The sequence below is a fragment of the Phragmites australis genome, chromosome 22 (genome assembly GCF_958298935.1).
Source record: "Phragmites australis chromosome 22, lpPhrAust1.1, whole genome shotgun sequence".
Taxonomy (NCBI): Eukaryota; Viridiplantae; Streptophyta; class Magnoliopsida; order Poales; family Poaceae; genus Phragmites; species Phragmites australis.
In genome coordinates this window covers 10,082,246-10,153,750 of record NC_084942.1, presented here as the reverse complement: position 1 = coordinate 10,153,750, position 71,505 = coordinate 10,082,246, and the positions used below count along the sequence as shown (strand labels likewise).

At 47.4% G+C, this 71,505-nt stretch overlaps 2 protein-coding genes and 2 long non-coding RNA genes across 9 annotated transcripts; 1 reads left to right on the top strand and 3 right to left on the bottom strand.

Moving 5' to 3' along the window:
• The first annotated feature begins 11,130 nt into the window (after positions 1-11,130).
• Positions 11,131-13,941, top strand: LOC133904441 (uncharacterized). Its single transcript, XR_009907487.1, has 3 exons — positions 11,131-11,263; positions 11,373-11,460; positions 13,754-13,941. It is a non-coding gene; the product is annotated as an uncharacterized LOC133904441 (long non-coding RNA).
• A 1,488-nt stretch (positions 13,942-15,429) lies between these two features.
• On the bottom strand, positions 15,430-17,095 carry LOC133905243 (uncharacterized). 4 transcript variants are annotated; one of them, XR_009907592.1, is made up of 4 exons: positions 16,920-17,085; positions 16,616-16,795; positions 15,809-16,495; positions 15,430-15,727 (listed from the first exon to the last, which is right to left on the bottom strand). XR_009907592.1 is itself a non-coding variant. In XM_062346977.1 (4 exons), exons 1-4 carry the CDS (start codon positions 16,840-16,842, stop codon positions 15,668-15,670), a joined length of 384 nt encoding a protein of 127 aa, XP_062202961.1. In that variant the 5' UTR covers positions 16,843-17,095; the 3' UTR covers positions 15,430-15,667. The 4 variants fall into 4 exon arrangements, 2 of the variants coding, with proteins under 2 accessions (XP_062202961.1, XP_062202960.1); XM_062346977.1 differs by having other exon boundaries at positions 15,809-15,850; positions 16,435-16,495; positions 16,622-17,095; XM_062346976.1 differs by having other exon boundaries at positions 15,809-15,850; positions 16,435-16,495; positions 16,616-17,092.
• A 26,411-nt stretch (positions 17,096-43,506) lies between these two features.
• LOC133904921 (uncharacterized) lies at positions 43,507-55,963 on the bottom strand. Of its 3 annotated transcripts, XR_009907528.1 has the most exons (4): positions 55,728-55,963; positions 54,577-54,658; positions 45,315-45,445; positions 43,507-43,794 (listed from the first exon to the last, which is right to left on the bottom strand). It is a non-coding gene; the product is annotated as an uncharacterized LOC133904921 (long non-coding RNA). The 3 variants fall into 3 exon arrangements; XR_009907529.1 differs by lacking the exon at positions 45,315-45,445 and having other exon boundaries at positions 43,508-43,794; positions 55,728-55,961; XR_009907527.1 differs by lacking the exons at positions 43,507-43,794; positions 45,315-45,445 and adding an exon at positions 53,801-54,050 and having other exon boundaries at positions 55,728-55,961.
• Positions 55,964-57,861: 1,898 nt separating this feature from the next.
• On the bottom strand, positions 57,862-58,862 carry LOC133904772 (ribulose bisphosphate carboxylase small subunit, chloroplastic 2-like). Its single transcript, XM_062346301.1, has 2 exons — positions 58,642-58,862; positions 57,862-58,542 (listed from the first exon to the last, which is right to left on the bottom strand). The coding sequence occupies exons 1-2, from the start codon at positions 58,786-58,788 to the stop codon at positions 58,162-58,164; spliced, it is 528 nt and encodes a 175-aa protein (XP_062202285.1). The 5' UTR covers positions 58,789-58,862; the 3' UTR covers positions 57,862-58,161.
• Positions 58,863-71,505: the final 12,643 nt, after the last annotated feature.

Genomic DNA, 71,505 nt, shown 5'->3' with positions numbered 1-71,505 from the left:
ACAACATTGAGAGGCCTAGAGATATCTCTCCTATTATATAGGAGGGGCAAATTACATCTTAATTGCTCACACCCCATGATATGTTTTATGGTAAACCCGAAAGCTACCTTTATGACTAACTAGGCACAGAGTAGCATTTGATAATCCCTAAGTGTGTCATTACACATTATGGGAATCAATGACGATCTCAGATCTAAGGATTCTGCAGGTATACCATTTGAGATTACAACTGATAGCACATCATATAACAATCCCACCAGTATCTCAAGGTGGGTCTATCCAACACCATGTTCTCTAACATCACTACTACAGAAAGGGTCATCATTGCCGATTCAAAAACTAAATTATTGCCAGATATAGAATTGGCACTGATAATGAATATTAGTGTCGGTTTATAATGTTATGAACCGACAATGATAGTTTTGTATCATTGCTGGTTCTTGAGCTGATTCTGCTGATTGACATACTTATCACTGCCAATTCTAGCTATGAATCGGTAATGATGCTCAATCCAGGAAAAAAATTAAAATTTAAACAAATAGGGAATAATTTAACCGAGCTTTATATTACTAATATCCATAATTACTGGTTTATATTACACTAATATGTAATTAAGTCACTAATAATTCCTAACTCCGTCATCACTGTACACAAAAAACAAAAGACACGGCAGTGCGTGTAAAAGAACCCTAAACCCGCACATGCATCTACCACTTGGGGTTGACAACAAAGAGTAGTCATCATTGTTGGCATTGTCCTCGTCCTCATCATCACGGTCGTCTTTGTCGTAGCCGTCGTCATTGCCGTCGTTCGCTGCTTCCTCCTCCTCTTCCTCCTCCTCCTCATCTGAGCTCTGGGGCCTCTTTGCCTTTGGCTTGTAGAGGAAGTAGTTCCTCACGTCATCCTCAAAGGGGGACCCTGTGATCCATCGAAGCCCAAGGACTGTGCCTCATTCGAGCTCTCCAACGGGGATGGAGCTCGGTAATTGGACGATGATGCGGGTGTAGGTGGCGTGGCCGGAGAAGGTGGCAGCGGAGGTGGTGGTGGAGTGGTCGGAGCAGGAGAGGACGGAAGAGATCGAGTGTGAGAGTGAGAGCGAGTGAGATGAGCGATCAAGTAAAATTTAAAGGTGATTGGGAGAAGCCGAGTAGGCGGGCGCTGGAATTCAATTTTTGGGCTATCACTTCCAGTTTGTAAATACAATTGGCAGTGATAACCATTATCACTACTGGTTATTAAAAACACATCTTTTTATGAACTGGTATCACTATCGGTTCCAGCTAAGAACTAGCAATGATAAGTTGATTATCACTGTCGGTTCATGTTACTAACCGGCATTGATGTATCACGATCTGTTCTTGCTAGCTCGACTTTGTATGTGCGCCTTGAGCTTACAAACTGGTAGTGATAATATATCACTACCGGTTATTACTATACTAACAGTGGAAGGGGGGGGGGGGGGAGGGGGAGGGATGACCCTTTCTGTAGTAGTGCATGTGTCCATATTATTGATTTGACACCTCTATCTCTATGATTTATGAAATATGATCATCAATGAATACATGTGCTAGTCCGTGAATTATTATTGTCCCACATAATGGTATAAGACTAGGGATCATTTAGAATAACATCACAATAAAACAAAGATCTTCACAAACAAGTCACATATTTGCTAATCAATGTAAATGATAATTATCCAAGGAACTAAATAACATATTATTCAAAAGTATATAAACATAGATGTGATACAATCATCTCTATGACTGTCTCTAGGGCATATCACCAACAATAAAATCTTTGGTATGGTGTATCTATATTCCTATATAATTCATTAGTTGTGGAAGATCCAGACGATCTCCACTGTCCACCTGTGTTGATCAAATGGTCATCGTGCAAAGTGGGACCCCGTTTTCCTTCCAAACGATGAGGGTGCCGGCTAGATGTCTCCTTTCACACCCACCACGAGGATGCCGGTTGACGTGATCATGCTACCTCCGGAAATGACCACTCATGAGGAATGATAGATAAATTCATTTATGAAGCTTTTATTTATGTTGGATGAGAATATTCTACTATCTAATATTGGAGAATCTTATATTTTCATATTATTATCCTTGATATGCTCTTGCGGACTGGGGGCCCTCTCGCCAAACTTGGTTCCAAGACATGGAAGTTTTTCCAACCTTATACAAGCCACCACGTCATCTCCAAGCCAAGCCAATTTAGATTACAATCCATGTCCTACTCAAATTTAGAATTTGAATCAAATTCGGAGTCTGCTGATAGACCTAAATAAAATTGTTAAGAATTCTTTCATTTGAAATCCAACGGAGATGTGTGAGCATTTTGGAAAGGGGACTTCATCTACATTCCAATGAATTTGGTCCCACCTTAAAACTCATTCAGGAAGTGGAAATAAAGATTGCAAGAAGCCAACTTGGCTTCATAATTCGATTCAGATTGAAACATACAACCGTGCAGCAATTGGATTATTCTCTTTCATACGGAATCCGATGGAGGTTTTTAAATACAGCCTGGAAGAATATGAGATGATCTTTCCAACAGATCCAGCCCCACTATGAAATACATTTTGTGCAAGCCGCAATCAGCCGAGAGATGCTCGGTGTCATCTTGTATATATAGTTAGCCATAGACACTTGAATAATTTGGGTTTTTCTTATATCATTCTACCACATTGTAGTTTTGTTGCTTATTCATTTTGAGGAACCCATTCATGAACTTCATCTAAATTTGCAATAGAATTTCATATTGTTCTTCTATTCTCTTGCTTGTGTTCTCGATTCACCCACAGGAAAGCTTTCTTAGCGAGATCAACCGTGCTCGGCTCGGTTGATAACCACAGAGTAGTGATATAGTGGTTGAGAGGGTTCTCAATTGTTTCTGGTTAGAGCCTTTGAATCATCAATGTCAAAACTCCACTAATCAATGTATCTCACACCTTTCAGAAGATCGGGCCATATTTCCATCACCAGCTTCGGCGAGAAGGGCCTACTGCGGCCTCAGCACGGGGGACCGCCCGTTCATCAGAGCACCTGATCGAAGCACATGACATTGCCGTCGTCGAGGTGCTTCTCCTTGATGTATTTCCACTAGTCCTTGGTGAGCACGCAGCTCTAGCTGGTCTAGTACGAGTACCAGAACCGTCATGGCTTGCTGCTTGCAGATCACCAGCCAATCCAAATAAAAAATAAACTACAATAATAATTATTATTATAAGTATATGAAAGATAAATAACCCCATTTTTCTAGTTCCTATGATGCACTAGGAGCTTATAGACAGAAACGAATCAGTTTAAACAGTCCCTTGTGGCTCCGATGGAAACTAGATCAACACGTCATTGGGTCAAGAGAAGTTTCGATTGAAGTTCAATATGAAGCTTTTGGGACTTATCATGAGATTTATGCCTACTATCTAATAGTGAGAAATAGAAAAAAAGAAATCTGTTCGATATACATTCGAACCACTCTTGGTTTAGAGGAAGCAATACAAGGATTTAGCCAGGCCTATTCATACATTCAGCTTGCCCACGTCACTGGGCATGAGGGGCTTCTCGAACAGGTGCTCCCTCTCTGAAGAAAAAACCCTCCATTCCATTCCACACCTATACAGTTTGGATTGGAACCCTCGACTCAACTTGACTCCGGCACAACGGTCTGACCGAACAAAGCTCGTCTCCCACCCACACCTATGGCAGCTGACCCACCAGTCCTTCCACAATGGGAAGGCCACTTAAAGTTAGCGTTGGAGGGGAGGGAGGAGGGGGATAGGAAGGGGGCTCCGGTCCAAGTTTCAGCACGGGTGAGCCGTCAGCAGGTGTGGCTGCCGATGTGCGTGCGGCTGTAGGAACCTTGGCAACAGCGATTCCTTGCCGCTACTTGGATTGTCGCTGGGCGTGGCACTCTGTCACGCCAGCAAGAAGTACCCCTTGCAAACAAGCACGCTGGGGGGTCGACCGTGAGCAGCCTTCCATCTAGCGCTAATCACGAATTAATGCTGCACCTGTACTCCATATATGCTAATAGCCTCTAATGAAATCATTAAGTGTGACAATTCTAATCACCTTCATGGTATCAATTTAGTGTTCTGATCCTCTCCACTGACACTCATGATGGGCACAGACACCAACGCCCTGGCGCTTGCGGACTCCACTACTATAGCTAAGGAAGACGCCGCCGCTCGTGCCTTTCTCTAGGCCCACACCATCCCCATCCCCAGTCTCAAAACTCTCCATGGCGTGGGTTGTTCGAGGTCGCTCTCCAAAAATATTCCCTCGATGACCACATCCGCGAGCCAGCTTTCGACATGGCTCCCGACGCAACCTAGCTTCATCCCAATGCCCTCGTTTGGTCGTGGCTCTACGACGCCCTTTCCTCCGACCTCGTCACGATGGTCATGGACTCCTCTACATCCGCGTACACCCTCTGGACACGTATCAAGGGTCTTTTCCGTGACAGCACCGAGACGCATGCCATCTACCTTGAGCAGGAGTTCCACGGCTTCATGCAAGGCGCATCATCCATCGCTGAGTATTTCCGGTGGCAAAAGGCCCTCATTGATGACCTCACCGCTATCGGCACCTTCATCGCCAACCAGAGCCTCATCCTCAACACCCTACGTGGGCTGAACTCTTGCTTCTCCCACATGCGGACGCTTCTCTCCATGTAGTGTCCCATTCCTTCATTCCTCGAGGTTCGCTCTGTGCTCATGCGTGAGGAACTAACGATGAAGAACTCTAATACCCCTTTGGCCTATGCATTCATCACCAATCACTCCTCTAGCGGTGGCAACACTGGTGGTAATGCTGGTTGCAATAAGAACTCCTCATTTGCTGGCTCCGGCAGCAACTACACCTGCAATGACAACTCCAACCACTACTGCAACAACAACAACGGCATCAATGGCAATGTGAACAACAACTCGCTGGGTGACAACTCCTCCAACAAGGGCTCCTCCTGGCCGTCTCTCCAAAACCCATGGGCGGGGTTCATTCAGATGTGGCCCGACCCATGGTCTCGGCACCTCGCCCCATTGTCCAGGGCATTCTCGGACCACCCCCGTGTAGGCGTTCCAGACTTTCACGCCCTCGCCTCCCAGTGCGTCGGCTCCTTCCCTGAGCAGCTACTGAACAATTTCAGCACCATGTTATTGACACCTCCAATTGCCAATAACTTGTACTTGGATTCCGGTACATCCGCGCACATGACTTTCGATCTTGGTCCTTTCACTTCCATCTCTCCTTACTCTTTCGCTGCCCCTCATCAGGTCATTGTTGGCAGTGGCTCTTCTATTCCCATTGCCCACTCTGGCTTCACTTATTTTTACACCCCAACACGATTGTTTTCTTTAAACAACGTTCTGGTCACTCTTTTTATCATCAAAATCTCATTTCCATGCGCCAAATTACTCATGATAATCATTGTTCCATTGAATTTGATCCTTTCGATCTTTCTGTGAAGGATCTTCGTACTAAGAATGAGATCATCAGGTTCAATAGCCAAGGTGACTTGTACCCATTTCTTCCACCGTCTATAGTGCACGCTCTCTCTACCATGATGCCATATTCGACATTGTGGCATCACCGCTTAGGACATCCCAATAGCCAAGCTTTGTCGCACATAGCAAGTGACTTTTCTATTCCATGTAATAAAAAGTCGATCGATGAATCTTTATGGCATGCTTGTCAACTTGGCAAACACGTTCGTCTTCCCTTTGATGTCTCCATCTCTCGCAATACTCGTCCCTTCAAGATTCTCCACTATGACCTTTGGACATCCCCTCTACCTAGTGTTTCCGTTACAAGTATTGCCTCGTCATTCTCGACGACTACAATCACTACTTGTGGACATTTCCTCTTTATCTCAAGTTTGACGTTCTCACCACCCTGAAATACTTCTCCGCCTTCATGTCCACTCACTTTCACACCACTGTCCAATCCTTACAATGTGATAATGGTCACGAATTTGACAACACCGCTGCACATCTCTTTCTTCTCTCTCTTGGCACCTCGCTTTGCATGTCTTGCCCATACACCTCTTCGCAAAACAGCAAAGCCGAACAAGTTATTCGCTCTACCAATAATATCATCCACTCTCTTCTTTTTGAAGTGAGTATGCCATCTATTTATTGGGTAGAAGCTCTCCACACAGCCACCCATCTACTCAACCTTCATCCCACAAAATCACTTCGCTCCAAAATTCCTCACGAAGGCTCTTTTCGGCTCTTCCCCTTCATTCGACCATCTTTGAGTTTTCGGATGCCATTGTTACCCTAATCTTTCTGTCACTACCCTTCACAAACTTGCTCCTCGATCCACCCCTTATGTGTTCCTTAGTTACCCCTTCAATCATCGAGGTTACCGGTGTCTCAACCTCTCCACCAATCACATAATCATCTTTTGTCACGTTGTGTTCGATAAGAATTCCTTTCCCTTTGCAGAAAATTGCCACCTTCTCCCTCCGATTTTTCCTTTTTGGATGACCTCATTCATTTTTATCCCTCAAAATCGCTCCTCAGTGGCCCTTCCCGTTGCACCATGCACTACGCCCGTGCCACCTGCCACACCCATCGCTCTATCGCACACCCTTGCACATGCGCTTACACCCACTGAGCTGCTCCCACCCCCGCCTGCGCCTGCAGTGCACACCACGCCAACACCCACTGAGTCACTCCCATCCCCACCCACTCATGCAGTGCATGTCGTGGTCATGCCCGCTAAGCCGCTCACGCCTGTGTCTGTAGTACTGCCCGCACCTGCCACTTACGTGCCTCCTCCTCCTACTCCTGTTGCCAATGAACATTGCATGATGACCCGTGGCAAAGCAGGCATCCGCAAGCTGGTGGATTGGCCCAACCTTCACGTCGAATCGCTCTCTCCAATTCCTAAGAGCTATTGCGGGGCTCTTTAGGATGGCAATTGGCATTCCGCGATGATTGATGAATTTTTGACTTTGCAGCCAAATAACACATGGGAACTTGTCCCTCGTCCACACGATGCCAATGTCATGTCCAATAAATGGGTGTACCGGCACAAATTCAAGCCTGATGACTCCCTCAACCACTACAAGGCATGTTGGGTCGTTCGCGGGTTCTCCCAGCAACCCGATGTCGACTACGTTGAAATCTTTAGTCTGTTGTCAAACCGGCTATAGTTCAGACCGTGCTCTCCCTTGCTGATACATGTGACTAGCCCGTGCACCAGCTTGATGTCAACAATGCCTTCCTCCATGGCATTCTCTCCGAGACTGTATACTGTGAGCAACCATCTGGCTTCATTGACTTGTCTGCTTCTGACCACGTCTGTCGCCTCGTCAAGTCCCTCTATGGCTTGAAGTAGGCACCCTGTGCTTGGTTCAATATGCCTGCAGCATACCTTCTATGCATCGGCTTCATGACATCTCATGCCGACCTATCGCTCTTCATGTTCACCCGTGGCACTAACCACGTCTACCTTCTACTATACATCGATGATATCTTTCTCACTGCCTCGACTAAACACCTTCTTCGGTGGACCATACAACTCTCGAGAGCTAGTTCTCACTCAAGGACCTCAGCGCTCTACACTTCTTCCTCAGTGTCTCCGTATTACACACTACCACCAGTATGCATCTCCCGCAGTGTCAGTACATCATGGATGTACTTGCTCATGCCAGCATGAGTGATTGCAACCCGTGCAGGACCCCAGTTGACACGAAGTCCAAGCTTGGTGCTACTGGCACCAACATAGCCGATCCCACTGTGCACAGTAGCTTGGTCGGTGCTCTTCAATACCTCTCCTTCATCAGGTTAGACGTTTGTCTGCACATGCATGACCCTCGTGAACTGCACCTCAATGTGGTGAAGCGAATCCTTCGATGTCTCTAGGGTACCATCAATCACAATCTACCGCTTCATTGCACTGCAATGACTTCTCTCACTGCCTACACCGACACCGATTAGGTTGGGTGCCCTGATACGCGCAAGTCCACTTCTGTATATGGCGTCTTCCACGGCGACAATCTCATGTCCTGATCTTCCAAGTGGCAACATACATTCTCTCGTTTGAGTGCTGAAGTGGAGTACCGCGCGGTTGCCAATATCGTCGGCAAAGCGTGATGGCTACGTCAACTCCTCACCGAGCTTCATCGCCCTCTTCAGCACGCCACCGTTGTATACTGCGACAACATTAGCACCGTCTACCTCTCCAACAACCCTATTTAGCATTAACGCATCAAGCATGTCGAAATTGATCTCCACTTCGTGCGTGAATTGGTTGCCTTCGGTGATGTTCGTGTTTTCCATGTAGCAGTATCATCTCAGTATGCGGACATCTTCGCGTGTTTAGCTCTAGCCTGAACATTCACTGTACTCCCGCTCCAACCGCGGGGCTGTTAGACTATATGTGCGCCGGGTAAACAGTGCCATGCATGGCATGTAACTGCACCCGTGCAGCATTCGTGATTAGCGCCAGAGGGAAGGCCAGGTGCAGCATTAATTCGTGATTAGCGCCAGATGGAAGGTTAGGTGAATTTGCTTGATTTGTTTGCGATCTGACAGGCGGCATTTTTTTATGTAATAACTTGGTTTCCTATCTGAGTCATCCTGTACTCCATATATGCTAATAGCCTCTAATGAAATCAGTAAGTGCGACAATTCTGATCGCCTTCATAGGCGACCACAGCCAAGAGGCGCGCCGCCGCCACCGTCGCCACCAGGGCAATGCGGGCCTTCCTCGAGCGGCGCAGGTTCCTTGGTCGCCCCTCTCTTCGCTCCTCAATTCGTTTCCCCTTCCGCCAATTCGTGTTTGCAATTACCTTCTGACTGTCCAGATTTTAATTACTTGATTGTGTCATGCATTAAAGGACATCTTGTTCCCTCTTGCTTCTTTTTCTCAAGAGGATGCTGAGTAAGAGTTCTTCTCTGGCGAAAGGAAGTTGCTGTATTTTACTTTTGCTAAACTTTGCTGGATCTTTGAAAACCTGGGCTCTGACTGATTTTCTGGTTCGTCTAAATGAATGAGAACGGGCTCTGTCCCAGAGGACCTAGAACTCGAACAAGGAATAGTAGTAGTTTGCTGGTAGAGAGTTTCCCAATTTAGAGGATATGAGATTTGCCCAATTAAGTAATAGGCTCTGCATAGAGAAATTATTTTTCATTTATTTGAATGTGCAGCAGAGCTGTCGCCAGGAAGATAAAGTTGACAGAAGATGAAGTGGGTAGTCGGAAGGATGACCTTTCTCCAGAGTACAATCCAAGGATCTGAAGGAGAGAACAACCATCCGTGGTTGGCACCAGATTCACCATCCACTGAACAAAAGAAGATCGAGAACACACGAAAAACATACATGGCCAGGGCAACCCATGCACTGAAGTATTACCACACCAACTGATACAAACTGAGTTGATATTGCACCCTTTTCGTAGTTGTTAGCTTACAGGTGCTTCCATGATGGAAAGTCAGTGTGCTTTCAATTCTATTTTCTATTTACTTTTGGTTCCCTAGTACATTGCTTCGGGGAAAAGTAAAGCCGATTGATGGCTCTTTGATTTTATGTTTTGTCTGTCCACACTCCATACTGCTGAACACCTGCTTCAAGATTAACTCTATGGAAGAAACTCTGTGATAGGCATGCTAGATGACAGGTTGATATATTTGGCTAATTATCTCTCATGTATGCCTTATGCGAGCTATTTTGTAATGTAGGAGTTTATCCTGTGCAAATATGATTTTGACTGGTTATGCCTCTTTCTGTGTCCATGGCCAATATGCAGGTAATTCAAAATCTTTGTATATGTGTGCTTTATGCTCTTGGTATACTACCAGACATGCTTTCATGATTTGCTTACCTTTGTCTGCAGTTAATCTCGCAAGTATTGCCGTGGCCGCACTCCTCTTTGGTGAAGGAGATCACTGGTAGAGTGGTGGTTGCTTGCGAGGGTGTTATCCCTACCGCAAACGATATCGTGCCCTTTGCTTCATCTCTTTTCAGGTTTTTTTTCTTTGCCTTTTACCCCTTATTGCATCTGTCTTTCATGGCTATGTAATATTTGAGCTCTGTTTTATATCTTCTATGTTAATTGCTCTTAAATAGCAATTGTGGAGGCATGTCCATTTCTTTGTCCAACGGAAGAAGCATCATTGATCCATTGGATGAAACTCAGATGAACTCAGATGCAAGACAGAGGAGGCGCAGCGCGGGATCGATAATGCAGTTTAGCAACAGATCAGGAGTTGGATGCTTGGAGCAACACAGTGCACTCTTATGCTATCCTTCCAGATTAATAATGTCCTGGTTTGTGCTAATCAAACAGTTGGCAACTTATACAAATTTTGAAATTTATGACATGCTTACTGAAAAATGGATGATGTATTGATGTCGAATTATGCTGTGCTTCCTGTGGCACTCTGTTTTTACCTGGCCCCTGAGAAATGAAACTCAGCCTCCTGCCTTAGTTCATTTTGTTGGTGTTCGGTCAAAAAGTTGCAGGTTGAGAATTAGTTAATTTAGCTGTCAAAAAATTGCAGATTGAGAATTAGTTGACTGTTTTGTATTCCTTCCTTGAATTATCTCTTTATTTCTCTTCCATTTTTAAAATCGTTGCATCGGATTTCTTAAAAAAATACAAAAATTCTATATTGTTTGTAAGGCATCACGAGCTTTTCAGTCATATGTGCAGTTTCACTTCAAGAGGAGAGCAAAAAATATACTGGAGTTTAACTGTTTTCGTTATGGAAATAATTGATCCAACAACAAATCTCAGAGGAATGGCCCATTGGAATATATGGTTGACAGGAACGAGGAATCATGATGGCATGCCCTTAACAAAGCAGGAAGAGATTGAGGTAGCATGCTTGCAATGATAAGCTTGCAGAATGATCATGGAAGGAGAAAAAGATGTGGAAGCCTCAAGATTATAGCTTAGAATGTCACGTCCCAAATTCTATAATCACATAATTAAGTATAATTATGTTTCTTAAGTATTATATTTAATTTTATATAATTTTTTATTTTATAACTCTAGCGTAATTCGAGAGAGAAAATGATTAAATTTGCAGTCAAAATAGACTTTTTCTCTAAACGTGGGCCCTACATGTAGGCCAACCACTCCAACCACTCTCCCTCTCTTGGGCAGCCCCACCTGCCCCTCTCTCTCTCCACTCCCGTGCTCCCCACCGGCCAAAGAAGCAAGGGAGCTCCCCCTCACTCTCTCTCTCTCACTCCCTCTCTTTTCTTACAAAATCTGAGCTGAAAAGAAGGATTCGAGGTGAGTATGTGGCACCATTACAATCACAAGCTCACAAGCATTCCATTCCTCCAATTTGTTTGCTCATTTCCAAAGGATTTGAGCCGATTTGGATGTCTTTTGGTGTTAGGGTTGAAAAGTGAAGAACGTCGGAATTCTTCGATTTCCTACCATTTTTTTCATCACCCGGCGGCCACTAACCTTCACAAGCATCTTGAGTAAGTCTCTTAGGCTCTCCATAACAAGAATTCATGATTTGGTTGATCGATTTCAAGTTTTAGCAAAGTTCATGAGTTCTTGATGTTTTGGACCAAAAATGGGGATTTTGATGAAATTGAATTAGGAATCGAGTTGCTAAGTTGATGAGTGAGTTTTAGACTCTCTAAACTCTCCCAAACATATCCCCATTTGGAGTGAAAAAGATTGCAAATCGATTTGGCAAAGTTTCCCCTCAAATAGGAGGAGTTCTAGAAAGTCTGGAACCTCCGAAAAATTATCCGAAGGTTCCGTAGTTACTATTCATCAGGCGTGTTGAGGTTTGTAAAATTCATAATTAATTCATCCAAACTTCAAACGACATGAGACCAGTTGCGTTAGCTTCGTATGAGTGTGAGCTACGTGTTAAAAATGTTGGAACTCCAGAAAATATTTTTGAGAATTCTGTGAGTTAACTAAATGTGTTTCGGCTTGTTTAGGTCACAGTTAGTTGTTGCCATATTCTAAAATTATGAAACCACTTTTGTTAGTCTTGTATTAACATGCTCTACACATTAAAAATACTATGAGCTATGAGATGAGTGTTTGAATTCTGTTGGTTAATGAAATACGCGCTAAGGTTTAATAAGTCATTGAAATGGTTTCAATTTTTAACATTTCGTAAATAATTGAATCTAAACCCCTTATATAGTGTATGCCCATGTTTAGGTAAAGTGTGTCTAGTGTTCAAGTTGAATCGATCAACGAATCGGCGAAAACACATTTCCTATCAATGTCCCGAGTGTCAGGACAAAGTCCGGAGGGTCCGCACATGTCCGGAGTATCCGGAGAATTCTCCAGATAGTCCGGAGTTTGCCTGAGTTGCGTAAATGTCTGGATGTTCCGCATAATTTTGCGGATAGTCCGCATATGTCCGAAGGTTCCGCACTTTCAGCGACTTTTCAAATTGGTTTGAGTCTCAATTTTGTTCTAGCTCGCATATTTGCACTTTTAACATGTTTTGCGCATCCTATGGCATACATTGTTGCATTTCATCCATACTCATGGCATTGCACGCGTTATTCTTTTTAGAGAACATCGAGCTAGTTTTCCAAGAGAGCGAAGGAGATTTTGGGTAGCCACCTGAACAGTAAGGCAGGCAACTAACATATTTCACCCATGTCAAATTTGAAAGTCTCAATTGATGAATATGCTTATATATGTATGCATGTGTCAGATACCCTTGGGTAGAACCTATGCCGATTGCATCTTTCTACCTTGGTCAATTGCTCAAGTAATTTCCTTGTAGCCTAGAGATGGTGTTATGTCTAGGTACGAGTACGATATACATGCTTAGCAATGCTTAGGTATTTCGGTAGAAGTCGAACGATGGCATTTTCCGTTGTTCACGAGATTAGGATCTACTACTGTTTACAATTACATGTTGTTGGTGATGGTATGGTTGGTGAGTGGTGAGTATGAGATGAGATGTGGGCGGTGTTAGGGGTGTCGTCTGCCTCGGTGGAAAGTCCAGGGGGCAGGTCGGGAGAGGAAACCCGAGCATCATAGACCGCTTGCATCGTTTAAGGCCGTCCGTCGGTACCGTTGGCTTTAGCAGTTACCTTACTCACCACATGCCGATCTAATGGTAAGGCGAACTGAATACCTTCGCAGTTGTGGCTTTGTGGGCGTGAACATCAACGGTGTGAGCGGGCGGGCTTGTAAGCGGTACTAGTTTGCTCTGGGAGTAGTTCTAGTATCGCTGCGCCGAGCGATGCATGTCCCACACGGTTGGGACTGGTTGGGAAAAGTTGTCACGAGTACCCCCTTGTGTGCACTTTAGCGGGTGGCACAAGCCGTATGATCCTCGTGTCGTCGTGTAGGTCCAGGAGTATCCCCTGTAGGGTGTATAAACAGTTCGAACTGCCGCGCTCTCGGTCATGAGCACGCTATTGTTTCATCCGTATCAGTCGTAGAGGTTCGTTGTGGATTTGTGGTTTGGGTTTGTGGTGGTGGTATGGACATGGTGGTTATGTGGGAGTGGTCAGAGTTGGTACTTGTTATACTTTTGATACACATGTTGATTACAATTACTTATGTTCAGGTGGTGATGCAGGGTAGTGTCATATATGTTGGTCAAGTTAGTTGCACACACATATGTCTAGGTTGCTTACCGCTTTAATTCACTTAACCATGTTTAATCCTTGCTACCAGCTAATGTACGATCCGTGGAGTCGAGCTATGTATATGTGCTCTATATTGTGTAAGACTTGCAAGTACCTTCGTACTCAAGGTGCTGCCCTTAAGTTAATGCAGGTTCGCAGGTCGGCGAGGAAGAGGCGATGTTTGGCTACTTTGTGCCTGCCGATCAGAGCGGCGGGCAGGAGTAGTACACTCTACTCCGAACTCAGTGTTTTGGTATGGAGCCTAAGGGCATGTGGTTCCATATCCTTTTATTGTATAGCTTTTAGTCTTCTACTACTTAGTTTTTTTGCTGGTTAGGAGTTGAGCAGGTTTTAATCTCCTCCTAGCTCTCTTTTGCTGTAAATTATGATAACTTATTGCATGCTTAATATTTGTAATATAAATATTTATTACTTACTCTTTATTAAGCTATATTGTGATGCACTATGTTGGAGGTATGTGTTTCGATCCTTAGGCACAAAACACGTGCCGGCACTACCGGAATGGTATTCGGGTTAATCGTCGAGGTTGGATTATGAATAATGATTCACCTGATGATTAATTTGAATACTGTTTGGACGGGTCCTCACATAGAACAACTCCAACAGTACATCTATATTTCACTCTTCATATTCCTATATAAATAATCATCTATAAAGATTCTCTCTATATTACTCCATCACTCCAACAACATATCCATATTTCACCCTCCATATTCTCTCTCCCACTTTTTAATAGCATTCTATAACTAACAATATATTCAGAACGACTATATTTTTGTAACGGTTATATTTCTAACGGATATTTTTCCAACAGATATTTTTTTAACGGCTATTTTTCCAACACCTTTTTTTTTCAAGTCAATATATACAAGTCCATTTGCCATTCCTGAGCTGTGTCTTCTCTCCCAGCTCTCTCTATGTCCTCTCTTACATATCTTTGTCTCATCTCTAACATCATAATGAGGTATCGCAACATCGTCAAGCAAATTCTCATGAATTTATCGTTGACCTCATCCGACGACAATGACCTCATCCGACGACGATGAACTCATTGCTGCTATAGCATTCCAAGTGCACAATGAAGATCAACGCTTGAATGCTCAACGCTACGGCGGTTCCGTACTAGGACATTGAATAATTCATCACAATAGAGAAGTCGGACATACAAGACTACTTTTTAGAGGCTCCCGCCTACGGCCTAGATATCTATCGACGCTTGTTTGTAATTAGTGAATATATTTTTGTTCACCTTTATTTTTTATCTTCGTCTCATTTTATTATTATTTCTACGCAGATTTAGAATGACTCGTTCTCTATTTTTCTATAGTGCAATCTGTAGTAGAGCAATGATAGCTATATCGTGCAAAAAAAAAAAAAATAGTACTAGGTTTCTTAGGTTATCTCCTTTATAGAAAATGTATGATAATATATACAGTTCTTTCTGAATTAATATATCATGTTCTTTTAACACAACTTATAATTCGCACAATAAATAGCCACTTATCTGCTTCGTTTGTGCTTTGAACCATTATGAACAATTTAAAACTTAATATGAAATTGATGTGCTATTAAGTAACTCACAAAAACACTATGCTTTAACCACTGCATAACAGCATTATAAAGGAAATTTGAAGTTGGTACAATCAGCTCCAAAAGTTGTTAAAAATTTATAGTGGGTACAATCAGCTCCAAAATCCACTAATTCAAAAGCACCTGAATACAAGGATTATAGGTCAATATAAGGGAAATGCCCAAGCCATCGAATGCTTCCATCCAAGTACCCTCTACAATCAAAGAGCCTCAAAATCAGTCTTAACTCTGCAATTATCATTAACATCAAATGATCACAGCACAGTGGCTGCCATCACAGGAGCCCTCAGATGTGTTTTTGACTTGTAACAAAGTAATCTCAAGAGAGACAACATTCCCATGAATACTTGATCGTCAATAAATGTAATGGACCGAGATCAACATCAGGAGCAACCCTCAAAGGGGACCTCTGAATAAGCTTGACTTGCAATAGAATGAGCAGTAGCACCCAATCTCAGAGCAACAGGGGAATAGCAGCACCCAGCCAGCCACACAGGGAGAGGAGTAGCTCAATCTGCAAATGTCAACCCCGCCATAACCACATGAACAACAATGGAAATTGATTAGGAAAGAATTGGAACGCTCAAATCAATACCTTCATCCTCTTGACAACATCGATTGTGTTCGCTTGCATGGCCTCCATGAGCAATAAAAAATATGAACAACACAACAATTTGACGAGTCAAAGATCGATTGATAATCAGAGGACTTATTTCTCAAAATAGAAATTCACGTAGAAAGAAGAGGGGGAACATGATGTTACTTCAGTAGAGGGTGATGGAGATAGCCCCAACGGATTTACAACTTCAATGGCATCAGCAAGGTACAAATAGGGAGAAATTAAAAACTTTTTCCAAAAGTAAACAAGAAATCAGGAAAATGCTCCCAAACTGGAAGAAACTGTCCTCGAGTTTGATATAGCTTCACACCACTCACACCAAAATGCCTCCTCCCGCTCAGATCTAGAGGCCGCAGCTCTCAAGCGAATCCGAAAACGAACACACCAACCTTCTCAATCGAATATTCATCCGTTTCTTGGTGCCAGAAACAGCAAAACTTAGTTGGAAAAAGAAAAGGGGAAACGTTTAGGAGTGAAGTAGCAGCTACTGAAGAGCGACAAAAAAACCGAAAGCAACTGGAGAGAGAAGAAAATCAAGAACACAAGGAAAAAAAGAAATTTGGGAAACTGAGATCATGGAAAAGAAGGGAAAAGGACTCTACCTTAAACGCTTTCAGAGATTTCGGCTGCCGATCAGAACTCCGAGCATTTCTTGAATTACCCCTGAAGAACGAAGAAAAACCCAAGAGTTAAGTCTTCAGCAAACAGTGGGACTGCAGGTACGAAAAAAAATATCCGCGCTAGAGATTTCAGGAAAGAAATGGGCAAGAGTGAAGGTACTACCAGTACCGCACAGCACGGGGCGTACGATGAAACGCAAGCACACAGCACCAAGCTCGAACGAGTGCAGGTGAGTTGGCAGCAGCGGGAGAGGGATTAGCGCGAGCGCAGGGGCCTGAGCGCCAGGCAGGAGAGCGGCAGAGCAGCGGCTCCGGGTTGACGGGTCGCCTCCCAGGCGTCGATCTGGAAGGCGAGAAGCGAGGCCGTATCGATTTTGCAACAAAACCCATCGGAAAACGGCGGATCTGGGAGGGACGCGCAGGCGGGTGGAGAACAAAACGGCGGCGAGGGGGAAGATGGAACCTACCTCCCGATGGTGGCGTTGGAGGATAGCGTGGGTGGAGAGACACGCCAGACTTGGCGTGCGCGAGCACCGGGATAGCGCGGCTGGCAAAACGGTGTGGACGATGGCGAGGCTGCTGGAGCTCATTTTTTGTGTTGCACACGTTATTTTGACGATGGAAGGCGTGATAACGTCTCTGTTGGAGATGCTCTGTGCTAACAGAGCAAGGTGGGACAAAAAAAACAAATGCTGTTTCAGTGGCACATTTTTCTTGCTCATACGTGCTTGAAGCTAGCGGCTACGGTAAGGCTACAAAAGATATTAATTGTTTGTATGTTCTCAGTTGCACTTTGCATTAATTTTATCTTCCGATAAAATTTTGGTGAAAACTTTGTTTAGTTCAGATCGTAGTAACTCCTCTAACCATATATAAGTGTTGATTTCCCCCTCTTGCAGATTGAGAGGCACAGAACAGATAACCGGAGATATATTATGTTGGAAAATTGTTGGCGCTAATGTTAACTTCATGGGAGGGAAGTAATATTTTGGAGGCATGTGAACAGGTAATAAATTTGTTTTAAATTTTCTATATCATGCTTAGGTGTGGAGTCTGTGGACTGTATGTCAGTATCCACTATCCAGTAACCTAGCAATGGATTAGCGGGTAAATATGCCCTCAGTATGTGAGCATTTAATCTTTGTTTGATTTTATTTTATTTTTGGATTAAACTGGAGGGTTTCCCTTACAAATATGTATTGATGGGAGAAAAAGTTCTGTGCAAATCAAAGGCTTCGTTTGATTTTCTTCAGTCAGATGGCTTATATTATGTGGTTTTCTGGGTGAGATAAGCTTTCTCACTATTCCTACAATCAGGCTCGAACAACTTATTAGGATCATTACTGCAATGTACAAATAGATGAAAAGTTCAGGTTTTGATTGGACTAGAATCTAGTCAATGGTTGTCAATGGTTGTCTGGCTGGAATTATTCAATTTAAGGTTTGCTCTTTTACTGGTTAAACTGCTATTCAGATCAAATTTTCAGGAAATGGCGTCCAGGTGCTATACATTTAAAACATCCTATTAGCTTAGGTATGTGATGTTGATATGCATATAGAAATATATAGAGTTAGATGATTCATGCTAATCTTGATAGCTTCTCTCATTCTACTCGATGATTTATAATAGTTCTTTATCTTGCGAATAAACAAAGTTCTTCATACGTGCTTGATTATCATTGGATTATGCATTGTGCACACCCTTATGAATTTTCCTGACATGACTTCAGTTTGCTTCAGTTTTTAGCTTACATGACCGGTACTTTTTGACAAGACAGTGTATTGAGAGCAATAGCAAGAGCTTCCTTCAAGATGGCTACGCGATTGACCCTAGAATATATGTGGAGAAGGTAGTGAAGGGGTGAATTCATCTAAAAGAGTTGGTGTTTGTTGTAGCGTAGTACAGACTTGATTTTGGTCAGTTTTTGGTGTTTTTTGAACTTCTAAAACCCGTGATGACATATAGCTGCTACTCACTAGCTCATCATTAATATATTAGTGTGCCTACATGCCACTGTTTCGTTCTGGCTGGATGCTTAGACAGAACGTGCTTAAACTTGCAAGGTTTGTTCAAACTTACCGTTGCAACGCATAGCCATAGTATTATTGAGTCCGTTCAGTCTCCTACCGTAATACACAAATTTCCTCGTGAGTGGTGAGTCCTCCCAACCACCTATCGATTAAAAACCGGAGCAAAACCACGCTCACCTTCTCTGCTAGATCCCACGTCATGCGTCATGCCACCCCTCCCCTCAGTTGCTGCTTCATGCCTCTCGGCGCGTCCTCTCAGCGAGCCATATCGCCCTCCACTCCTCCCCTGCGCCGCTCATCCTCTCATAGAGACGCATCCAACGCGTCACCCGACATCTCACCCCGCCGCATCATGTACTCGCGACTCCTCCAGCTGCGGGGCTCATCCACTGCTCGCACAACCCAAGGCCAAATAGATCTCCACATGTACTAATCCACCGTGTCGCCCCTCCCCTCGCAGTTGCTCCAAACATCCCCACGCAGCCCCCCCACCTCCCCATCGCACATCCCTGAGCAGCTGAGACGATGCCATAGCCGGCAGTGCTCGGTCGAAGGTAGGGGGAGAGAACCAGTAAGGCACAAGAATTTATTTTTCGCTTGGAGTTGATGTGATAGGTCAAATTGTTACTTGTGTTTGGTTTTTGCAGGTTGAATCACTAGAGAAGGTAGCGCTGGCTTTTGATTTAACTCGGTAGTTCAGCCCAGCCGAGTTTACAAACCACTCTGCTACTGGACTGGTGTTCTTATCTGATGAGGATATCACTCCTTCAAATACGCACAAGGTGAATTCACATTCATACTTTCTTGTAAAGAATAGGATGGTACTAAACTCTTCTGATATTTTGTTGCTTAGGAGTATGGAAGAAGCACCATAACATTATTTGGAAGTCACCACTCGAAGGCCAAGTCTAATCGGACTCAATGTCGACCTCAAGTTGGACTCCAAATTTGGTTCAGAGCCTGTGGATAATACGTCATTAAAACGGCCATAACTTTCACATAGAGAGTTCAATTAAGGTGTTTTTGGATTTGATGGAAAGATTATGACAAGCCCTTTCCAACGGATCTAGTTTGACCCTTAGATTCCTTAGAAATTAATCAGAATCAATGAAATAAGGTGTCACATCACCATTTTAGGCTTTATCGATTGTTGTAAGCGTGTCAGAGTCCAAGTCCAGGTTGTGTGCGCTTATATATATATATATATATGTATATATATATATATGTATATATATATATATGTATATATATATATATGTATATATATATATGTATATATATATATATGTATATATATATATATATATATATATAGCGTGTCAGAGTCCAAGTCCAGGTTGTGTGCACCCTTCCTACAACCACACAACCCTAGGTCGATCTCCTCACATCTCCCTTATATATATATATATATATATATATATATATATATATATATATATATATAGCCGTCATAGTTTACACTCGAATTTTGCTTAGATTATTCTATTTTAGATAGTTTCACTGTATATCGGTTTGTGGAACCCCAACTCGAGATCTTCATTAGTAATTAGCAATATTCATATTGTATCTACTATGTTCTCGATTCGCATATAGGAAAGCCTTTTTGGCGAGGTCAACCACGTTCGGCACGGTTGATAACCATGGAGTAGTGGTGTAGTGGTTGCTGGGGTTCTTGATCTGTTCATGGCGAGATCGTCGGGTGTGCGTTGAGTGCGTCAAGTGGCCGCATCTGGTGGAATGTGGGATGTCACATTTGAAGCAGGCTGTAGCTGTTAGTTAGCTCCTTGCATGTAGAATCTAATATAACGAGAAAAACCCAGACAGGGAAGCGGTGGCTTTTGCGTTGAAAACTCATCTCGGTGTTCATCTGCCTCCTGGTGATCGCATGAGTCCTGATTGCATTGTGAGTGTGTGATCCAAAAGTGGAGAGGGTTCTCTCCTCCGATATTTGGCATCAGAGTCAGGCGACAAGGTAGCCATCGGTATTTGCATGCCGAAGTACTAGCCGGTGACAAGCAAGACGTCGGGCGGTGGTCAAGCAACGGCGAGGGAGAACACAATTGGGCTATTGTATCCGATGCTCGCATAGAGCAATTACTCGGCCTGGTCGATCAAGATGCAGGCCGTGATGGAGGCGCAAGATCTGTGGGATGTGGTGGAGCCCATGGATCCGAAGGCGGTGGCAAATGCAAGGCGTGACAAGGTGGCCCGCATGACCATCCTATTTGTGATCCATGAGGACCTGTTGTTCGTCGTCACTAAAAAGAAGATGGCGGGTGAGTCATGGACATGCTTGAAGACCATGTTTCCGGGCACATATCGTGTCTAAGAATCAATGGTGCAAACCCTCAAGGAAGAACTCGAGATGCTCAAGATAAAAATCACCGAGAATGTCGACGACTACGCTATCAAGGTGGGCAGGCATGTGAACAAGATCAGAGAGCTAGGGGAGACCATGGAGGATTCGTACGTCATTAAGCAATTCTCTGCGTGTTGGGTAACTGGCTACGCTAGCCTAAAAACAAATTTTTTTGCTGCATTCACCCAGGAAACTATACAAGTAGGAGATCATAGATCGTTACCACATGACGCGCAGTTTAGCGGAAGAAGAGTTGGAGTAGACCGATCCAACATCATGCATGTCAAACTCCTCGAGTATCTTCTCGATCAGATCCGCGACCAGCCCCCCGCAGTGGTCACGCTCCTCGACCAGCTCCGAGCAGGTGGTTGTGCTTCTCGACCAGTTCCTCGATCAGTTCCTCAAGCAGGTCTGTCGCATCCTCGACCAGCTCTAAGTGGTCACGTCTTGCTCCACGACCAGGCGAGCAGGTATGTTGGCCAGCCGAGTAGGTTCTCGACCAGCCGGATAGAAGCATCACAATCTTCACGTTGAGGAGATCAGCACCGCAATACCAGCAGCGCCTCTACAATATCCACATGTACTGGGTAGCATCACTGAGCGTCGATATGCTAGTACCATGCGCGCGGCTAGGGTTTTGAGAGGTCATGTGGAGGGTTACGGCTAGGGTTTCAGAGTAGTTCTCCTCACCACGCCCCACCCCATGCCTCACCTTATATAGAGCTCACTAATGAGCTCCCACGTTGGAAGCCCTTTAGGACTCTAACACCTCATAGATCACAATCCAATCAAACAGTGGATTCATCATGATTAACTCTTTAATCATATTGGCATGGCCATGCACTTTCTTAATCCAACTACCTCGAGGGGCCTAGAGATATATCTCCTGTTATCAAGGAGGGGCAAATTTCATCTTGATCGCTAACACCCCATGACATGTTTCATGATAAACCCGAAAACTACCTTTATGACTACCTAGTTACAGAATAGCGTTTAGCAGCCCCAAAGTATGAACATAATATTCTCCAACATAAATGTCCATATTATTGACTTGATATCTCTATACCTATGATCCATGAAATGTGATCATCAATCAATACATGTGCTGGTCTTATGAATTATCACAATGATACGTGACCAGGGATCAATTTAGAATAACATCATGATACAAACAAAGAGTTCAACGAACAAGTCACATACTTACCAATCAATGTAAATAATACTCATTATTGGAATAACATATTATTCAAAAGTACATAAATATAGACGTGATACAATCATCTTTATGATTGCCGCTAGGGCATATCACCTTCAATCTCCAACATGCACTAGAGTCAATCATGTAATTATCTAATATCCATAGCTCTCATGTGCGCCTCATGCTTGGGGCACAGGAGTGGCTTTGTTAACGGATCAAAAATATTCAAATCTGTGTGCACCTTGCATATCTTCACATCACCCCGATCTAAAATCTCTCGAATAAGGTGATAGCGCTGCAGTATATGTTTGGACTTCTAGTGTGACTTAGGTTCCTTGGCTTGCGCAATGGCTCCACTGTTATCATAATAGAGATCCATTGGACTAGAAGCACTAGGCACCACACCAAGCTTAGAAACAAACTTTGTGATCCAAATAGCCTCCTTTGCATCTTCAAAAGCTGCGATATACTCGGCCTCTGTCGTGGAATCGACCACCGTTTCTTGCTTGGAACTCTTCCTACTCACTGCTCCTCCATTGAGGCAAAACACAAAACCAGATTGCGATCACAATCATCCTTGATAGTTTGGAAGCTAGCATCGGTGTAACCATTTAAAATGAGCTCCTCCTCACCTCCATAGACTAAGAATATATTCATAGTTCTTCTCATGTACTTTAGGATATTCTTTACTGTTACCCAGTGAACTTCACCTAAGTTTGATTGGTATCTACTCGTAACACTTAGAGCATAGGAAACAGCTGGACGTGTAGAAAGCATAACATACATGATGGACCTGATAGCAAAAGCATACGGGATCGCACTCATCCTCTCAAGCTCATCAGGTGTCGTAGGACACTGACTCTTGTGGAGAGTAATACCATGTGACATTGGCAAGAAACCTTTTTTTGAATCCTGCATATTGAACCGTTTGTCAATGTACATACTCTGGCTTAATCCGATTAGCCTTCTCGACCTATCTCTATAGATCTTTATGCGCAATATGTATGCTACCTCTCCAAGACCTTTCATTGAGAAATTCTTTCGCGACAAAGATTTGACAGCATCAAGCATTAGAATATCGTTCTCGATCAACAATATATCATCTATATATAAGACCAGAAACACAAATGTGCTCCTACTAGCCTTTTTGTAAACACAAGGCTCTTCTTCATTCTTGATGAAACCAAATCCTTTGACCACTTCATCAAGACGAAGATTCCAACTCTGAAACAGTTTGCTTTAGTCCATAGATGGACTTTTGCAGCTTGTATATCTTCCTAGCATTTCTCGGATCGACAAAACCTTCAGGCTATATCATGTACACATCCTCACTTAGGTTTCCATTGAGGAAAGCCATTTTGACATCCATTTTTCATATCTCATAATCATAATATGCGGTAATTGCTAGGATGATCCGGATAGACTTTAGCATTGCGACGGGCGAAAACTTTTTGTCATAATCAACTCCTTGAATTTGCTTGAAACCTTTCACCACTAATCGTACCTTATAGATATGAATATTTCCATCAATATCTATATTTTTCTTAAAAACCCATTTGCATTTAACTGCTTTAACACCATCAGGTGGATCAACCAAGTTCCAAACTTGATTATCATGCATGGATTCTATCTCGGATCTCATGGCTCCAAGCCATCTCTCAGAGTTTGATCCCACCATCGCTTTCGAGTAGGTCTTGGGTTCATCATTGTCCAACAATATTATGTCGCACTGCTCCGTGGTTCAGAACATAAACCTCTTAGGTTCATGACTAACCATTTTCGACTGTCGTGGGGCTGGTGTCTCCACAATATGTTCTGCAACATCCAATTGTGGTTTAGTAGGGGCTGAAACACTTTCTGATGCTTCCTGAATCTCTTTGAGTTGCACCGTGCTCCCACTAATTTTCTTTGAGAGAAACTCTTTCTCCAGAAAAACACTATTTCAAGTGACAAACACTTTGCCTTCTTCCCGATTATAGAAGTAATATCATTTGGTTTCCCTAGGATACCCCACAAAGAAGCATTTATCTGATTTGGGAGCGAGCTTATCAGACGTCAAACATTTTATATGGCCCTCACAACCCCAGATCTTAAGGAAAGATAACCCGGGATGCTTCCCGATCTATATCTCATATGGTGTCTTCTCTACAGCTTTATATGGAACCCTATTTAAAGTGAACGCAGCAGTTTTGTCGGTGTATCAGGAACTGGGGGTCCCTGAGTCCCGAGGCCCAACCAGCCATCCGCCACATGGCGCCATCCCACGAGGTCCCTCCTAAAGGATGAGAAAAGTTCAAGTCCTAGAAAGAAAGTGCTCGGGGCCACAGTCACTGGTCCCCGAGCACCCCAGTTCCCCAATGATCCATAGAGTCTAATTGCCAGGAACAAAGTGCTCGGGGAGGTGCCCGGTCACCCTCGAGCACCCTAGTCCCCCGATGATCAGAAGAGCTAAGTTCCGGGAGAGAGTGCTCGGGGCTGCGTGCGGCAGCTCTCGAGCGCTCGGTTCCCCGAGGATCCGCGTAAGAGTTCTCGGAAGAGAGTGCTTGGGGCTGCACGTGGCAGCCCCCGAGCACTCGGATCCCTGGAGGATCGAGCAAGAGTGCTCGGGAGAGAGTGCTCGGGGAGGTGAACAGTACCCCTGAGCACCCGGTACCCCGAAGACAAGGATAGGCATTCTCGGGAGAGAGTGCTCGGGGAGGTGAACAGTACCCCCGAGCACTCGGTGCCCCGATGACCCAGGAAGGCCCCTAAGGGGCCCGCCGATGAGGTGTCGATCAGTCAGAGGTCCGAGGCCGCATCTAATGAGCGTGTGTGGCCTGACATCTCCAACTGCTCCCGCCGCGGTGTCAGTTCCTGCCATGTTTTGGCAGAGAGGCGTGGGGCTATTAATTGCACAGGTCCCGTCCCGTATCATCCGGCTTGTCTCGGGATAACATCGCAAGGATCAAGGCGTTCCGTCTGCCGCCCTGCTGTGGCAGAGGAAAGACAGGGCGGGCACGCCGGGTTGCTCTGCGACTGCCCGGTGGGCCCTCTCCACGGCGCTCGTTGCCAGGGCGTTTATGGTGACTGGTGACCGGGCGTGCGGCGTTTTTTCCACCCCTGGTCACTTCACTCAGAAGAAATGATGACACCTTTCCCAGAAATGGCATCTTGGAACTTGTGCTCCCCCTCCTTCCCGTTCGGGGCATGTCTCAGTCGGCGAGTACAAAAAGAGCCGGCAACACAGAAGAGAAATGGATCGAAGCATCCCAACATCCGAACACAACTGACAATCCAACAAGAGATCGCAAGCACCCAAGCATCAAGAACCGAACCATAGATGAACACAAGGCACAAGGGACAGTCCCTGCCGAAGAACAAGGAGCCTCAAGCTCTTAGTTAGGCCAATATTCTTGTAACCAGCAACATCCTTGAGGGACTTCCTCAGGACAGTTATCGCACATACAGGAGTAGGGTATTACGCCCCTGTGCGGCCCGAACCTGTCTAAATTCCGATGCATTTACTTCTTTTTGCACTAGGTCGATCACCCCCACCACCGGCCGTTGAGTTTACTCTCATTCATTTCTCCGAAGAACTTATTCAGGATCATCCCCCTGGCTAAATCTCTAAAAAGGGATCTCTCAGGATCCCTGCGATAGGTGTTAATCCTCCGACAGCTGGCGAGCCAGGTAGGGGGGAACATCCCAGAATCTGTTTGTTTATTTTCTTCCATAGAAAAAAAAATGTCCGATGGACACCGCCTCCAGCATTCCAGCTCCAGTTCCAGCGAGGAAATGCAGCCCCTCGAACAGGAGGCCCTAGCCGCTGCTGCGTCCCAGCAGTAGCCGCGATCTGCACTCGCGGCGTTCCCTTCCCAAGGGGACCAAGGCGCTGGGCCCAGCAGGGCCACCGCCACCGTCGCCGGTGCACCATCCGACCCCCAGCTGATGGCCGAAACTTCAGCCACCAGGTCCGCCTTTGGATAGCGCCGGGTGCCTCTCTGGCGTAGGCTCGCCTTCAGCGAAGCCGGCCCCGGGAGCGCGCTACTTGCCGTGCATGCTCTCCTCAGGCATCCGCCTATTCAGGCAACGCCGGAAACCCCGGAGGGCCGCTGGATCCAAGAAGTCGCTGCCCTGGTCGGCACTGCTCACCGCCAGGTGCTGGCCGAGAGTTCTCGCGCCACCACCCAGCGCGGCGCCGCCAGAACCGGCCCATCAATGGGCAACGTTCGCACGGGCCGGTGGGCCTCCAGGAGGAGCGCCACCCCCTTGGCCGCGTCCGAAGCCCAGGACCTCCGCTCGTGTCTCAACGAGTGGAGGGGCCACGAAGATGCACGCGTCACTCTCGAGCGCCAGCGGGAGACCCGGCAGGAGGCCGAGGCTGAGGACCAGGCTTCCTCTTTTCCGGCCCACGATCACCAGGATTCCTCGGCTCACTGGTGTTCACCGCCGAGGAACGCCACACGCGCCACAGGGTACGGCACTGGCTGCCGTGCCTTCTCTAGTGAGCTCTGACGGGTCAAATGGCCCTCGAAGTTCCGCCCTGAGCTGCCGGAGAAGTACGACGGGTCATCGACCCCGTTGAGTTCCTCCAAATATATACTACGGCCGTCCAGGCGGCCTGTGGCAGTGAAAAGGTGATGGCAAATTATTTATATGTTGCCCTGAGGGGCTCTGCCCGTTCTTGGCTCATGAACTTACCCCCAGGATCTATTAGCTCCTGGGATGACCTCTGCCACCAGTTTGTGGCTAATTTTCAGGGCACGTTCACGCACCCCGGCTTGGAGTGCGACCTTCACGCCGTCAAGCAACAGGAGGGGGAGACGCTGCGGTGCTTCATTCAGCGCTTCAGCCAGGTCCGCAATACCATCCTGCGGATAGCCCCCCACACTGTCATCGTCGCCTTCCGGCAGGGCATCCGCGACGAGCGGATGCTCGAAAAGCTAGGTATGCACGAAATTGAAACCACTGCGGAACTCTTCGCACTGGCCGACAAGTGTGCCAAGGAGGCGGAGGCCCGAGCGTGACATGCTCCGCGCCCCGTCGCTGACCAACCAAGTTCTTCCCGCTCCGACAGGCGGGAAAAGAAAAAGAGAAGAAAATGTGAAGCCGCTCCTGTCGAACCAGCCCAGGGCCCCGCCCATAGGCCGGCCCAAGAGCTTGACCGCCGGCAAGAACGCTGGGCGGCCGCCGACAGACGGCCCGCGCCCGCGAGAGCCCCGGCCAGGGCCCCTCCTAGGGCCCCGGCTCCCGCGAGGGCCCCGGCGCCTGCAAGGGCGCCAGCACCCGCAAGAGCTCCGGCACCCGTCCGGGCTCCTGCTCCAACGAGGGCCCCCGCTCCCGCGGGGCCCGAGCCAGGCAAATGGTGCCCCATCCACCAGACCAGATGGCACGATCTCACAAAGTGTCGTACGGTCAAAGGCCTCATCGAACAGCGCCAGCGGGAGCGCGATGAGTCCCGCGGGGGAGGCGATGCTGAGGCCGCCCCCGGCGACACCGAGCTCGGCTTCCAGGAACCCGAGCATACCGTCACCTTCATCGACGGAGGCGCCTACACGCCTTCGTCGCGGCGTGGCATCAAGGCCATGCGGCGCGAGGTATGCTCGGCAACCCTGAGCGAAGAGGCCGCCAGGACCCTGAGGTGGTCAGACGCTCCGATCACGTTCAGTATAGCCGACCACCCCTCCAGTACTACAGGCGTGGGGCGACTACCTTTGGTAGTGTCCCCCACCATCTGCAATGTCAAGGTCGATAAAGTGCTGATCGATGGGGGCACAGGCCTCAACCTCCTCTCCAAGGAGGCCTTCGAGAAGCTGCAGGTGCCCTCCAGGCGCCTAAATCCGTCGCTTCCATTCTGCGGAGTGACACCCGGGCACTCCCTGCCCCTCGGGCAGGTCGAGCTACCCGTAACCTTCGGGAGTCGGGACAACTTCAGCACGGAAAACGTCCTCTTCGACGTCGCAGAGCTCCCCTTCCCCTACAACGCCATCCTCGGGCATCCGACGCTCGCCAAATTCATGGTGGCTGCGCACTACGCGTATCTCATGGTCAAAATGCCGGGCCCAGCAGGCCCCATCTCCGTGACTGCCGACTCCGGCGGTGCCGTTTCCTGCGCTGAGCAGTCGTACATGGCTTTGGTCTCAGCCCAGGCCGAGGTCGAAGGCTGCACAGGGGGCCCGGGACCCTCTTCATCCAAACCCCGACTCACCGCCGATGCCTCTGTTCCTACGAAGGAGGTCGTGGTGGGAGAAGGCGCCTCCCAGGTCGTCCGCATCGGTGGCGACCTGGATGGCAAATAGGAAAGCGCGCTCGTCACCTTCCTCCGGGCTAACGCCGACGTGTTTGCATGGCAACCGTCCGACATGCCCAGGATCCCTAGGGAGGTGATCGAGCACCACTTGGCTGTGCGCCCGGATGCACGCCCGGTGAAGCAGAAGGTCCGGCGGCAGGCGCCTGAGCGCCAGGAGTTCATCCGGGAGCAGGTCAGCAAGCTCCTTGATGCCGGATTTATCTGAGAAGTCCTCCACCCCGAGTGGCTGGCGAATCCAGTTATCGTCCCAAAGGCTAACGGCAAGCTCCGCATGTGCGTGGACTACACCGATCTAAATAAGGCTTGCCCTAAAGATCCTTTTCCTCTGCCCCGCATAAATCAGATTGTAGATGCGACCGCGGGATGTGATTTTTTGTGTTTTTTAGATGCAAACTCTGGATATCACCAGATTCGCATGGCCGTAGAGGATGAAGAAAAAACTGCTTTTACCACCCCGGTGGGGACTTATTGTTATATGTCAATGCCTTTTGGTTTGCGCAATGCTGGGTCTTCTTTCCAGCGCGCCATTTGCATCACCCTTGATTCGCAGGTTGGCCGCAACATCGAAGCCTACATCGACGATCTTGTGGTCAAGTCCCGAGATCGCGCCACCCTTCTCGACGACCTTGCCGAGACTTTCAACAGTCTCCGCACTACCCGCCTAAAGCTCAACCTCGAGAAGTGTGTCTTCGGGGTACCCACGGGCAAGCTCCTCGTTTCTTGGTTTCCAGCCGAGGAATCGAGGCCAATCCGGAGAAGATTCGGGCCATCGAGCAGATGCGACCCCCGGCTCAACTCAAGGAGGTCCAGCGTCTCGCCGGCTGCATGGTGGCCCTCGGGCGCTTCATCTCCAAACTTGGGGAGCGGGGGCTCCCCCTCTTCAAGCTTCTGAAGAAGACCGGTCGCTTTGACTGGACGCCGGAGGCCGAGCAGGCCTTCTGCGATCTGAAGAAGTACCTCACCTCACCGCCCGTGCTGGTGGCTCCATCCGAAGGCGAGCCACTACTACTCTACGTATCAGCCACTCCTCAGGTCGTAAGCATGGTGCTGTTGGTGGAGCGCGACGAGCGCGCGGGGCCAGGTGCTGGGTCCCAGCTCCCGGCTGCCCCCGAGCACTCCATCGTCCTCGCGGCTCCCCCTGAGTAGGGGGTCGAGCCCGAGCTCTTGGCTCCCCCCGAGCAGGGGGTCGAGCCCGAGCTCTCGGTTCCTCCCAACCAGGGAGTAGAGCCCGAACACCCAGTCAGCCCCGACCATGCCGCCGAGCCTGGGGGCTGCGACAGCCCCTCGGGTGAGGCCGCGGTCCGAGTTCGCCGGGTACAACGACCGGTGTATTTCATCAGTGAAGTCCTCCGGGAGGCCAAAACAAGGTACCCCCAGGCTCAAAAGCTGCTCTACGCCGTGCTCATCGCTTCCCAGAAGCTGCGCCACTACTTCCAAGCACACAAGGTCTTGGTGGTTACCACGTATCCACTGGGACCCATCCTCCGGAACCGAGAAGGCACCGGGCGTGTTGTCAAGTGGGCGGTGGAGCTAGCGGAGTTCGACCTACACTTTGTCAGTCGCCAGGCAATCAAAAGCCAGGCGCTCTCTGACTTCATGGCGGAATGGACACCTATCCTCGAGGTTTTCCCAGAAGAGATTTCTGCATATCCTGGGCATGATGCGCCCGGGTACTGGATCATGCACTTCGACGGTTCCCTCTCGCTGAACGGCGCGGGGGCCGGAGTGGTTCTCACCTCCCCAACGGGTGAAGAACTCCGGTACGTCATGCAGCTACAGTTCCGTCCATCCAACAACATGGCGGAATATAAAGGTCTCGTCGCTGGCCTCCGGGCCGTGGTGGGTCTCGGGATTCGTCGCCTCCTGGTCAAGGGAGACTCCCAGCTGGTAGCCAACCAGGTATCCAAAGAGTACCAGTGCACAGATCCTCAAATGGCGGCGTACGTGGCAGCAGTCAGGAAGCTGGAGAAGCGCTTCAATGGCCTGGAGCTGCGGCACATCCCTCATCACGACAACGTTCTGGCCGACGAGCTCTCCCGCCTGGCATCCTCCCGTGCGCGCGTCCCTACCGGAGTCTTTGAAGAAAGACTCACACGGCCTTCCGTCCTGCTTGCCGAACAGGATGAAGGGGAAACCTCAAACTCAATTCAGGGGACCCCGGCGGTGCCCTCAGTGGGAAGCCCCGTCAGGGTGCCGCCGTCCGGCGAGTGTGCTGCACTTGCTGAATGTTCTCAAGATGCCTCATGGATGGACGACATCCGAGGGTACTTGAAGGAAAAGTTCCTTCTCGGAGATGAGGCGTCTGCCGAAAGAGTTGCTCGGCAGTCCAAACGCTATGCCATAGTAGATGGGGATCTCTACCGGTGTAGCGCAGGCGGTATTCTCCTAAAATGCATCTCCCGGAGCAGAAGGCGGCGAGCTTCTCGCTGAGATCCACGAGGGCGAGTGCGGTGGCCATGCATCATTCCACACGCTGGTCGGGAAGGCCTTCCGGCAAGGTTTCTACTGGCCTACAGCCCTCCAGGATGCTTCTGAGCTGGTTCAGCGTTGCAGAGCGTACCAGTTCCATGCAAAACAGATCCACCAGCTAGCTCAGGCCTTCACACCATCCCCGTGTCATGGCCTTTTGCGGTCTGGGGGCTGGACATTCTGGGTCCATTCCCCCAAGCAATCGGGGGCTATGAGTACCTCTACGTTGCCATCGACAAATTCACCAAGTGGCCGGAGGTAGTCCCAGTCATCAAGGTGACCAAGAACACGGCGCTCCAGTTTATCCGCGGCATCACCAGTCGCTTTGGTGTCCCGAACCAGATCATCACCGACAACGACACCCAGTTCACAAGTGCCCTGTTCGGGGACTACTGCGAAGACCTCGGCATCAAGCTCTGCTTCGCCTCTGTCGCTCATCCTCGGAGTAACGGGAAAGTTGAGCGTGCAAACGCGGAGATAGTGTGGGGCCTCAAAACCCGGACCTATGACGTGCTCACAAAGCATGGGAAGGGATGGGTGGACGAGCTGCCCGCCGTGCTATGGGATAATCGGACCACACCAAGCCGCGCCACCGGGGAGACTCCATTCTTCCTCATGTACGGTGGTGAGGTGGTCCTCCCCTCCGAGCTCACTCTAGGCTCCCCTCGGGTGCATGCCTATTCTGAAGGGGAACAGGAGCAGCAGAGGCGCGATGACGTCGACTACTTGGAGAAGCGCCGGCGGTGTGCCGCCATCCGGGTAGCTCATTACCAGCAAAGTCTGCGGTGCTACCATCAGCGCCATGTCCGGGCCCGGTCTCTTAAGGTGGGGGACCTAGTTCTCCGACGCGTCCAGTCACGCGAAGGGAAGAATAAGCTGTCCCCTATGTGGGAAGGTCCCTTCACCGTGATCGGGGTCCCGCGAGAAGGTTCTTTCAGGCTGGCTGCAGAAGACAGGCAACCGCTCCCCAACCCGTGGAACATCGAGCACCTGCGCAAGTTCTACCCGTAGATGGCCATGCTCGCGGCTCAGGTCAACCAGACCAGTGGCTTCCCCCCCGCCCAAGTTGACCGGGGGCTACCACTAGCTGGGTAAGTCACCCAACCTTGTAAAAAATTATCAATTCAGTATGAATATTAATGTGCAATTGTGTGTCAATTCCGTTTTTCTGGATTCCATATGTTTAATCTGTCTGGTGAGATGCTCGATTGTGCGAGAAAAGTTCGCTCTCTCATTTTCCCCGCTGATAAAAGAATCCAGACCAGTATGCGCATGGGCAGTTGCTGCTGACTTACGTCCGATGTGGTAGGCTGTGGTGTTCAGTGTCGTGGCAGGTCTCCGAGCACTACCGATTCCCTGGGCGTTCTGGGTAATCCTATCGCTTGAGCTGCTCGAGTAGTCCGGAGCCTAGGCCCCAGGGGCGGGCTGTCGGTGCTCTGTCATACCCAGGCGCCACCGAACCATAGAACCTCTGGGTTATGCCTCTGTCCGCTCTTGTCTGTTGATCTGGGTATTCGAGAGGTCTCGGGTCGAAAACGAGACCAGTCTATAACAAGTACCGCACTAAGAGAGCGCACCAAACAAGGAATTTCTCCATTTTCTCTTAAGTCACAGATCGACAGTCAAAGCAAAAGCAGCTCGACCGCGAGGGCCTCGATGCCTAGGTTGCTGCTCGGCCCCAAGGGTCCTCGGGTGGTCCTACCGCTTAAGCATGAGTGGTCGAGATCACCTGACCCCGGGCTCCTCACGCGCCCCTTGATGCTCGGGCGCCCCGGCTGAGGGAACCAAGCCCCCGGGCACCCCGAGCTCAGAGCACACGCCCCTCCTGGATCGGTTGGCCGAAAGGCCGACAGCTGTCCGGTGAGTGGTTAAATTCAGACGAATTTACATTCAATAATATTTTGTTCCCGAGTCGTCCTCGGGGGTCCTCGTATTCTAATCTGCCCGTTGAGATGGTCTCCACGCGCACAAAACCCTACCGTGTGTCCACTTTGTCCTAGAATGACAGAACGGTCTGTAGAAAGGTGTACCGTATGTGCGGTAATGTCTGATCGAAGTCTTTCATGGTGGTCGTGGTGTTCGGTCCGCTTTTAAGGGCCCCAAGCACTACCGAGTCCTTGGGCGCCCTGGGTAATCCTATCGCTCGAGCCGCTCGAGTAGTCCGGAGCCTAGGCCTCAGGGGCGGGCTGTCGGTGCTCGGTCCGGTCCGTCTTAAGCCCGGGCACCACCGAACCATGAGGATTCATGGTCGCATTCCCGCCCACACGTGTCTCTGGTCTGCTGACTGAGTGGTCACAAGATGGAAAAGTGTTCACCGGTCATGGCGTGTTCCGTGCTGGATCGATCTATCTCCCGAGCAAAGAAGTTTGTGTCTTTGTCTCTTGACTTAGTCGATGCGGACTCGCGAGGGCTCGGGGGCTGAACGCACCGAGAAGGACGGTCGGGACGACTTCATTCTCGGGGATGGAAAGGTCTGGATCAAACCGACTAAGCACTCCCCGGGGCATCAAGGCAAAACATCAGAAGAAGCGCTAAGTACTCAAGAATACCGGAGCTACGAGCCCGAAGAAAAGCTTCCATTATATTTACAAAGGGAATACAAGCATTTCTAAGGGATCACTCCCGTATTTACATCGAGTCAAAGAAAAATGAAAGAAGAAGAAACTACAAAAAGCCTAATCAGAGTCGGCGTCGGAGTCGGAGTCATCATGGCCACCCCCGGGGGCTGGCGGCGGCGGCACTTCACGCTTGAAACCGGCCGCCACCTCAGCAGCGGTGCTCCGAACCGCTTCCCGGGCGGCCTCTTCCTCGGCTTTGACTACTCCTTCCCGAGCTGGCTCCAGCGGGAAGTTCGAGTCTCTGCTCCGGTAGCAGGCCAGGACGTGCTCGGCCACCGCTTGGGCCAAGCCGCGCCCTTCCCGGGCGGCATGCTCCTGGATGGGCCAGGGCAGCGCCTCGAGGCGCTCACAGACCTACTGGAGTCCCAGGACGAATCAGCCGGGGGTGTTGCCCTTCGTCTCCACGACGAGTCGCCCAAGGCTGGCCCTCGCCACGGACCACCGCATTCGCCGGAGTGTGTCCTCCAACATCTGCTGCAGGTTGGTCCGTACGACAAAGGCAGCCTCGAGCTTATGCTTCGCGATCCGCAGCTGCTCCGAACCACTTCACCTGCGCCGCTAGCTCGGACAGAGCCCGCTCGCGGACGGTCAGCTCTGCCTCGTGCTTAGCGATCTGCTCCTCCCTGGCAGTGGCGGCGGCCACCGCCTCGGCAGCCTCACCCTCCCGGCAGGTCAGCAAGTCCTCTCGGGTGCCCAGGTCCGCCGCCGTGATCTCGGTGTCGAACTCCCAGACGGCGACGTCCTCCTCCCAGCATCGGAGATCCCCTTCGGCGTTCTGGAGCTCCTCTGCCCAACGCTGGAAATCGGTGCGAGCCCGGTCGGCCTCGCCCTCCCAACAGGTCAGGTCAGCCTGGAGGGCCTCCGCCGCCCTCTCGCGGCTCGTGACCGCCTCCTCCCGCTCCTGCACCTGCCTCTCCCTGGCAAGGGCCTCGGCAGCCTGCTGCCGCGAAGCCTCAGCCAGGCGGGCGGCGTCTTCTCGCTCCCGCACAACTTTTGCGCGGGCGGTCTCCAAAACTTCCCGCTCCCGCGCGACTTTCACGCGGGTATCTTCCAAAAACTCCCGCTCCCGCTCGGCCTCTGCGCGGGCCTCCTCCATGGCGCTTTGTTCCTCCTCGTTGGCGGTGCGCACCACGATGAGCCGGGCTTCGAAGTAGCGCCAAGACGTCGTAAGCCGAGCCCTCTCCGTGGCCAGCGTGGCATGCTCCGCCTCAAGCTGCGCCACCTCCCCGTCCACCGCCGCGCCCAACCGCTCGTCCGCCACCCGGACGCTCTCGATCGCGACCGGGAGGGGGTCGGCTGGCTGGCCGGGCGCCGGTTGGGCGCTGGGTTCCCCGCGAGCCTCCTACAGGTGGTTCGGGGTCCCCAAAGGTTGCAACGCCATCATCCGCCCCGGGCTCGGCACGCCCGGGTTAGGTTCGACCGGCGCCGAGCACTCGGGGGACGGCTGCGTCTCCGCCTCGGCCGCCGCATCTGCCAGCACTCTCTAGGCCGTCGCATCCGCCGGTCCCAGCAAGGACGTCACGCCCACCATTTCTGGCTCTGCCACCGCGTCCGCCAGTTCCGACACACCCACCACGTCCGTCTGCCCCGTCTCTGTCGCCAGGTCCGCTGGCCTCGGCCCGGCCGCTGCGCTTGCCAGCTCTGGCTCCACCGGCGCGCTCGGCTCGGGAGCTGGCGCTGGCCTCGGTGCCTCCGGGCGCCCCTGGCCCTCAGCGGCGCTCGTAGGCGGCCTGCAGGAGAAAGACGAAGATCAAAACTGAAGCTTAGTTTTGGCGAAGCACGCCTAAGAAGGAGTGAAAAGCAAAACTTACGCGGTCTTGGTCCCTCGGTACTGCCACTTGACCGCCGGGATCCTGAACTCCATGCCCGATAGCGCCGGCTCGGAGTCCTCCCTCCTCCTCTTCTGCTGGGTGCTCGGCGGGGCCGCCGCGCGATCTCCGGGCGTCAGATTGGGCCCCATCCGAACGAGGCGTGGCTCCAGAACTGGGAACGCCGCCGCTACTGACGGCGATAGTGGGGACTCCGGCACGAGAATGAAGAGCTGGGGGCGCTTCCCCCGGTCCTCCGGCGCCGCTGCTGCTTCGCAGTTGGCGGTGCCTCCTCCTCCGGTGCGACGGCTGCTGCCCGCAGTGGCTCCACCGCTGGCCTGCGGCTCGCCGCTCGCGGCGCCCGGGCCACCGGTCTGCACCGGACTGCTCGTGGCCCCCTCGCTGGCCACCTCATCCAACCCAGGGAGCTCGGGGGCCTCGGGGCTCCGGCTCCTCGGCCAGTCGACGAGCCCCTGGGCGTCGAATTCCGGGAGCTTCGCCTGGATCGCCGCGTGCTCGGGGTTGGCGCAGAGCGCCATTTCCCTCCACGGGAGCTCCGCCCGGCTCATGTCCTCCACGCCGGTCACTACGTGGAGCATGCCCCTCAGCTCCACCAGGTCCAGGTCCCAGCTTGCGCCGATTTGGGTTCGGGTGATGTCTTCGGGCCCGGTGTAGAGCCAGTAGGGCCGGGCCCGCTCCCGCAGGGGCGCCAGACGGCGGCGCAGGAAGTCCGCCACCACCATCACCGAGGTCTGCCCGGTGTCGCGCAGGAAACCGATGCGCTCAAAGACCGGCTCCAACCTCGCATCCGACGGCGGCGGTGCCTCCCATGTCGATTTCTGGGGCTCCGCCGCCACCTCCGGCAGGGCGAGACGGTCGTGGGGGTCGACGTCGACGTAGAACCAGTCCCACCGCCACTCCTCCCATTTGCTTCATAGCACCTGGCGGATGTACCGCTCCCCCATGCCGTCCCGCAGCCGAAGGTTGCAGCAGCCCGCGACGTCCGCCGTGGAGTACCCTCTCTTCTTCCCGGCCGATCGTAGGGCGAGGAAGTGCCGAAGAAGCATCACCGACAGTGCCACTCCCACGAACATCTCGCAGAAGTGTGCAAACACCGCCAGCACGTCGACTGAGTTGGGGCTCAGATGCACCAACTGCACGCCGTAGGTCTCGAGGACTTGGAGAAAGAATGTTGAAAACGGCGGCACCAGCCCCGCCGCCACGAAGGACGTAAACAGGACGATGCGCGCAGGGTCGATCGTCACCGGCGGGAAGCTCGCCAGCGTCACCTTCAGGCCCCCCTGCTGGCCCTCGGGGACCAGCAGCTTCCTGACCCTCTCCGCCGCCTCCTCGCTCCTCAAGCGAGACTCCGGCAGTACGCTGTCCGGAGTCCTATCGCGGTGGCTTCCCCTGCCTCTCGGCATCTCGTCGGAGGGGGAGGTTGTCTGGGTGGTGGAGGGAGAGAAGTGCTCTAATCGTCTAAGGGAATCTAAGGGCTCAGGGGCGCGAAGGAAGCAAGAGCAGGATCGGAAGATGGCGTAAAGAGGGGGGTGGATCGCTCCCCTCTCCCTTTTATACCTCAGAGAATTCAAACGTCTCCTGCCACGGCGCACTCGGTGGGACAGTTTTCTCAATCGACACAACTGCCAGGCGAATCTCCCACTGGTCGTGCGGTGTCAGCGGCTGCCTGGCGTATTTTCCTCGATCTGCATGGTAGCCGCGCGTGCCGCCTGTCTCGTTGTCACGCCCTTTGGGAGTTGTGTGAACGCGCGTCCATTCGTCTCCCCGTTGGGCCGTACCAAAGGCCCGGATCTGAAGGGCCACCTTTTGAAAGCTTGCCACATGGCGTCCACGCCAGCCTCGGCCTCGTTCGCGATGAAGGGCCCATCCGCAGTCTCCGTGCCATCGCCTGCCAATGGGCCCGAAGGCTACTGTTGGTGTATCAGGAACCAGGGGTCCCTGAGTCCCGAGGCCCGGCCAGTCATCCGTCACATGGCACCATCCCACGAGGTCCCTCCTAAAGGATGAGAAAAGTTCAAGTCCCAGGAAGAAAGTGCTCGAGGCCACAGTCACTGGTCCCCGAGCACCCCAGTTCCCCGATGATCCACAGAGTCTAAGTGCCAGGAAGAAAGTGCTCGGGGAGGTGCCCGGTCACCCCCGAGCACCCTAGTCTCCCGATGATCAGAAGAGCTAAGTTCCAGGAGAGAGTGCTCGGGGCTGCGTGCGGCAGCTCTCGAGCGCTCGGTTCCCCGAGGATCCGTGTAAGAGTTCTTGGAAGAGAGTGCTCGGGGCTGCACGTGGTAGCCCCCGAGCACTCGGTTCCCCGGAGGATCGAGCAAGAGTGCTCGGGAGAGAGTGCTCGGGGAGGTGAACAGTACCCCCGAGCACCCGGTACCCCGAGGACAAGGATAGGCATTCTCGGGAGAGAGTGCTCGGGGAGGTGAATAGTACCCCCGAGCACTCGGTGCCCCGACGACCCAGAAAGGCCCCCGAGGGGCCCGCCGATGAGGTGTCAATCAGTCAGAGGTCCGAGGCCGCATTTAATGAGCGTGCGTGGCCTGACATCTCAAACTGCTCCCGCCGCCTGTCAGTTCCTGCCATGTTTTGGCAGAGAGGCGTGGGGCTATTAATTGCACGGGTCCCGTCCCATATCATCCGGCTTGTCTCGGGATAACATCGCAAGGATCAAGGCATTCCATCTGCCGCCCTGCTGTGGTAGAGGAACAAGACAGGGCGGGCACGCCGGGTTGCTCTGCGACTGCCTGGTGGGCCCTCTCCACGGCGCCTGTTGCCAGGGCGTTTATGGTGACAGGTGACCGGGCGTGCGGTGTTTTTTCCACCCCCTGTCATTTCACCCAGAAGAAATGATGACATCTTTCCCAATCATGGCGTCTTGGAACTTGTGCCCCCCTCCTTCCCATTCGAGGCATGTCTCAGCCGGCGAGTACAAAAAGAGCCGGCAACACAGAAGAGAAATGGATCGAAGCATCCCAACATCCGAACACAACTGACAATCCAACAGGAGATCGCAAGCACCCAAGCATCAAGAACCGAACCATAGACGAACACAAGGCACAAGGGACAGTCCCTGCCGAAGAACAAGGAGCCTCAAGCTCTTAGTTAGGCCAATATTCTTGTAACCAGCAACATCCTTGAGGGACTTCCTCAGGACAGTTATCGCATCCATACAGGAGTAGGGTATTACGCCCCTGTGCGGCCCGAACCTGTCTAAATTCCGATGCATTTACTTCTTTTTGCTCTAGGTCGATCACCCCCACCACCGGCTGTTGCATTTACTCTCATTCATTTCTCCGACGAACTTATTCAGGATCACCCCCCGGCCGAATCTCTAAAAAGGGGTCTCTCGGGATCCCTGCGACAGGAGTTAATCCTCCGACAGGTTTCTAGAGCGTATCCCCAGAAGGATAATGGAAGATCAGGTTGGCTCATCATGGACCAGACCATGTCTAGCAAAGTTTGGTTCCTCCGTTTGGACACCCCATTCCATTGAGGCGTACCCGATGGAGTCAACTGTGGAACAATTCCATATTACTTTAGATGGTCACCAAACTCATGGCTCAAATATTCACCTCCACGATCAGATCGCAGAAATTTAATTGTCTTGCGAAGTTGATTTTGTACTTCATTCTGAAACTCCTTGAACTTTTCGAAGGACTCAGATTTGTACCTCATTAGGTAGATATATCTACTAAAGTCATTGGTAAAAGTAATGAAGTACTGAAAATGACTTCTGGCAATAGAGCTCATTAGTCCACATATATCCCGTATGTACAAGGGCCAACAACTCATTCGACCCCTCTCCTTGATGGGTGAAAGACGCCTTAGTCATCTTAGCCTCTGCATGCGCTTCTCATGTATATGACCTAAGTGACAATGTCAAATAAAAGTGGGGTTCAAATTATTAGGCCGAGGCTTCTTCGCATTAATGTTATAGACATGTACTTCCTCAAGATCTAGAATATATAGTCCATTCACCAATGGACAAATACCATAGAACATATCATTCAAATAAATCGAACAACACTTATTCTTTATTATGAATTCATAACCGTCTTCTTCTAAACATGAAGAAGAGATAATGTTTTTGCCCAAGGCAGGAATGTAATAACAATTATTTAATTTCAAAACTAATCCTAAAGGCAGCGATAAGGAATAAACACCAATGGCCAACGCAAAAACTTTTGCACCATTCCGACACGAGCATCCATCTCGCCTCTCGCACACTTCCTAGTCCTTTTCAATCCTTGCAACAATTTGCACATATGAATCATTGATCCAGTATCAAATACCTATGAATCATAAGAATGAGTAGCAAGATTAATTTTAATAACATCTATACATGAAGTGGAAGTCTTACTTCCCTTCTTCTTCTTGAGTTCTTCCAAGGATAGCTTCCAGTTCCTTCGCCAATGGTCAGGCTTATGGCAGTGGTGGCAAGCATCAGAAGCAGCAGGGTCAACCTTGGACTTTCTAACAGGTTTAGGCTTTCAGCTCGAGATCTCATCTGATGCTTTAGCCTTGGCCTTGCACTTTCTCTTCTTGCTATCCTTCTGAACCATCATCACATGACTAGAGCTTTCTTAATGCTTTCCTCAGTAGTCTTAAGCATCCCATGCAATTCAGCCATGCTCTTCTCCATGCTATTCATATGAAAATTCAAAATGAATGGCTCGAAGCTCACAGGGAGCGACTGGAGAATCACATCCGTAGCCAACTCAAGGCTAATGGGAAAACCAAGTGTTTCCAGGCTCTCAATGTAATCAATCATCTTGATCACATGAGGACTAACTGGTCTGCCTTCTATCAACCTGCACGCAAATAAGAACTTGGAGGTGTTGAACCTCTCGGCCCTAGCTTGGTTCTCAAACATGCATCAGAGTCCCACAATCATATCATGGGCATCCGTGTTCTCATATTGCTTCTGAAGCTCAGAGGACATGGTGGCAAGCATGAGACAGCTAACATCAAGTGAATCATTGGTGTGCTTCTCATAAGCCTTCCGATCAGCAGCAGATGCATTATCAGCTGATTCATCAGGATAAGGAACCTCTATAACATACACTTTTTTCTCTTGTTTGAGAACAATTCTTAGATTTCTATACCAATCAATAAAGTTTGTTTCCGAAAGCTTTTCTTTTTCAAGAATTGAACACAAATTAAAACTGGAATTGACGTTAACAGTTGGTGCCATGATCTACAACAGAAAATAAACATGCAAAGTTCAGCACTATGTTTATGTAAATCTTTCATTAAACAATTTAACAAAAGATACTCTCATTATATGAAACCGTCTCCCTCTAACGGCATATAATGGGTAAAGATCCATATTCAACTAAGTTCTAGTGAGCTTTCACACCACTGCTAGAAACTTAGTGACATAGATAAGCAACACTTTGCTAATAATATCATATATGACTCTTGTTTGTTGGGTGGCATCAAATGCTCTGGTGCCTAACACCATGCCCCACAACCCAAAACTGTTTTGATAGCTTTGTTATGTAAACCAACACTATGCGTGTAGATGTCCGACATCCACTCTAACTGGTTAAGATAAATGATGGCACCTTGCTTTGGCAGACCTACCAAACAATGATCAAAACTTATGTAGGTGCAGCTATTGGAAGGGCATCCATTACTCTTAATTTTTATTTTTATTTTTGAGGGAGGCTATTCTATCATGCAAACATATCCATCTCATAGAAAACATGAATAAAAATAGCATGATAGGAACATAGATAAACATAACAGACTATCATATTAACTGTGAAAAAGTATGACCCCTTCACATGGTGATCTCCATCGCCACAGTCCTGTTCTCCGGGTCATCATGCTTCAAGTCTCCATGATAATGTACTACACTACTACTCTTAATAGCTAGCAACAAATTACATGAGAATATGAATCATCACAAGTTGGTATGCATGCCGTTATACAATAACACGACAACCTTAGTTGCAATTAACCATGACATGCAAGCCATAAAAATTACAAAAATGTATCATATACACATAAAGGCCATACTATTCACACCATTCCATGCAAAAACAAATTAAGCGTAGGATCGAATTTTAACAACATGATGTAAACATATTATCCTTAAAATCCCTAGGCTCGAACAGCACGGCGGTCCCGCTAGCCGGTTAGCGGGTGGGGGCTCGAGGGGGAAGCTGCCCTCACGGGTTTCAGTGTAGCACCCTGAAAACCTCTCAGAAATACATAGATCATATATATGAAATCTCTATGAAAATCTCATCGGTTTGATCATATCAAGCCAATTCTAAGTCATTCACAATACCTCAACTTCCTCTAGATCAATCATATTGATCATCACATGAGGTTTTCTAGAAATGATGACAACACACACAACCTTGATCTGCTGCTCATCTAACCAAGCAGTAGCATGATCTGTTAGCCCCGATGGTGATTCCATCTGATAGAAGGCAAGTCGCACATGTGGCCAGGTGGGAGATCGAGCTAATCTTTTGGTCATATGGTTCCATCGACTCACACCTCATCTGACCCCAATTACAACAAACTGTGCAACAATCAATCCATCACATGAACCGATCAAGATCCAATCTTTTACTATCACATATCATCTATATGTGATCGATCCAGATAAAAAACTACGCATGCAGGCTCTGATACCACTATTGGAGAAAGAGTTGGCTACGCTAGCCTAAAAATAAAAATTTTCTACTGCATTCACCCAAGAAACCATGCAAGTAGGAGATAATAGATTGTTACCACTTGATGCGAAGTGCAGCACAAGAAGAGTTAGAGTAGACTAATCCAACGTCTTGCATGTCAAACTACTTGAGCAGCTTCTCAACCAGATCCACGACCAGCCTTGCGCAGGTGGTCATGCTCCTCGACCAGCTCTGAGCAGGTGATTGTGCTTCTTGACCAGTTCCTCGAGCAGGTCTATCGCGTCCTCGACCAGCTCCGAGTGGTCACGTCATGCTCTACGACCAGGTGAGCAGGTATGTTGACCAGCCAAGTAGGTCCTCGACTAGCCAGACAGAAGTGTCGCAATCTTCACACCGAGGAGATCAGCGTTGCAACAGCATCAGCGCCTCTACGATATCCACACGTACTGGGCAGCATCGCCGAGCGCCGATGTGCTAGCACCACACGTGCGGCTAGGGTTTTGGGAGATCGTCGCGGCTAGGGTTTCGAAGTGGCTCTCCTCACCACGCCCCACCCCACGCCTCTCCTTATATAGAACTCGCTAATGGGCTACCACGTTGGAAGCCCTTTAGGACTCTAACATCTCATGGATCACAATCCAATCAAACCCATATATGAATCCAATTCGTATGTTTTGTTCTAACTCATTAGGTGTGTGACCCGTTAGGTTCATATACAAATGGTTACGACTCGGAAACCCTTTCCATACCGAAATCAATAGCAGTCCCTAACAGGACATGTTGACTCCCAAGTATACACAAAGATCATACACTGATCCCTTCGCCTCACAATACCTGTCAAGCTCAATGTGAGATACGTGCCACCCTTGTGATAGCGCAACCATTCACTTGATCAAGTAGTTGATTCATCATGATTAACTCTTTTATCATATTGGCATGGCCATGCACTTTCTCAATACAACTAACTTGAGGGGTCCAGAGATATCTCTCCCGTTATCAAGGAGAGGCAAATTCCATCTTGATCGCTCACACCCCACGACATGTTTAATGACAAACCCAAAAACTACCTTTATGACTACCCAGTTACGAAATAGCATTTGGCAGCCCCAAAATATGTCACTACATATTCTGGGAATTAATGACGATATCAGGTCTAAGGATCCTGTATTACACCATCTGAGATAACAACTGATGACATATCATAAATAACAATCCCATCAGTATCTCATGGTGGGTCTATCCAATATAATATTCTCTAACATAAATATCCACATTATTGACCTGGTATCTTTATACCTATAGTTCGTGAAATATGATCATCAATCAATACATGTGCTGGTCTTTTGAATCATCACAATGATACGTGACTAGGTATCAATTTAGAATAGTATCATGATACAAATAAAGAGTTCCATGAACAAGTCACATACATACCAATCAATGTAAATGATAGTCATTTTTGGAACAACACATATACATATTCAAAAGTACATAAATATAGACATGATAGGGAGGAATTTGCCTCTATGATTGCCTCTAGGGCATATCACCTTCACCGCGCTGTCCCCAACAAATTTGAATGTTTCATTAAAAGTTTCGTAGGAAATAAAATTGCATATTTATACCTAGGAATTGAGCTGTCATGTTGAGGTAATGGTCCAAATTTGAGAAGTTTATTAAGCTGTAAACATGTCGTGGAAAATTTTGAGGCAGTGGATCAACTGGAATAATTTCTGTTCTTCTGTTTAGCTTTATCATGTATGGATGTTGCACTACTTTGAACAATATTCTTGCATGGTGCACAATAAATTTCTTTATTGTGACTACTCTTACTTCTACCAGGTTGGTTTTCAATACTTCAATGACGTCTGCTGGGATTTCAACATACATTGATGTTTTCTGCACAATGAGAACAGAACAAAATTATTAGTAAATAAGCATGTGTTGCAGTAAGTTTTATAAAGAAGTTGTAGGAAAGGAAAGTCACCATAACAACACAACTGCTGTAAAGAAAAATACCCTATGAATTACCATCAAAAGGTTTATTCATAGGAAGTGGAAGCACAATTTCTTTACTGTATTTAACAGAACGAGTGATACATAATATTTGAATCAGAACTTCTGCCAAGATGGTTTGGCTGGAAAAGGTCAAGCCCATTGCAGTCCTACAGATCATAGAGCACATATACTTTTAGCTATTAAAGGTTGTTGTCTCATGGTAGGGGTTCAGCTAATTTTGACAACCTGGATATTAGATCAAAAGGCTAAAATTCAAGCTCCTCTACATAGTAAAGCAATTTTCGTACTGGTAACCTTTGAGACTTAAATGTATCTTACACGTAATAAAAATTCGTGGCTTAGTCTTATAATCCATTTTGTGCTTTCCATAATCTCTATAGCTGTCTTCCTTTTGGCTTGAGTTAATCCACCATTGTTCCATTCTGAGCCAATCTTCTTAGATGAACAACGCATCTTGGATGAGCCATGACCATTGTTGCATGCGTCGAAATTCTGTTGTGTTTGTGACTTGATTCATCACCCAGAATGCCTAATCTACTGTTATTGCTATTTTCCATAATGTACAAGGGAGACTATAAGAAATCAATAATGTACCATTCCTCTCAAAATGACTTTGAAACTTTTGAAATATCGAGTTCCCATGTTGGAAATTGCATACATATAACTTCAATATAAAAACATGATTGTGCATTTTTTTAAGAACACTTCATTTTGGCTATATAAACACTACCCTGCAAGAGATTATCGCCTTCAAATTGTACATATTGTACATACCGATTTGTCATACACTAATGTTTTTCAACTTTTCATACAAGTGTATCAAAAGTTTGGATGTTTAAGCATTTTTTGAAAAATCAGTAAATGGATGCAGGTCTTTGAAAATCGAGATCAGTTATTAGCAGTAAACATGAACTTGTGTTTTTGTAGTTGAGCACTCAAGTAAACATAGAATCAGTTATCAGTAGTTGAAATTTTCATTCAACAACAAATGGTAAAATTCCCCTTTGTGCCTGGCATGATCAATAACAGCAACATGTATGTCTTTATGCATGATGTATCCTTTTTTTTTCTTTACATGCAAATCTGTAGTAATATAAAAGTACAAATACAAGAGTATGAATAAGTTAACATAAGTGAAGGTGTCTATTGTGACATATGCTTGATCAATGGTAACATAGCTTCTTAGTTGAAAGAAAATTAGTATTTTTGAAATAACATCAGCAATAATCATGTCTAATGATCATTTTGTATGAATGACAGATAATGTTACTTGCATCTAATCTGTAATAGCGGAATAAATAAAAGGTCATACTATATGAGTGTAGAAGTAATATCTTATTCTAGTAACTATAATAAGATTTATTTATGTAAAGATAAGGAAATAAGAAAATATGCTGTACCTTTTCATCAATAATGACCAGGTCTAGGTGTTTTCACTTTTCCCTCGGAATTCCCATACTCTTGATATCATAACGCGTATTAGACAATATTGTATTCCCAAATGAAGTTGTGATAGTGGTATGACATCCATCTGCAATGAAAAGAGAGAAAAAAAAGGATAGAGAAGGAGGAAATACGTAGGATTATAAGAATTTTAAAACTTCTTTGTATACTATGTTTCTTGTTTTTGAACAGCAAGTTCCGTCTTCCTTTTCAATAAGAATTTTTAGACCTTTTTTTAGAAGTCACTCGAGATATTGCAACGTATAGTTGTCCATGACAAAAAACTGGTTTGCGCAAGTAAATTCCTATGCAGTTTAATGTTTGACCTTGGCTGTTCTCTTGTTGTTAAATTTATGTGTGGAATACATACTTTCTCTCCAGAATGTAATCCTGTCTTAATCACTGCTTCGATAACATTGTTACCAAGAGTAGTGATAATTAAACGTGTTCCATTGCATAATCCTATGCTTTGATTCAAATTTCGTAAAAGCATAACTGGTGTACCAACTTTTAGTAGAAGTTTGTATTGTGGAAAATTATTTGCATTTAACGTGTTTAAATATTCTACTGGGTACAATGTATTTACATCATTTGTTGTATCGAAGCATTTAGCAATGCAATCGGCACTCATGTATTCTCGGGTTTCACCTGGTACAAGTGATAATATATATTCATTAATTTCGTCAACAATTTCATTTGTAGGAGCTAGTATAGCTCTTTCTTTTAGATATTCTGAGTTATAGCAGTTTGTAGTAAAATTGGGGAAAACATGGTTAAATATTGCAGGTATTTTAGGTCCGTCTGTAAAGATTAGCAAATCATGAGGAATTTCTATCCAGGTTGGCTCTGTTTCGCCATCGCGTGCAGTTGAGGGTATGTTTCCATTCCCTATGTCTAATACCCATTTTGTGAATACTTCCAAAGCTTCTTTATTTTCTGCTGGGGAATTTGTATTCCTTACACGCATATTTTTGGTTAGCCGTAAGATCTCAACATGGTTCCATAATTCTGAATTTATGATTGTAGCATTTACTATTTGTGATCTAGAACCATTTTCTATTACAGGTAATATCTGTCTTAGGTCTCCTCCTAGTACAACAACTTTGCCACCAAATGGTATACTTTCAACTTTTATATCTATTGCACTCATTATATCCTTTAGAGATCTATCTAATGCTTTGAAACATTGTCTATTTGTCATTAGTGCTTCGTCCCATATTATTAATGATGTTTGTATTAGTAGCTCTGAAAGTAGTGTTCCTCGTTTAATATCACATATATAGGTATCATCTATATCTAGGGGAATTTTGAATCTGTAATGTGCAGTTCTACCATTTGGTAATAACAAAGATGCAACACCTGATGATGCAACAGTTAGCACTATTTTTTTTCTTGCTCTTAAATAAGATACAATTGTATTCCATAAATATGTTTTTCCTGTTCCACCGTACCCAGAAACAAAATAAAAACCAGGAATATTATTTAAGACTTTGTTTATAATAACATGGAAAGCGTGCTGTTGATCATTGTTGAGCTTAGAATATAGTATGTTTGCTTCTTCTTCTAATCTATTAACATCATAAGCTAATTCTTCGTCAATGTCACGGCCCAGAGTTTCTAAACACGTAATTAAGTGCTAATGAGCATCATTTGTTTTTGTTTTGAGCCATATAGACTTGCAGTGTGGATTAAACCGAATTTAGTTGAACTGGGTTTAACTGATGCGTTGTGAAGCATCTCCTAAAACTTCTATGGAACCTAGGGCTGGTGATAATTTTAGAAATTAGTAGATGCTAGGAGAAGAATATAATTGAATTTTCCCAAATTTTTGGGGATTGTTTTAAAGGCATAAAAATCAACACAAGTTAGAAAAGCTTGCCTCTTTGGAGAATTTTCATTTGAAATTGGTGCAAACTTTTTGAGTCAAACAAGTTCAAATGGGTTCTTTCTGAGTTTTAGTTTCAAGCAAAATTCGTTTTACCAATTTTGGACTTTGGAAAGGCATTCAAATGGATGGCTAAAGTGGTGGAGATATTTTGCCTGGCGGTTACTGTTCACGCGGGACCCACTCGTCATCCTCCCTCCTCACTCAGCCGCGCTGCTTCCAGAGAGCGGCGCCGGCTTTGTTGACTTCCGCGGCCGGCAAACCCAGCACGCCGTCGAGTCACCGGCCGAGCCTTCGAGTGGAAGCGTCGTCGGCCTTAACCCCCCCTGGACGCTCTCTCGTGGTGTCTCTCCCCTCTCTTCCTCGCTTGCTCTCCCTGTCGCCCAGCACACCGCAGAGCAGAGCCACGTTGCGCCGCGCCACCGGCCAAATCCAACGCACCACCGACGGTTTCCGTTGAGCCCGAGCCCAGTGGAGCCGCAGGGAAGAGCGCCCCGAGCTCCTCCGCCGTTTCCCCTCCTTCCCCGGCCGTTTCCCGCACGGATTGGAGCCACCCGCGCCTTCTTCCCCAACGGCGGCAGCCATCTCCACCCTTCTCCGTTGAACCGGTGAACCGCTGCCATTCCCCGGCGACCAAACTCATCGTAAGCATCACCGTCCCCCATTGAGTGTAGCGCGCGTGTCCGTTGGGGCTTAGCCGTGCAGCCGTGCGCCGCTACCTACGGCGCACGCCATCGGCCGAGCCACCGCCAAGCTCATCGGTGTTGGGCCGCGCCATTCGGTCCACGCGCTCGCATAGAATGTGTAGGTGTGCTCGGTCGAGCGTATTGCACCGCCGTCTAGCCACCGGCGGTCTGAACCGTGCCGCCACCGTGCTAGTTTTGCCCCTCGCCGCCGATCGCCGTGCTCCGGCCATTGCCAGCGTCGACGTGTGCCCCCGCCGTAACCACGTGCTCGTGCAAGTGCTGTTGCCACCCTCGGCCGGGACATTCAGGCCGCCGTTCGCCGCCGGCGACGTCGCCCGAGCCGCCAGCGCGCTGTGTACTGGGCGCGGGTCGATTTTGACTTGGGTCAAAATACGCCGGCCCCACTGTCAGTCGCAGCAGCTGGCCAAACCCGAGTGGAAAAAGGTTTAGGGTATTTAAGTATTCGGAAAAATCAGAAAATGCGAAATTGGGTATTTGTTAAACTAATAAATCGGCTGAAACATTGTAAAATGTATAAAAAATGGAATATGGCTCCAAAAATTGTAAAGCAAATTTTGTTAGCTTTATATGCTCATGCTCTACATGTTAAAGTTGTTAGTGACCATGAAATATGTGCTGGAATTTCCTTAGTTAATGTAATGTGCTTAAAGCCTCATTAATTCATAACTAAATATTGGTAACTCCAAAATTGATGAAATCAATTTTATAAATCTTGTTGATTTATTCCCTGTTGAATAAAAATATGTACCTTCATTTTTAGCATAGTTAGCATTCTAGATTGATTTAAGCCTTAGTTATGCTTTAATTAATCCGAGGATAATTGAATGGTTAACCCTAATCTCAATTAGGAAATTGTTAGTGCGTTAAACTCGTACCACGACGCTTTACACTGTTGTCACAGACTATGAAGCGTCATTCTTTACATAACATTCATTGCATTGCACGCGTTATTCTTTCAGGGAACTTCGACCCGGCGAACGAGGCGAGCGAGGCTGTCCCCGGTGGTTCCTGCAGTGGTGATCGGGACTCGGGTAGCTGTGAGTAGCAGCTAGGGTAGCAAGGCAAGCATCGTTCATATTGCACCATGTCTACTTGAAAATTTAATATGTTATCTACGCTTATGTATACATTGCATGTGTCGGGTACCGAGTTGGGTAGAACCTATGCCGATGCATTCTCCCATTTCCGTCACGTGTCATGTGTTATTCCTTGGAGCCTAGTGGTGTCGTCGAGGTCTAATTATAGTTCGCTTTGCTTAGTGGTACTTAGGCTTTCCGGTAGAAGTCGACGACGGCGTCCACCGTTGTCGCGAGCCTAGGGCTTATTACTTGTTCACACTTATGGTTGTGTTGATGATGAGTCGGTTTGATGAGTGGTGAGTTGAGACGAGGTGTGGGCGGTGTTAGGGGTGTCATCTGCTCACGAGGAGTCCTCAGGCAGTTCGGGGAGGGAACCCGGACACCGTAGACCGCTTGCACCGGTTAAGCACCGATCGTTGGTGTAGTCGGCTTTAGCACATACCTTACTCACCACATGCTCATATAATGGTAGGCGAGCCGATTACCTTCACAGACGTGGTCATGTGGGCCTCGTCATAGACGGTGTGAGTCCGGTTTGAGTCCGGGCTTTTAGCGGTATTAGTTTGCTCGGGGAGTAGTTCTAATACCGCCGTGTCGAGCTATGGTTGATCCACATGGTTGGGCCTGGTTGGGAAAGGTTGTCACGGGTACCCCCTTGTGTGCATCTTAGCGGGTGGCACAAGCCGTATGGTCCCTGTGTCGTGTGGGTCCAGGAGTATCCCCCTGTAGGGTGTATAATCAGTTCGAACTGCCGCGCTCTCGGTCATGAGCATCGCTATCACTTATCTCCACCGAGCGACCATGTTTTGGTCGTAGAGTTTCGGTGTGGGTTGTGGCATGGTTGGTTTGGGGTGGTTTGGTCGGTATGTGGTTGGTGTTTTAGTGGGAATGGTTTGCTTTTATACACTTGTTGTTCATATATCTGTTCTGATCAGTTGGTTGGCAGGGTTTGAGTCAGTGGTTGGTTAAGTCAGTTGCTTACACCTAGAGTCTAGGTTGCTTACCGCTTAATGAACTTAAACATGTCTTAATCCTTGCTACAGCTTTAAATGCATGATCCTTGGAGTCGAGAATATATATACTCATACTGTGTAAGACTTGCTAGTACCTTCGTACTAAGGGGTGCTGCCCTTAAGTTGCTTTCAGGTTCGCAGGTTGGCGAGGAAGAGGCAGTGTTCGCCTACTTTGTGCCTGCCGATCAGGGTGGCGGGCAAGAGTAGCACCTTCTACTCCGAACTCCGGCGCTTTTGGTATGGAGCCTAAGGGCATACGGCTCCATACTCTTTTGTTGTATAGGTTTTTCTTCCACTGCATAGTTGTTGTTGTTCCTCTTTTGTTGTAAATTGTGGAAGCAGTTGCATGTTTAATAATTGTAATCCAGTTTAATTATTTGCTCTCTATTAAACTGTGTTGTGATATTTGAGTTGGAAGGCATGTGTTCCGATCCTGGGCACAAAACACGTGCCGGAACTACCAGAATGGTATTCTGGTTAATCGTCGAGGTTGTGATTATGAATAATGATCCTCCTGATGATTAATTAGAATACTATTTGGACGGTTCCTCACAGTCAATTAACCTGTTGTTATTATATTTGAAGAGTGGCTTGCTTCTTTTTGGTAAATTAAAAAAGTTTATACACATTCCATTTTTAGATAACATATATTCTATGTCATCTAGAAGCATATCTTGTAATTCCTCATCAGTGATTATATGTTGCACTGGATGATAATTTAATTTTAATTGGTGTTTGTAATCATCTACCATATGTATCCAGTGCTTTTTGAAAAAATCATGTTCGTTTTGAATATTGCAAAAAGAAAGCATTATGATGAATAATTGGCGTAATTGCAAAGCAGATGCCCATGTTGCAGCCTCTGTAAATGTCCAATGCCATTCATCGTCATTGTTTAGTAATCCTCGTACTGTGCATGCTTCTTTAAATGTATTGTACAATACTCATTTATAGGTTTTTAAATCATCATAACATGTAGCTCCTTTTATAATCATAAGTAGCATACGTAAGTAGAATCGTTCACCTTCGTTTGGACTAACATAATATAAACGGCCTATTTTAAATCCATGTGTTTGCTGTTTCCAATATCTTTTTGTACTATTCCATGTCCATCTATTTGGAAACTCACAATAAGTTAATTCTCTAGCCTTTTCATATTTTTGGTTTGTTACAAACCATTCAGTAAGCATTGTTTTCTGATTTTTTGGATCTTCTATCAATTTTTTGAGCTCAAATTATTTTTGAAAGTTACATTATTCATTAAAGGCAGATGCACAGGTAAACGTTCGACGGCTGGTGAATGACGGTGAATATCATAGCCAAGTAGTCGCCATAATGCATCTTGCTCGCATATATATCTTACATCGAGATATTCTTTTATTTCATCTATGCTATTATTATTTTTGTCTATAGGCGTGTCATCACCTTTTTTAATACTCTCAAGAATAACTTTTGCTCGATCTGGACCTTTATGTACATACTTACATAAATACTTCAATATTTTACTTTTGTTACAATATTCTACGTTAATATGAGCCTGATATTTTTTTAATAAGAACATATTGTGTGGCACAACCCATCTATTATCTAGATTATGATTATCTCGCCTTATGTAAATATTTGTATCTCGTCTTTTATACAATGTAAATCCATTGTCATCAAAGATTGTTTCGTCTTGAAATTCTTTTGGATAAAATTTAGAACATTTACCTTTCTTCATACATGGATAGTGTGGATCTTTTTGACCGCACGGGCCATGCATCATATGTTCAGATACTAATACATATCCTAGTGGATCCAATTTTTTTTCTATTGTTATTTCCGTTTTATCTTTGTTCAACCAAACTAAAATATGAACATGTGGCAACCCTCTTTTTTGAAATTCTATTGAATATAAAATAGCATTTATGTAGCCAAATGCAGTACCACATTTAATATCAGTTAATAATTCTTGCAATTTTAAGTGAAAAACTCGTACTATAATATTAGATCTATCACTGGGTTGTTGTCCTTTTGTTAGCATTAGCATTATTTCGGGCCACTTTGGATTGCATGTAAATGTTATGAAGAAATCTGGAGGCCCATATACACGGCATATTGCAATACCGTCATGATAGTTTTGTAACATATATCTCCGACATCCTGTATGACTGGATGGTAAAATTATTCTCTTACCAATTTGATCACCTTGCATTACTCCTTTGTCTACTGCATCAACAATACCTTGCAAATATTCTACTCTTAATTTAGCTTGATTTCTGGCAATATATTGTAATCTATCTTCATCTTCAGATGCACGTGCATCTACTATCGCTTGTTTTGATAAACGACCGTAGCATAAATATGGATTTGGTTGGTTCTTTTTAAAATGTACATGATATTTAAAAAATTCATGCATTGTAACTCTTATCCGTTTCGATGTAGTAGGCTTATCATTAGTATGATAATAGATACCAAGTTGATAGCCTCGTTCACCATATGAAAATAACAAAGGATACTGCAATGCCATATAAGCTGGATGTAATATAGATATATTTTGTAATTGTCCACATTGACTTTGTATTATTATTTCTCGTTTATAATTTTCAATTGATAAATCACCTACAATTAATACTGCTAAATCATCAACATTTGACATTTCATATTGTACTGGATCGTTTTTATCAGCACCAACAATACGAATAGCTAGATCTATACCATTGTGTTGTTTGAGCAAGTCTCTTGTGGAACGGAATTTTTTCACAATTGGATTATATGTATCAAGCATATCTTTTAAATCTTTGACTATATTTGGGTCTAAAATACTATCATCGGAGTCATCCTTCTCTAGAGCACGTATTCTATTGAAAATCTCATTTTCTGTATCAAAAATATAAAGCGATGCAAATTTTGGTATATCATTAGGTTTTGGTAGTAAAGATCCTATACGATGATGTACTTGTCCACTGATACGAAAAACATATGGTCCTTCGCCTTTGTTTACGTGTTTTTCTATATTGGCTCCCATTGATGTAAATGCAAATAAACTATTGTATTGTCTTATTTTCCGAAGAAAATGTTTTGACTTGCTATCTCCATTGTAATTAAGCAGTCTTTTTAAATATTGTGGCGGATCCTTAAACGGATGAATTTGTATTTTACCTTCTTTGCAACATGAGGTATATATGACATTTTTATCTCTGTCCCTTCCATGTCTAATTCTTTCTTCAAACCAAAATATGGCTCCACAATATTTACATGTGTAATTTGCTTCTCCATAATATGAACGGTTACTGTAAGACTCTTTTAAATTCTTAATATGTTCTGGTGAATAGTAAATTATTCCTTGAGTATTGATAAATATGCAATTTTTTTTGCATATTTAACTACGTTGTTTAGCTTGTCTTTCTCGTATGGAATTGTTAAAATCTTCTTGAACTCCATTGCTAATTTGAGGGAAGATCTTTTCCGTTTATGCATAATTAAAGCACATTTTTTGCTTGGTATTTCACATAATTTTTCGTTTGGGACCTCTTTACGTTTTACTGACATCTTTATATTTCTATTGATACTTATTTCTTTTTTTATAGATAAGGGGAAGAAAAAGTTAATATTTATTTTCAAATATAGAATTTGCGATACAACACAAAACGTAGAAATCAAAAGAATCTCACCTTTCATAAAGTGCCAAAACAGGTATCAAGTAGTGGTCCTAGTGGTCCTTGGCACAAATATGTATTGAAGCCAGCAGTTGTAACCGTAAATAAAATGCTTTTGCAATTATATTTGAGTAGTAATATTTACAAGCTAATCGAAAAATGGATACAATTACTCCGTAGTAATCAAAGTGAGTATCAAAGCAAATAACATAAAAATCATTCTCTAATTGTGCTAGTATTAGAATGTTAGCTACTATCTCAGGCTCTCTTGGAAGGATTGGACCAACAAATACATTTGGATTCCTATTGTTCGCAGGGGGTCATATTCATCAGTAGAGATCTGATTTCCCATCTGGGTGTTGAGAATGCATCTACCAGAAAAGACGAGACAAAAAAACAAACCAAAATTAAATGATAGGCTCTCAATTACTAATAAATTACATTAGACTGTAACGGTCTGCAAATATAAATGATTTCTTTTTTTTAGTACATCATACTGGACACAACCGGTTTGGAGTATAGTACTGCTTGCACATGACTATATTGATTGATAACCAACAGGTTGTTATATCCAAAGTTCCAGATAACCACATGAGGCTATGTATATGATTTCTCTACATAAATATGTCTAGACCATTGAAATGTTCCTTTTTATTTTTTGTCTGATAAGACTTACTGCAAATATAAATGATTTTATATTTTTTTGAGTACATCATATTGGACATAACCGGTTTGGAGCATAGCACTGCTTGCACATGACCATATTGATTGATAACTAACAGGTTGTTATATCCAAAGTTCCAGATGACCACATGAGGCTATGTATATGATTTCTCTACATAAATATGTCTAGACCATTGAAATGTTCCTTTTTATTTTTTGTCTGACAAGACTTACCAAGATCACACAGAGAAGGATGAAGGCCGTTCTTTATCCAAGATGGTATTGCTGTATTCAAGATGTAAACCAAAATATATGCCTGCAAAATAGAAATTATAGGTTATTTCATTGAGGATGGCATGAATGTACATTATATGTGGTTAAAAGGCACAATATTTAATTTTTGAGTAGCGCTCTGCAAATGTAAATGATTTCATATTTTTGTAGTAAACCATATTGGACATAACCTGGTTTCCAGACAACGTACACATATATTACAAATAATGAAATTTTGAATCTATCATAAAAGTGTCATCTCTATTTAGAGGCTGAGACAACACTAAAAGAATGAGAAGCAGCATCCTTTCTCTACATACTATGAAGTGAGATATGCCATATCGCATCAAAGTGAACTAACAATGTACGCATATATTACAAATAATAAAATCTTGAATCTATCATAAAATTGCCACGGCTTTGCTTTGCAGTATAAATTCCAATTTAGCATATCCAACAAAAATCTTGTCATCCAAAATTCAGATTACCCAGAACACAAAAGCAAAATTAAATGAAATAAATGCTGCGACAATCTCAAAGCAAGAAAAGAAGCATGGTTGTTCTTCTCCCATTCACTCTTCTTCCAGCTACACTTTCCAGACCAGCCGCACCAACCTCGTCATTCATTCACCGCCCATGGCCAAGACCCCTTCCCCTCCCTTGCGCCCGCTGCTGCGCTCGTCAGAACACGGCCGGCGGTGGAGACCGGGCGGCGGCCGACCTCTTTTTTTCCCATGCCGGCTTGATGCTGCTGCGCCTCGGCTACTCTCTCTCTCTCTCTCTCTCTCTCTCTCTCACTCTCCCTCCCTCTCTCTCTCGTCGGTGACGCCCACGCTGCTGTGGTCAAACTCGACCCACCCCCGCCGTCCGCCGCGTATTTTCCCCTGTCGGCTTCATTCTGTTGCGGCTCGGCATCCTCTCTCTCTCTCTCTCTCTCTCTCTCTCTCATCAATGACGCCGACGCTGTTCTCCTCTATCTCCAACCGTATCGCCGCCAGCTAACAGAAGAGACATCGCGCTATGTACTTGCGAGTGAGCGAGGAGGACGATTTCTGTCTGTCTTCCAGATGGAAACGAATCAACAGAATAGCTACCAAATCGAACTACAATACCTCAAATCACTGATGAGGAAATGGATCAACTGTAGGTGGAGCTTCAGATGCGGAGGGATTTGGAAGAAGACTACTAAAGTCCTGGAGAGGAAAATCAGTCGCAGACCATTTGGGACAGAGAGAGAGAGTGAAGAAGCTAACTCGAGTTGGGACCTGGATATGTAGATTTCCCTGGAATCCTCTGGAGTTTCATCCCACGTGTGGTTGATCCATCCATCCATTCCTCTATCAAACGGTCAGCATTTTCTTGCGGACGTGGACACGCTCAGAAGCTCTGCCTGCGACCAGCTTGAGACTATGTACAGATAAAGCCATTGTGGGGGTACTGCATAGCTTTTTTTTGCATCCGCGTTACATGTATGGAGTTGCTACTAGGTTGGTGTTTTGGTTTTGTTGTGTCAACGAAGTTTTGCATTCAGCATATTACTTTTAGATTTGTTGTGTTAAACGAAGTTATGCAATTGGCGTATTACTTGAGATTAAGACAACTCTTTAATAATGTTGCAGCCCAGAGGTTAAAGTGTATGGTTATGCCATGGCACAAGTTAAGAAAGCTTTGGAGGTGGGTTATCTTTGAACATCATTGTTGGTCTTCCATCTTAGGCCAATTCTTGATTCGGCTTTATCCCCTTACAGATCACCCACTACCTAGGTGGTGAAAACTACGTATTTTGGGGTGGAAGAGACGGTTAGCAAACTCTACTTAATACTGATATGAAGAGAGAACTTGACCATCTGGTATGAAGACATATTTAGCTGATTAACTTTACTGTGTGGCACAAATTGTTTGCCCATTTGTTGGGTTTGTCCAGGCAAACTTTTTCAAGTTGTTGTTGACTACAAGAAGGTCGGATTTAATGGTAATTAAATCGTGTCTCTTTATGATTTACATGTGCCAATTTCCCTAACTTTGACATAGTACATTATTTCACTATTAAATTTAGTGATAGAACTGAGATTTTATTATTTCAGAGACATTGTTGATAGAGCCTAAACCACAAGAACCTAAAAATCACCACTATGCTTATTACTCAGAGATGGATTAGCAAACATCTAAAGGATTCAGAAGCATTAATCCTTGATTTCCTCTGGCAGGTATGACTGGGATGTTGCAACTATATTCTCTTTTCTACATATTGAAAAGGCTGCCAATAGTGCTCAAAAGTCCGATGGATATTATCAAGAAAAATAGACCTTTTTTTCTTCTTTACAAGAGTGTCATACAAATTTGAAGTCATACGGTATTATAAATTATGGAGGAAAAAATGCATTCACGTGTGTACATATAAGGATATTTTTCTATCATCATCCGGCTCTACAATCATTATTTATTTGGATTCATGTATCTCAAATTTTTAAACGCTACAATCTTTTGCAGAGCAGTGGTGCAATGTATGGTGTAACAAAAGCCTAACAATAGTTGTATAATTTAGGAACCGATGCAACACACGGATATTGCACTAGTCAAATATGTAATTTGGAGTGTGGACAAGCCTCCAAAACTCTTTGTAATATTATGGCTATACTTTCCTTTTTCTTTTGCGAGTTATCAAAAATGTTTTTTGAAACAGTCTCCAAAACGCTTTGCGGAGACTTTGATGCAAACTACTATAGTACTATCCTAATTTTACGTCATTGTCATGCTTAGTCAAGTGCGTTCGCTGGGCCACAATGCAAGTTGATTCCAAACCTAATCCTGTAGCTGGGGCACCTATGGTCTAGTTTTGTGAACCTATCCTTAAATCCTGGAGACTTGTGGTTGTGGTCTAGTAAATCATCACTCTATCCGCTGAATCGTGCACACAAGAATATATTACGGAAATAATCTTTCTCTGCAGGTCAAAATCAACCAGTAATTATTTCGATCGAGCACATTGTTGCACATTATATGTACACGCCGACAACAACAATACTGTCAGCAATGCCTTCGTCCCAAATCTATCTTGCGTCTTAAATCATGCACACAACAATACTAGGATTGTATCGCACACGGTTCATCCAAGATGGGTGTAAGGAAGGCCTGGGCATGCAATCTGACAATATTATTTCAAGTCTGTAACGATTTTCACTTGCCTTTCACTTCGTCCCCATCCACAAAGGTAACAGAAGTACAGAGAATTACAGAAATCAAGACTGAAAGCATCAAATTTGCAGGAGTATACTGGATATTATTAATACATACATGGAGATAATTATACAGCAAGAGGTAATGGAGGAATTGTACAATACATTACGATGTGTATGTGTATATGTGTAGCCGGCGCTAGCATTCACATATGCATGCTCCTCAGCCTACGTTGATACATGTACATACGTACATACACAGTCATATGACGAAGAAAGAAACAAAAGGACTCGAAACAAGCGTCAAAGTTTGCCAAAACCGAATAGACACTTCACGGTCGCTCACGAGTGAGCTGACTGCCCAACATCCTCAGGCACCGCCGGACTCCTCGCAACCCGGTGGTTTGTAGGCGATGAAGCTGATGCATTGCACCTGCCTAACGTTGTCGAAGCCGATGATGCGGACGAAAGCGTCCGGGTAGGCCTTCTTGGTCTCCTCGAGCTCCTTAAGCACCTGGGTAGCGTCGGTGCAGCCGAACATGGGCAGCTTCCACATGGTCCAGTAGCGGCCGTCGTAGTACCCTGGGGACCTGTTGTTCTCACGGTAGACGAACCCGACCTTGCTGAACTCGAGGCAAGGGATCCACTTGGACCGGATGAGGTACTCGATCTGCTTCAAGAGGTCCTCCGTTGTCAGAGGGGGCAGGTAGGACAGGGTCTCGAACTTCTTTATGCCCTCAATCGGCCACACCTGAATAACGAATGCATCAGTTCGTGCTCAGTTGCATTCAACCCATATACGAGCAACTAACTTAAAAGTTGGTGAATATTTCACTTTGTGATCAATTACCTGCATGCACTTGATCCTTCCGCCGTTGCTGACGTTGCCGAAGCCAGAGCTGCTGGAGCGGCGGCTGACGGGGAGTCCAGCGGTGGACTTGAGCCCCTGGAATGGAGCGACGGAGGTGGCCGACGAGGCCATCACGGTGGGGGCCATTGCTTACTAGTTAGTACTAGTATCTGCTTAGAGGATGCAGTACTCCGCAGCAGTGGCTTGAGGCCCTGAGCGCCGCTCCAGAGGAGGTATAAATAGCCAAATCCATGGGGCATTGGGAGGCGGTGGTTGGCTGATCTGGGGATGTGGAAAGAGTGGCTGCCGTTCGCCGGTCCTAGCACGGGTGGCTGGTACAACGACAATTACTGGTCACCGCGGGGCAGCCACATGCGGGTGTGGGGTGAGGAGCGCGGATGGCATCCTGATCATCCGGCAGGGTGCCACGTGTCGGCAAGAACGGCTAGGATCCTCGCTGCCGCGGAGGAGGAGATGGGTGCGGCGCACGCGGGTGAACGAGTAGTTTCCTGTGTTCTTGGTGTGTGCTTTCTCGTCGACGGTTTACATGGAGTATGGCTTTCTCACTTATCACATAACCGAGGTAAGCAATTTCTCGCTGAGAAAACTTACACTTGGACATCTTAATTTTCCACTGGTCTTTAGCCAACAATTGGAATACTATCTGAAGACGAGTGATATGCTCCTCAAATGATGAGTTGTATATTAGAATGTCATGGAAAAAGACTGAGACAAACCTTATGCAAACAAGGAGACTCGGTACCATTCATAGCTTGTGCCAGTGAGGCCAAATGCCATTACTCTAAACTCGTAGCGGCCTGCATGAGTTGAAACGTAGTTTTGTACTCTTCATCTTGCTTGATTATAATTTGGTGGAACCCAGCCCTTGTCCAAACACTACTATAGAAAATCCCCTTCACTATCGGTTCTAAAACCACCTTCACTGCCGATTTTGAAGCCGGTAGTGGGCAACGGGCAGTGATAGTCGTGGACTATCACTACCGGCTCGGTGGACCGGTTATCACTACTGGCTCGGTGGACCGGCAGTGAAGAGCCTTATCACTGCCAGCTAAATCCTTCAGCCGGCAGTGTTTTGCCTCTCCTCCCTCTCCTCCTCCCTCTCTCTGTCCTCTCTGTACTCCCTCTCACTCCTCGATCTCTCCGTCTCTCTCTCAATTTATGCATACAACGATACATATATTTAATGTAAATCAATAATGAATACACCTCATTAATACATAGTAATAAACACATATTTTAAGTCATAGGCATCGACAAACACACATATGTACATAATAGTTCTCACAGGTCACCCCTGAAAAGTCGGTCGAGTTCAGCCAGTTCAGTATCCCTCTACTTGTACCTCTACTTCCTCTCCCACGATGAGGACCGTGTCTCCGCACTGTCGACTGTTGGCGTGTGTACATCCGGGGATGCGCGGGGGGGGGGGGGGGGGGATGGTGGTGGAGCGTTGGACCCGGGCACGCCTGATCGACCGTAGCATCGCCTAAGCTCCAGGCTCGCCGGTGTGTCAAAGACATCGAAGTCTGATGCCTGAACGCCTCTACGGTTTGAGCCTTCGGCCTCCTCCGCAGCACACTGATGGGCTACCCTCTCATCCTCCTCCTAGGAATGCTTGCGGGAAGCAACTTCTTGCTCCTCCGCAGCGCACAGCTAACGGGCCAGCCTCTCATCCTCGTCCTGGGCACGCTTCCTGGCTGCTGCTTCTTGCTCATCCTTCGCATAATCGTTGGAAGGCCATCCCGTCGATACCAACTTTGCATCATACATAGTAATTTATATCATTCATTAATAAATAGTAATTAATGACATACATTAATATCGTGGTATTTGGCGAAATATAATACGTTATCAAGCCCCTTGGTAGCCTTCCTCCTTGTCGCATACTCTCTACTAGAAGGAATAGTGTCATCTGAAGATCTGTGACGCGTGGACGGCACGATCGGTTCATGAAACTCGCCGTTTGGGTTGATAATATGTTCTAAGAAGGACTCGGCGATCTGTTCTTGAAGGATATGTATTTCTACAGGTTGTAACGCATTTGTACATAGTTTCAAGCACTGCGTTTGAAGAATCGAAAGAATTAGTCTATGAACACGCATATAAATTGAAAAGAATGTATCAATATATTATTAATTTCATACCTCAAAATCATCGAACCTAACAACGTCTCTATCTGGGCTGAATACGTGCATGTTAGTAACAACATAAAACACGCAGAGATTGTTGCCGGCTGGCTGCCTCATACGCTTCAAGAGGGAAGGATTCGTCGGTTGTAACACCCTAATTTTCCACTTTTGTAAATTTATTAAAATTTGCTAGAGGTTAAATTGAGTTTAAACAATTGAAAAAGGCAAAACCCTATTTTATAAAAAGAAAAAAAAACCAATTGTTTTATCGGCTTTTGTTGGCTTTTGTTTGAAGTTGTTTTGCTTAGAAATAGAATTAGAAAAAGGATTTAGAAGGAAAAAAGAAAAAAAGAAAAAAATTAATCTATCCTGGACCTTTTTCAAATTTCCCTCTGGCCGTTTTCCTTTTTTCTGGCCTGCTCAGCCCGCTCTTTCCTTTCGGCCTGGCCTAGTGCACCCGCCGGCCCGAGCCAGCCGCACGTCGCCTCCCGGGCCGTTTGCGCGCGCCTCGGCCTAGCTTGCCTTGCCGCCCGCTACCGAATGCGCCTCTGCCCTTGCCGCCTTCACCATGTGCCGCCGACATGTGGGCCCGTGTCCCTGTCATCTTCCTCACGGACTCCCGACCGAGTCCGGCTCGAACATGCCGCGCTTCCGCCCTAGAGTCCTGGGCCCTGCTGGACCCCGTCCTACCTCCTATATAACCCCATCCGCCCCCACAATCTGTTCCCATCCCAAGCTCGCCAAGTTCCAAAGCCCCTCGCCGAGTTCTGAGTTCGCCGAGCCGCCATTGCCACCACCCTCGAGTGTTCTCGCTGCCGAGTCGCCTAGCGCCGTGATTGTCCCAATCAAGCCATCGAGGAGTTTCACCGTAGCTTCCTCAGCGTGTAGCCGTCCTCACCTTCGTTGATCGACCACCGGAACCCCTCCATCGATGAGCTCCCGTGTGCTGCTGCCTCCCTCACTGCCGTTGGACCTCTCCTGTGTCGCGCCACCCGAGGTAAGACCTCAAACGGAACCCCCTTTCCCTCCTGGAACACCTCTACCGCTCGTTGTTGAAGTCCAAGGCCGGCAACAAGTTTTTCCCTCCACTCCGGCAAGCCTCCGCCGCATCCCGAGCCAGTGCCGTCGTTTTTTATCTGTGCCGCCGCCGGTTCTGTCTCCAAACTCCCTCAACCGCCCAATCCTTCATCAAAGGCCCGTATTAGATCTAACTTACCTCTTCATCCAACCAACTAAAAACTGCCACGTGTCTCACTTGATCGAATCAGCATATGTGCCATGTCAGCCGCTATGTCATCATCACATTAGCAAAATTGCCTATGTGTCATCCCTATCACTGTGCCACGTCAGCCAAAGTAGCCCAGTCAATATTTCAAGAATTTCTAGTACAAAAATAATTCCAAAAATTCCAAGAAATAGCTCTTTTGCAATTAGACCCTTGAACTTTTCTATAATTACCTAGAAGCCCTATCTTTTTATAGATTAGTCCCTAGACTTTTCCATAATTACAATTTTGTCCCCCTTGTTTCACAAAAAGGTCCCTGAACTTTCTGTTTTATTAAAAATAAGCCCTTTTCTTTTTCAGATTAAACCCTAGAATTGTTGTAGCCATATCTTTTTTGTCGTAGCTCCATTTTAAGCGATTCTTGCGCTCAGATTCTTTTTCAATGCTCTTTCTTTCTATATAGGTTTTATCTTGTCGCTCTTTTGTTTTGTGCTCTGTTCTTAGTGTATTTTATTTGTGTGTTTGCCAGTTATTATGCGATTAGTCGACAATGCCCCGGATCAATTTGAGGAACATCAAGACAAGGAACAAGAATACACTAAGCTGCAGCAAGGAGAAGGCAAGTGCCCTTGATCATATTGAACCTATGTTTTTAAATGTTTTGTTTTATAAATTGCATGCAATATCTATCAATATGATGGGTAGTCACCTATGTTAGGGTTTACCTAGTTCTTCCTTTACATTCCTTGAAGTCTAAGTGGTAGTTGATATGAGTTTCTTGGGTAGAATTGCTTAGCCATGCTTTTGGGATGTTGGGAAGTGTCATATACATGTTCAGTAGATAAATGCAATGGTGATGATGAACTTGTTAGTAACATGGAACCCTAGGACTTGGGCAAGGAGTTGATCTGATTATGGTGGTTTATGTGGTGGGATTGTGGATACGTTCCAAGAATTTGTTGGTTATTTTCCCTGTTAGTTTGATAATGGTGGTGGGCTTGTGGATACGTTCCAAGTAGATGTGTTAGGTTTTTCGGTTATTTCCCTGTTGGATAGTCTTTGCCCAAGTGTCACATATAAGGACCGGTTCGTGAAGCAATAACCCAAGAACTACCGTACCAAACACGAGGCCGATATGGGTAAGACTTAGTATATCAATTAGACACCTAGCTGGTATTAGTTGGAGTTCCAGGATCTAATTGATGGACCATGCTTCATAGTGATCTCCTGACGGCACACCATTGGCGTGTGTTAAGTGTTCCCCGAACACGACAACATGGAAATCACGACTCGTGGCTAAAAGTTGGACAACCTCTATAGAGTGTAAAACTGTTATAACAGCCGTGCTCACGGTTATGAGAGACTTAGATCCTCACATGATTAGATGAATATGGTTAAAGTCAAGGTCTTGTGGGTACAGGAGGTACTGAATGGTGATGGTTTAGGGTTGGTTACCTTGGATGGATAGTTGTTGGATGGTTTGGGGATAACCTTCACTTAACAAATGCTTAATGATTTTCAATTACTTTACTGTTTCATTTACTCGCATTTACTCAAATATACCATGTTTCAGTCACTCGCATTTATCTTTCCCACACTTGCTGAGCGCGTCATGTGCTCACCCTTGCTATCTCCTACAAAACATATGCTGCTCAGTGGAAGATTTTGGAGATTTCCAAGACGATGACCTGGTGTTCTAGGAGCGTGTCTTCCGGTCAGTGCCTGTGGAGTGCTTGGTCGCTGAAGCTTTCGTCTCGCTGCCGTCGTTTAGATGCCATCGTTTAGCTTTTAAATTTGTTTAGGTGGAATCTTTTGTAAGAAGTGAATGATTGTAAGTTAAAGTATTGCTTTTGTTACTTCACCTATGATGTCCTTATGTGTGTTGAACTTCCTGGGCACACATAAGTCGCACTTGATTTTGTTCATTAAAACCGGATGTGACATCAGTGGAATGAATTGAACCTTTTTATTCAGTAGGAAATGCAAGACATGAATATTTCCTATATACCGGAAAGTCAGTTTTTACATCATATTGCTTCCTGAATGGAAAGTAGATGATACTCTTTTTTGGTATCTTGTGTACGCCCTGTACATGAATATGAATACCAATTAAACTTAGATACAATTGTTGAGAAGATTAAATGATCGAGTTAACCTATTTAGCATGTCAATGAGGTGTTGGTAAGTCATCTGATTTCTCTTTTGTGAGTCCAACACAATGATCTTACTCAAGTCTGGGTGGATGACAAGGAGGATCTAATGAAAACTGCAGAATATGTCACCATAGCAAATTAGTACTAGAATTGAGTTGCCCATAAAATGAGGACGCCCTGGTGCGCAAACACGTACTCATAATTGTAGGGTAAGAGTATGAATTTCTTGTATTGGTGGTGAAGCAGACACTTCAATAAGTAGTTCTCATTGAAGTTTGGATTCTCGCTTATAAGTTTCTAGTTCACAAGCCCAGGATCAATTAATCTTACTTTCTTATCTAAGTCTTGTCCGCATGCTTGGATCTCCATTCTACGAAAGAGAGAAGTTAGCTATGCAATTTTAAGGTACAAGATCATATAACGTGAATTATATGAATTAGTCACTCACAGAGTCCACACTCTGACTATAGCCACATCGAGGGCATCTGCCTTATACAATTCATACAAGTCCTTGAAATACACCCAGAAGGAGCCATCCCCGTTGAGGAAATAATCATCTGTATATCTTACAGGAAACGCCTGAAAACCCTGTCCGGAATGCTCCAAGTACCATTGATGTAATCGATGCATTTGAGTTGTAAGGTTTCTTTCTATATCTGGTTTGACCAGAGGTTTGGTTAACTCAAACGGTCATTGTCGGTGATATGGGATTCGGGGGTTCCCGAGTCCCGAGGCCAGGACAGCGTAGTGCCACATAGCGCCTTCCCTCGGGGACCACCTCCCCGAGGGCCCGAGGAAAGCCAAGTCCGGGAGAGGGTGCTCGGGGCCAAGATCAGTTGGTCCCCAAGTATCCAGAGTGCCCTGAGGACCCGAGAAGAGCCAGGTCCGGGGGGGGGGGGTACTCGGGACCAAGAGCAGTTGGTCCCCGAGTACCCAGAGTTCCCCGAGGACCCGAGAAGAGCCAGATCCGGGAGTGGGCGCTCGGGGCCAAGAGCAGTTGCTCCCCGAGTACCCAGAGTTCCCTGTGGACCCGAGAAGCCCCATGCTGGTGGACCCCGCAGGGACTCCACGATGAGGTGTCGATCGGTGAGAGGCCCGATGCTGCATTTAAAAGGGAGCATGGATGGTCACATCCAACCACTTTCCCCCATGCTTGTCATACTGAATATGTCAGCCCCTGCCACCGCCTGGCAGGAAGGCGTGGGAATAATTAATGCGGTGGGTCCCATCGCATGTCCCTTCGCGGGGCCCATGAAGATAGACGGCTTGAAGATATCTTCGATGGGCTTGAGGCTTATTGCCTATCGCCCCGTTGCATCAGACCGTGTCAAACCTACTCTGACCAGACGGGCATGAGAGAGTACTCAGAGGCTGACCGATGGGCTCTCATGCGCCTGCTAAAGTTGGGACGTGAAGACCGATGGGACCATCCGAGGGATGTATTTTCAACCCTCTGTAACATCAACTGTAGACCCATAATGGTTGCTTTCCATTTATTGTTTACGGGAACTTGTGCCCTCATTGTAGGCACACCCTGGAGGGCCTCCCCCTGGTAGATAAAAGGGGGGGGGGGAGCACTTCGTAGAAGAGACGGGGAAAAAGGAAGCTCAAGACTTCACATAGCCGATAGAACAGCAGCTCCTTGTAGCACAGAGAAAAACGAGAGTGCTAGAGATCCAGAGAAAGGTATTCGAAGAGCTTTGATAATATACTAGACACACAGGTGTAGGGTATTACGCCTTCGTGCGGCATGAACCTGTCTAAACCCTTGTTTCATTCATTACTACTAGCCAACAACGATTCATCCCGCCTAAGTCCCACACGCATTATCCTCACGTACGAGGTAGATCCAGGACTAGCCCCCCGGCCGAACCTCAAAGGGGGTCCCTCAGGATCCTCGCTTGTGGTGTTCATCCACCGATAGCTGGTGCACCAGGTAGGGGGGTTGCATCCCTGAATCCACCTCATTTTTTGTAGAAAAAAATGGCGGGCGGACATCGTCTTCCGCACACTGACTCGGACTCAAACGAGGAAGTGGAAAGCGTGGCCCAGGGGGCCCCGGCTCTTGCTGATCCTCAGCAATGTCAGTAGTTGGCCCGTACGGTGCCTCCCTACATCATGGACAATGGCGCTGGGCTCAGCAGGGCCGCGGCCGTAAACTCAACTTTGGTAACGCCAGCCCTGGGAGTGCCTTGCTTGCAGCGCAAGCGATCCTTAGGCACCCGCCTGTCCAGGCAGCGGGAGAAACACCAGAGGGCTGTTGGTTACGAGAGGTAGTCGACTTGGTGGGCACGGCTCATCGGCAAGTACTTGCCCAGAGTTCCCGTGCCACCTCCCTCCATGGTACAACAAAAGCCAGAGCATCTTCGGGTGGCGGCAGAACCAATAGAGGGGGCTCCAAACGAAGTGCCGCCCCTGGTCACGACGGGAGCTCAAGACCTCCGCTTGCACCTCAATGAGTAGAGGGCCATCGAGGATGTGGGTGTCACCTTTGAGCGCCACCGGGAGTCTCGTCGTGAGGCTGAGACGGAGGACCAAGCTTCCCCTATGCTGACCCGCGATTGCCGGGGTTCCCCAGCGCGCTGGCGTTCACCACCCAGGGGCACAGCCGGTGCCGAGGTATACGGCACAGGCTACCGAGCATTCACCAGTGAGCTCCGCCGGATCAACTAGCCCATAAAGTTCTAGCCTGAACTACCGAAGAAGTACGACGGTTCCATCGACCCCTTCGAGTTCCTCCAGATCTACACCACCGCCGTTCAAGCGACGGGTGGGAACGAAAAGGTGATGGCAAACTACTTTCACATGGCCCTGAGGGGCTCTGCTCGCTCTTGGCTCATGAACTTACCCCCAGTCTCTATTTGCTCCTGGGATGATTTGTGCCACCAGTTTGTGGCAAACTTTCAGGGCACTTTCGTGCACCCCAGCCTGGAGTGCGACCTCCATGCTGTCAAGCAGCGGGAGGGAGAGACGCTGAGGCAGTTCATACAACGCTTTAACCAGGTCCATAATACCATCCCGCGGATCACCCCCCATGCTATCATCGTCGCCTTCCAGTAGGGCGTTCGCGATGAGCGGATGCTCAAGAAGCTAGGCACGCACGAAGTCGAGATCACCGTAGAGCTTTTTGGACTGGCCGATAAGTGCACGAAGGCGGTGGAAGCTCAGGCTTGGCATGTTCTGCGCCCCGAGCAACCGCAGCTGACAAACCAGGTCCTTCCCACTTCGATAAGTGGGAAAAGTAAAAGAGGAAGAAGCGCGCCTCTACCCCTGTCCTGCCGATGGAAGATGCTGCCTGTAGGCTGGCACGCCGAGCAGTTGCCAAGAAAAAGCCCACTCCCGTGAGGCCAGAGGCAGGGAAATGGTGTGAAATCCACCAAACCAACTGGCACAACCTCACCGAGTGCCGGTCGGTGATGGGTCTCGCGGAGCGGCGCCAGAAGGAGCACGAGGAGCGCCGCAAGGGTGGCGACGACAAAGGCGCCCCCGAAAACGAAGAGCTCGGGTTTCAAGAGCCCGAGCACACCGTCGCCTTCATTGATGGGGGCGCGTACACGCCCTCTTCTCGCCGCTATGTCAAAACAATGCGGCGTGAGGTGTGCTCGGCAACCCTGAGCACGGCGGCCACAAGGCCCCTCAAGTGGTCGGAGACCCTGATCACCTTCAGTCAAGCGGAGCACCCCGTGAGTACTGCGGGGGTGGGCGACTGCCTCTGGTGGTGTCCCCCACCATCTGCAATGTGAAGGTCAGCTGAGTGCTGATCGATGGGGGTGCAGGCCTGAACCTCCTGTCTCGAGAGGCGTTCAAGAAGCTGTAGGTGCCTCCGAAGCGTCTGAAGCCGTCCCTCCCTTTCTATGGGGTGACGCCGGGGCACACCCTCCCCCTCGGGCTGGTCGAGTTGCCCGTCACCTTCGGGAGCCGGGACAACTTCCGGACGACGTCGCTGAGGTCCCTCTCCCCTACAATGTGATCCTCAGGCGCCTGGCGCTCGCCAGGTTTATGGTGGCGACGCACTACGCCTACCTCACGGTGAAGATGCCGGGCCCGGTCGGCCCCATCTCCGTGCCCGTCGAAATCGGCAGCGCCGTCTCCTGCGCCAAGTAGTTGTACTCGGCCTTGGTCTCCACTCGGGCCGAGGTCGAAGGATACTCAGGGAGTCCGGGACCCTCCTCCTCCAAGTCAAGACTCGCCGTCGACGCCACCATCCTACAAAGGAGGTCACGGTGGGTGAAGACCTGTCTAAGGTCTCTAGAATCGATGGTGACCTGGATGCCAAATAGGAAAACGTGCTCCTCACCTTCCTCCGAGCTAACGCTGACGTGTTTGCATGGCAGCGGTCGGATATGCCCAGGATCCCTAGGGAGGTGATCGAGCACCACCTTACCGTGCGCCCAGACGCATGGCCGGTGAGGCAGAAGGTTCGCCGACAGGCACCTGAGCGCAGGAGTTCATTCGGGAGCAAGTTAACAAGCTCCTTGACGCTGGCTTCTTCTGAGAAGTCCTCCATCCGGAGTGGCTAGCAAACCCCGTCGTTGTCCCCAAGGCCAATGGCAGGCTAAGGATGTGCGTTGACTACACCGACCTTAATAAGGCTTGCCCAAAAGATCCTTTCCCTCTTTCTCGCCTAGACCAAATTGTTGATTCCACTGCGGGGTGCAATCTTTTGAGCTTTCTTTGATGCAAATTCGGGCTATCACCAAGTTCTCATGGCCAAGTAGGATGGAGAAAAAATATCTTTTATTTCCCCGGTGGGGACTTATTATGCAATGTTGGATCTTCATTCCAGCGGGCTGTCCACATTACCCTTAACATGCAGGTTGGTCGCAACATCGAAGCTTAGGTCGACGACATCGTGGTAAAGTCTCGAGAATGGGTCACACTACTGGGAGACTTGGTCGAGACGTTCAATAGTCTTCGCAGCACGCGCCTGAAGCTCAACCCTGAGAAGTGTGTATTCGAGGTACCAGCGGGAAAACTCCTAGGCTTCCTGGTCTTCAGTCGCGGAATCGAGGCCAATCCCGAGAAGATCCGGGCCATCGAGTAGATGCATCCCCAGCTCGGCTCAAAGAGGTATAGCGCCTCGCTGGGTGCATGGCAGCCTTGGGGTACTTCATCTCCAAGCTCGGGGAGCGGTGGCTCCCACTCTTCAAATTGCTGAAGAAGACCGGTCATTTCGACTGGCCACTGGAGGCCGAACAGACCTTCCAAGACTTGAAGAAATATCTGACCTCACCTCCTGTACTGGTGGCCCCCGACGAGGGTGAACCTTTATTGCTCTACATCTCGGCCGCTCCTTAGGTCGTGAGTGTGGTGCTGGTGGTGGAGCGTGATGAGTGCTTGGGGCAAGGTGCTGGGTCCGAGCTCCCGGCCGCCCCCGAGCAGCCTTCAGGACTCGGGACCAGTCCTGACTACGGAGTCGAGCCTAGGACCTCGGTAGGCCTCGAAATCTGCGTTGAGCTTGGGGGCTGTGGCAAGACCTCGGGCGAGGCCGCAGTCGGGGCTCGCCGGATACAGTGACCGGTGTACTTCGTCAGTGAAGTCCTCCAAGATGCCAAGACGAGATACCCTTAAGCACAGAAGATGCTCTACGCAGTGCTTATCGCTTTCAGGAAGCTGTGACACTACTTCCAAGCGCACAAGGTCTCGGTGGTAACCACATATCCACTAGGACCGATCCTGCGGAACCGAGAGGGTACCAGGCGTATCATCAAGTGGGCGGTCGAGCTCGTAGAATTCGATTTGCACTTTATCAGTCACCACGTGATCAAAAGCCAGACCCTGTCCGACTTCATGGCGGAGTGGACGCCGGTCCCCAAGATTGACAATGAAGAATTGTCCGCGTACCCTGGGCAAGACGGACCTGGGTACTGGGTCATGCACTTTGATGGCTCCCTCACGCTGAAGGCCGTGGGGGCTGGAGTGGTGCTCACCTCCCTGACAGGTGAAATACTCAAGTATGTCGTGCAGCTGCATTTCCGAGCAACAAACAATATGGCGGAATACGAAGGTCTCATCAGTGGACTCCGAGTAGCGGTGGGTCTCAGGATCCGGTGGTTGCTCATCAAAGGTGACTCCCAACTGGTGGTCAACCAAGTATCAAAAGAATACCAGTGCTCGGACCCGTAGATGGCAGCGTACGTGGTAGAAGTCAAGAGGCTGGAGCGGCACTTTGACGGCCTGGAGCTGCGGCATATACCTCGCCGCGACAACACCATGGCTGATGACCTATCTCACTTGGCTTCCGCTCGGGCGCTCGTCCTAGCCGGAACCTTTGAAGAAAGGCTCACTCGGCCATCTGTCCTATCTGCCGACCAGGATGAAGGGGAACCCTCAAGCTCACTTAGGGGGGGGGGGGACCCGGACAACACCTTCAGTGGGAGGTCCCGTCAAGGTGCCGCCGCCCGGCGAGCACGTTGTGCTTGCCGGTAGTCCTCAAGAATCCTCGTAGATTGACGAGATCTGAGGGTACTTGAAAGAAAACATCCATCCCGAGGACGATGCCTCTGCAAAGAGGATTGCACGGCAGTCCAAACACTATGCCATTGTAGATGGGGATCTCTACCGGCATGGCATGGACGGTGTCCTCCTGAAATGCATCACCCGGGAAGAAGGCAGTGAGCTCCTCACTGAGATCAATGAGGGCGAGTGCGGTGGCCATGCATCGTTCCACACGCTAGTCGGGAAGGCCTTTCGGCAAGGTTTCTACTGGCCAACAGCCCTCCAGGACGCTTCCGAGTTGGTTCGGCGCTGCAGGGCATGCCAGTTCCATGCAAAGCAGATTCACCAACCAGCTCAGGTTCTTCATACCACCCCCCTGTCTTGGCCCTTTGTGGTTTGGGGGCTGGACATCTTGGGTCCATTCCCCCGAGCAGTCGGGGGCTATGAGTACATGTACGTTGCCATTGACAAGTTCACCAATTGGCCGAAGTCGGTCACAGTAATCAAGGTCACCAAGAACATGGCGGTCCAATTCATCCGCGGCATCACAAGTTGCTTCGGCGTCCCGAACAGGATCATCACAGACAATGGCTCCCAGTTCACAAGTGCCCTGTTCGGGGAATACTGCGAGGACCTCGGGATCAAGCTTTGCTTCGCCTTTGTTGCTCATCCCCGTAGCAATGGGCAAGTCGAGCTCGCAAATGCCGAGATACTGAAGGGGCTCAAGACCCGGACCTACGATGTGCTTGCAAAGAATGGGAAAGGGTGGATCGATGAGCTCCCCGCTGTGTTATGGGCCAGCCGAACCACGCCAAGCCGGGCCATTGGGGAGACGCCTTTCTTCCTCGTCTACGGTGCCGAGGCTGTCCTCCCCTTCGAGCTTACGCTCGGCTCACCT

Bases quoted from the DNA above. Each gene is read 5' to 3' on its own strand.
- LOC133904772 (XM_062346301.1), bottom strand. From the start codon at position 58,788: ATGGCCCCCACCGTGATGGCCTCGTCGGCCACCTCCGTCGCTCCATTC. The intron at 58,543-58,641 runs GTAATTGATCAC...TTCGTTATTCAG, and splicing joins GAAGGATCAAGTGCATGCAG to GTGTGGCCGATTGAGGGCAT.
- LOC133905243 (XM_062346976.1), bottom strand. From the start codon at position 16,842: ATGGGTTTTGTTGCAAAATCGATACGGCCTCGCTTCTCGCCTTCCAGA. The intron at 16,496-16,615 runs GTAGTACCTTCA...TTCGTTCTTCAG, and splicing joins CCCCGTGCTGTGCGGTACTG to GGGTAATTCAAGAAATGCTC. The intron at 15,728-15,808 runs GTATTGATTTGA...TGACATTTGCAG, and splicing joins ATGTTGTCAAGAGGATGAAG to ATTGAGCTACTCCTCTCCCT.